Raw genomic sequence first — 52,932 nt, 5'->3', positions numbered from 1 at the left:
CCAACTTTATCTAATAATAAAAACAAGTACAAACATTTATTGAGCACATACTATGAGCCAGACCCCAGTCTGAGGGTTTTACATGTGATATTTCTCATTTAATCACAATAACCCCCTGATAATATTTATCAAATGCTTCCATGTGCCAAGCATTGTACAAAATGCTTCAAGTAGATATCTCACTTGGCCCTTTCAACAATCTTGAAACACATAACTGGCATTCCTTCCATTTTATGAATAAGAAATGAAGACACAGAGAGGCCTGGTGACTTGTCCGAAATCAAATGGCTGGAACAAGAGGTAGGACACAAACCCAGGTTTGCTCGAGTCTAGCCTAAGTCAAAGCTCACTTTGCTATGCTCTCTTCCTCAGAGGAAAGGCTCTGAAATGGCAAGCTTCAACTCAATAAAATCCAGAAAAAGGAACTCTTCCTTGTCCTTCAAAGCCCTGGCTCAGTATCTTAAAACCTGTTTCCTGGGACACCTGCATCAGAATATTCTTGGGAGCTTGTAAGGATGTAGATTCCTGGAACCCCCATCGGCAAGATTCTCATTCAGTAGGTCTAAGATGGGACCTCGGATTATTTTTATGCACACAGAAGACTTTGAAACACAGGGCTGGCTCCAATAGCACCTCCTCCAAGAGCCCTGCTCCCACCCCTATCCCAGAGCACCTCTCTTCAGTCTACAGGATTGCACACTGGCACGAGCCACAGCTCATCTGGGGTTTTAGTAACGTTCATGTCTTCCCCACATCAAAAATAAGACCAGATCCTTCATGGGGCTACACCTTTTTACACGCATTTCCAGTGATTTACTTAATCCCTTTCTACACTGTGAGCATTTTGGGGGGCCCTTCTCGTGATTCCTGCCTTATATCTGAACCCGGCATTTTTTTCAATGCATTCTCCCGCCCACAATAACATTCCTCTATTATTTCATCCAATCCTCACAACAATCTAGGAGGCATATTATCCCCATTTACCGATGAGAAAACAAATTCAGAGTTTCACTTGCCCAAGGCGGCCAAGCTAGGAAGTGGCAGGGCTAGAATTTGCATCTAAGTTTTCTAACTCCAAGCCCCGTACTCCTGCCTCTATAGCAATTTTCGTGTGCTCTCCTCAGCGTAGGGAAGTAAGCTTTGCCTCCCTATGCCGTTACATGGTAGTGGAGATTAAGTGAGATAATACCTTAAAGAGCCTGTCTCCGTGAGCACTCAATAAATTATGTGAAGGGTAAACTAAGGCCAGGGAGAGTAAATGATCTCCTCCCAATCAAACACCAAATTGCAGGCTGTAGACACAGCTTTGGACCAGCCCCAGCCTCTTCCTGTTGAGAGAGCCGCTTTGGCGGCCTCGGCACCTCCCTCGGGTCCCTCCGGGACCCACAGTTTAGCCAGGCGCCACCACGTGGGCAGCGGAGGAAGGAAACGCCCTTCAAAGGGAGCGTGGGGGAGTGGTCACGCGGCGGGGCGTGGCGCAGGCGCGTGGTCGCTGGAAGATGACGTAGCCTGGGGCGTCATGGTCTGTGTTGGTTGAAGGGAGCATGTGGGTCTGCAGCACGCTGTGGCGGGTGCGAACCCCCGCCCGGCTGTGGCGGAGGCTGATCCCTGCTTCTGGCTGTCACGGACCTGCCGCCTCCAACTACTCCGCATCCGCCGAGCCTGCCCGGGTCCCGGCGCTTGTCTATGGGCACCACGGGGATCCAGCCAAGGTCGTCGAGTAAGAGACGGCGCCGAAACCGGGGAAGGGGACTGGGGTTTCTAGAGGGCTTTAAGACGAGATGTGGACTGGGAAGAGAGGGACAGGGTCCGAGGAAGGGGGCAGAGACTAACAAGACCGAAACTGAAGCTCAGGGTGCTTTGGGTAGCTCAGAAAGACCGTACTTGCAGGTAGTTGAAGACAGAGAGGCACAATTATCAGGATATTAATGACTGATGTTTATTGATCGATTATTGTGTCAGGCAATCCCATGTTTAAATGGATGCTGTCATTTAATTGTCACAACAATGTTTTAAGGTAGTTACCTGATTTATCCCCGTTTTGCAGATGAGAAAACAGACATAGGAGGTAAAATCACTCGTCCAAGGTCACACAGCCAGTAAGAGACAGTCAGAATTTAAACCTGTGTCTGACTGACTGACCTGCCTGAGCTCTTACTCTTATTTTTTTTAAGGAATTTTTCAGAATACTTTTGCATTCATTTGGATCTTCACTTGTCAGTAAAGAGTAGGTCATAGATCATTGTTTCCAGAGGGCAAGGGACTTGCCCAGAGTGAGATCGCTAATAAGTGATTGGAACAGGGACTGGAATCCATGGCTTCTGATTCCAATCTGATGTGAGTTCCTCTCCATTGCACTGTATATGCATGCATCTTGGCTTAGTTAAAAAGAGCTGCTTTAGTGCCATATAGACCCCAAGTGTCTATATTTGGTCAAATACAGGCGCAACCTCTTAGTAGCTGTTTGGTCTTAGAGAAGTCACTCAATCTCTTGTTACTTTTATGACTTTGTCCTCCTCCTAAAATTCTGTTTGATCTTAATTCAATGCTTTTTGCCTGTGGTTGATAAAAACAGTATGTTAGTTGCCAACCATTATAAATTTGCACATAAATAGCCATTCAGTAGGGCCTCAGGGCCACTAAAGTGGAGCTAAGGCAAAAAAAAAAGCACAGGTCTGGGAATCAAAATATTTGGGGTCAAATCCTTGCCCTAACTGTCCTAGGGCTAGGGCTTTGCATTTGGCAAGTTACTGAGGTTCTCTGAGCCTTCATCGTCTTTAAAAATGGAGACAGTACAGACAAAGTTCATAGTGGCAATCAGCTAAGATCGGTGTACTGCTCTCCACCAAAAAACACCTGCAGACTCTCCTACAGTACCTTCTTTTTAACTCTGTTATTCCCAGCAACTAGTTTGATTATTTTCCAAAGGATAAGCAAATGTGGTATTACTTTAATGGTTAAAATTCAGTCTACGGCTGGGCACAGTGGCTCACGCCTATAATCCCAGCACTTTGGGAGGCCGAGGCGAGTGGATAACCTGAGGTCACGAGTTCTTCTAGACCAGCCTGGCCAATGTTGTGAAACCATGTCTCTACTAAAAATACAAAAATAATTAGCCAGCCTGGTAGTGGGCGCCTGTAATTCCAGCTACTCAGGAGGCTGAGGCAGGAGAATCACTTGAATCCGGAACACGGAGGTTGCAGTGAGCCAAGATCATGCCACTGCACTCTAGCCTGGGCTACAGAGCAAGACTCTGTCTCAAAAAAAAACGAAATTCAGGCTAGATGTTTTGACAGGTGTTGAGGATAAGCCTCAGATAAATTCAAGGTCATGAAATCAGCCCAGCCACATCCAGCATTACAGAAATTGAAAAGAATGTCGAGAAGACACATCAGTCAGTAAACTCCAAATTGTGTTGATTGTAGGTAATAAAGCATTGTGTCAGGGAAGAATCTCACTGAGGACTGTATTGTAAGGAACTGGTACAGCTCTGATGAACACTCCTCCATTACCAGGAAGGTAGCCCACGTGAGAACCATGTAGTGCCTCTCCCATGGTCTTGTAGTTTGCGTTTGCTGCAGCACCTGCCACAAAACAGGTGCTCCTAAAATGTTAGTTCAATGTAAATCTAAATGTCAGGAAAAAGTGCACCTTTTACTAAGTTCTACTGTGATGATGAGGGAGGGCTGGGAAAGTTCCGCAGCTGAACGCAGTTGCCTCCTAATTGATTCCCTCCTCTTGGAGAGCCAGAGAAAGCTGGAACAGCCTGGTCTGTTTGCAGGTGCCACTTAGGAAAAAAAAAAAAAAAAGACAGCTTCTATTATTTCCTTCTGTGGAACTTGAGTAATTTCCCTCTAGCGCAAAACAAGATACTTCCAGTCGGACGTGGTGGCTCACACCTGTAATCCCAGCACTATGGGAGGCCTATGTGGGCAAATCATGGCGAAACCCTGTCTCTATTAAAAATACAAAAATTAACTGGGCATGGTGGTACACACCTATAGTCCCAGCTACTCAGGAGGCTGAGACAGGAGAATTGCTTGAACCGGAAGGCAGAGGTTGCAATGAGCCGAGATCATGCCATTGAATTCCAGCCTGGATGACAGAACAAGACTTCCTCTCAAAAAAAAAAAGATACTTTCACAAAGCATTATATTCAACTCTGGCTTCACAGCATACTATGTGTAGTACTTTTATTTATTTATTTTTTTTAATTTGCCAAGATGGACTATCAGACAGCTTTTATTTATTTATTTATTTAGAGATGAGATCATGCCATGTTGCCCAGGCTGGTCTTGAGCTCCTGTGCTCAAGGGATCCTCCTGCCTCAGCCTTCTGAGTAGCTGGGATTGCAGGTGTGTACCGCCACATCTAGCTTGGCCTATATAGTCCTTTTAGAAACTACTGTACATATTCCTAGGCCCCACTCCTGAGGTACTTAGTAGGTCTGGGATGGCCTGTAGCATCTGTTTTTTTTTTAAAGCTCTCCAGGTGACTGTGCTGCCCAAGCCAGGCTTGAGAACTACTGCCCTGTGGATACAGATTGTCAGACAAGCAGTAATTCTCCACGTGCTCCAGAAGGGCGACTTTCCTTTCTGACCCAGATTCGGGCGGCTTTACTTGTTCTCATATGGACTGAAGCCAGAGACTGGGATTCTCTTTGTAGTCATGTCTTACGAGGTTTAGGGTAACCACACTGTCACGGAAAGAATCAGGTGTCCTTTATACATCCTGGTAACTGGGTGCCTGGGTCAGGTTACACGAGGTAGGGGTCATGGGACTACCTAGAGTCTGAGCAGAGCATTCTCAGAACTGGAGTGGTTTGTGATGAGTGCACTGTGGGCCAAACCTCTACAAGCAGGAGGGAGGGGGCGAGGAACAGCCTGCTGAGGTCTGAAGGCTGCGAACTCCTCAAAAGGAGGCCTCCAGGTTTCTCCTGTTCTCACATCCATCCCTGTGTTCACTCCTGTTGGCCCCTAAATATTGCAGCTGTTCTCTCCTAAGCCATTTTTCCCTGTCCTTTAGTTTCTTTCCCTTTCTTCCAAAATGGGATCCCCTAAATAATATTTGGGCCTTTTTTTTTTTTTTTCAGGCGGAGTTTTGCTCTTGTTACCCAGGCTGGAGTGCAATGGCACAATCTCGGCTCACCGCAACCTCCGCCTCCTGGGTTCAAGCAATTCTCCTGCCTCAGCCTCCTGAGTAGCTGGGATTACAGGCACACGCCACCATGCCCAGCTAATTTTTTGTATTTTTAGTAGAGACGGGATTTCACCATGTTGACCAGGATGGTCTCGATCTCTTGACCTCGTGATCCACCCGCCTCGGCCTCCCAAAGTGCTGGGATTACAGGCTTGAGCCACCGCGCCCGGCCTATTTGGGCCTTTTATATTTTCAAGATTGAACTGCAAATCTAAGTGAAGTAAGACTGTGCGGAAGAATGCAAACATTCAAGAAATTTCAGAGTTCTCCATTGCCCAAGCCAGGCTTGAGTTCTAGATTCCCTATCAGATGAGTTCCCAGAAACCCAGGGCACGATGGCCCCCTGTCATCCCAGCACTTTGGGATGCCAAGACAGGCGGATCACTGGAGGTCAGGAATTGGAGAGCAGCCTGGCCAACATGGCAAAACCCGTGTCTACTAAAAACACAAAAAATTAGCCAGACGTGGTGGCAGGTGCCTGTAATCCCAGCTACTCAGAAAACTGAGTCAGGAGAATCACTTGAACCTGGAAGGCAGAGGTTGCAGTGAGCCAAGATTGCACCACTGCACTCCAGCCTAGGCAACAAAGTGAGACTCTGTCTCAAACAAAAGGTAGTTCCCAGAAACTCTTAGTTCTTCTCTTGCCTTCTTTTTTTTCTGAAAGTTTTCTTAGAACTTTGCCATTCTCTGGATCTCCTGGTGAGAACAGCTTTCATTTATTCTATACCTGCTGTATAGCAAGCATTGGGCTAAATGCTCCTAATATATGTAGATGTAGGCCTGAGGAAACAATGGTGGTCACCTCGAATGATTTTTTTTTAAATAAGCTTTTAAAAATATTTTAAATAAAAAATAGTGATGGGGTTTTACCATGTTGACCAAAATGATCTAAAACCCCTGAGCTCAAGTAATCCTCTTGCCTCAACCTCCCAAAGTCTCAAATGAGTTTTGAGAATGAGATGGACTATAAAATTGGAAAAAAGATAGGTTAGAAGAGGTGAAATTACAGGTCATTCAGGCAATCCCAAGTTTCTATGCTATAGAAAGGGCAGCCCCAACCCTGTGAAAAATTAGAAATACTCTTCTCTCTCTCCTCCCCTTTTCAGGATCCTGGAAAACCCGTAGATGTAGACCCAGTCTGTCTTTCTTTCTTTTTTTTTTGAGGCAGAGTCTGGCTCTATCCCCCAGGCTGGAGTGCAGTGGCGTCATCTTGGCTCACTGCAACCTCTGCCTCCCAGGTTCAAGCAATTCTCCTGCCTCAGCCTCCTGAGTAGCTGGGATTACAGGCATGTGCCACCATGCCCAGCTAATTTTTGTATTTTTAGTAGAGACAGGGTTTTACTATGTTGGCCAGGCTGGTCTTGAACTCCTGACCTCAGGTGATCCGCCTACCTTGGCCTCTCAAAGTACTGGGATTACATGCGTGAGCCCCTGCACCTGGCCTACCCATTCTGTCTTAAGCCAGATGGACTTTGGAGGGGCAGGTGGTGGGGCCCCAGGCTGTGATTCTCACTATAGGGCACTGTTTACTCTCAGGAATTTCTTCTTTTTACAGTTGATATAAAGCAAAACTCTGCAGGTGACTTGATTTTTAAACCCGAATTTTAGTACTTTGGGGGAAAAAATGGCATTTTGGGTTTGGTGCTCTGTTTAGAGCTCTTTATTGTGGTCATGAATGGAGTGGGAACAGAAGGCATTGATACTGTAAGTTGGCCAGCGTGTATTCTCTGAGGGTTTACTGAGTGCAAGGCACTGAGGGTACAGAGATGAATCTGATGTGGTCGTTGCCCTCAGAGCCTCACAGCCTAGTCCAGGAGAAGGGCCACCGTAGCCTAGAGGGGCAAATGCTGTGGGGTTATGTTCAGAGTGCTGTGTACACCAGAAGAGGGGTACCTAACCCCCTTGGGGTAGTCAGAGACTGCTCTCTGAAGACACGGTGTAAAGTGAGTGCCCCAGAGATCCAGTGAGCAGTATATGAGGGGAGAAAGTGGAGAAATGTCCCAAGGAGAGGAATCTGCATGTGCAGAGACCCAGAGAGAAGAGAAAACATGGTGTGTCTGGTCAGTCCATGTGTGTTGACTGCCTACTCTGCACTCATATGTAATCCTATGAGAAAGGTGTCTGCTGAAACCAACTCAGAGGGGACCACACTGACACCACAGGGCTCAAGCCTAAGCAGATTCCACATCCTGTAACTCGTACAATACCTTCCATCTGACCTTCAGACTAGGCTGTGCAGTTTAGGGCCAAGCCCTGCTACCCTGGTTTTCTCATTGTCGCCTCTGAAGGTAAAAGCTGCAGGCACATCCCCCAGAAATTGCACAAAAAACTGGGGTTTTCCCTCTGTCCAGAGAGTCTGGAAGGAAAGCTACCCCTCAGTGCCACTTCAAGTTGTGTCTTGCCCTCTCCTAGGGGCTCCTGTGGGATGAACCGGCCTTTCTCACCCTGGGTGAGGTGGGAGGGGTCCTCATTTTAGAGAAGGAAAGCAAAGGTGACACAAGCTGAACCTGTGGCTCGGGATGTTTCTTGCCTGTGTTCCACTCCCACCTCTGCCACTGATTACGGCAGTGAGGAAATCACATTGGTCTCCAGCTATCTTCAGCTACTCTTTGATAAAATGAAGGTCAGCAGTGGTAGTACGGACATGGATGCTGTCCTCCTCCCCTGTGCCACATGCAGACCTTCAAGCCCCTTCCATAGACCTCAAAACCTACACTCCTCTCTATCCCATTCGCCCAGACAACACTTCCTGCCAAGACAAGATGGAGCCTCAGCGTCCTGCTCAGCCTAACACTGCAGCCATGGTAATTATCACTAGACGTGAGTCCTGTTTGTTCCAACGGTTGTCTGGCTCTGACAATTCTATGAAAGTGACGCAGGAATCGCCGGCCTGCTCGCCAGTGGTTGCTCCAGCAGCCTCCGGGGAGCAATGGTTTGGCTTGAAATCTGGGATCCTTGACTTCACCATGGACCCCCTTGGCCCTTGGTTGGTTACACAATCAATAGCCCTCCCAGCCTCCAGCCAGACAAGAGCTGCACGGTTGTGTTTTGACCTGTCAAAGAGATCCAAGCAGCCGTAGGCAGGGACTGTGCCCCCAGGAGCTGGCCGTCAGCAAGCTGAGGGACAGACTGTGCTTGTAGTGGAGTTACCCTGGCGTCAGCAGATGGTGAATATCATGGGACCTGCAAACTTTCTGGTTCTCTTAGTTGAGGGAAAGTTGGGAATTGAGAAGGTTGGGAGAAGGTTTCTTTGCCAACTGGATAGAAACTTCCAGAAGTTACCCTAAGCCTCTGATTCCTTCAGCTCAAAATGAGTGTGCTAAAGAGCCGAAAGATGAGTCCTAAATGGTGGGGGTCCTGGAAGCTGGAGGAGACGCAGGAAGGGTGTGGTTGTGTCCAGCACACCAAGCCACCTGGAACCAAAGAGCTTTGCTCAGGGAAAGGAACTCTCCCTGGGAGCCCAGGACTCCCTTAGTTCCCTGGGAGCCAGGCCCTTACAAGCTGTAAGCTGAGGAACTTCATTCCCTCACAATTTCCCACTTGTGGCCTGCTTATTAATTATTAGTCAAATCCTAGGACAGTATGGCATTTCACTGAATCACAGAAGGCAGCTTGTAGGTGACCAGGGGGACTGCAGACAGACTGGGGAGAACCACATGAGGTGTCAGTTACCTTCACTCAGTGCTCTGTGATGACACAAACATTCTTGCTTCTGTACTAAGCAGCTGAGAAAGTCTCTGGCCAGTGACAGTCTCTCCCTACCTGTTCTTCCTGCTCAAAATGATATTGACCATTTGATGTACTTGGGTAGAAGGTGAAAGATAGGTACAAATGATTGCTAATTAAATGTGGGGCACAGGAAAGATATCTTAGCAGAGCTAGCTAATGCCCACCTTACACAGCAAGTATAACTGTGCCAGTCCCCAGGGTACTGGCCTTTTTTCCCCCCCTCTCAAAAGCCTCTTTCTTCTGCCTGCTTTTGTCTCCCTTGTACTTCCTATGGCATCACAGGTGTACAGCCTTGGCCTCAAAGGAGCCATTGTGATCTTATCCAGGCTGGGATCTGTCCATTGAGGACAGCAGAATCCCCCCCGAGTTGCATGGCGCCATTACACTCACAGAGGGAGGACGTGAACGGTATGGGGAAAGCAATTTGAGATCTAGCCAGGCTGGGTTGGGTGCCTCATTTGTACTCTGAAACATGGCCACTGTTTCCTTTGGTGAGGTCTTTTTCTTTTAAAGAACAGAGAAGAAATTGCTGTCATTACACTAGAGGTTTAACTCTTGGAATTCAGACTTGGTCCCTGCTTTCCCTCCTGTCTCAGCAGAATGGTATCCTTGACGACGTGGTTAGCACTGTCTGCGGGAACAGCAGTGTCTGTGGTATTGATGGCATTCCCTGGGGCAGGCCGAGGCTGGCCTCCCTGGTGAGAGGCAGCTGAACCTCCACCCCCACCCCCAGGCTTGCAGCAAGTGTAGGGCCTGCCCCTGCCCCCATCCACCTGGGTTCGCAGCTTCAGCGTAACTTCCTATCTCCTAGACCCTCATCCCTGCTTGGCCCTCTTTACTCTCCTTCCCTCCCACTTCTGTGAATCTCAAATGCAGAGCTGACATTTGTCTTCTTCCCAGAAGACAAAGAAGAGAACGGGGGCCCAGAGCATCATTTCTCAAACTGCTGTTTGAGGCAGGCTGTGCCATGAAAATACTGTAGTGCTCCCAGCCCGTGTTAAATCTGGGAAGCTCTGGATGGCGCAGGCTACATGGGTTTCACTCAGGACGTCGCAGAGCCTTTTGAGTAACATGTAGTCAGAATCTTTAAAGAGGGGCGTAGTAGGCAGCATTTCCTAAACGTATTGGATCCCAGGAAACACCTAACAGTAGTATCTCCGAGAAAATGTCAGCACACACAGTGTAGTGAATGCTGGCATGGTGTTGAACAGCTTGCATTTTGGAGTCTAGCTTAAGATCAAGACCTGCCTCTTACACTTGAGCCAGTTCTTTCTCTGAGCCTCAGTTTCCTCTCCTTCAAATTGGGGTGATAACCACCCTCCACATAGGCATTTTGAGGACTGAACAGCATCGTGTATATAAGATGTTAAGCATACTTAGAGCTCAGTAAGTCATCGACATAAATTGTCATTTCATTGTTCAGTGAAATCACCCAGAATAAGTTTTTCCGCTCTCCTAGACTCCGCCCACCCAGCCAACTCACAGTTCTGTGTGTCTAGCCTGAGCACTCTCTGCTCTGTATGCATACTGCAGGTCACCTGCGTCCCCTCTCCAAACCTACTCTTCCTTCCTCCCTAGCTCAGCATTCAGCTGTCTAAGCCAAAGGCCTTGGAGCCATCAAAGACTTCCCTTCCCTCCTGCCACATGGAATTGGTCACCAAGTGACATCAGTGTTGCTTATTTAAGAGACTGTATGTTATCCAGTCCTTCTCTCCATTCTCATGGTTCTTACACAGACCACAACTGTTGCCTGGCCTACTCTTGGGTCAGATTCTTTGTCATTCCCTCCGGCAGGAAAACCTTTTGTCTTTTCTCAGTCCACCCTGTCAATGCCTGTTTATCCTTCAAACCAAACCAAGGTATCATTTCTTCCAAAGACCCTTTTCTAATCTATTTCCTTCCTCCCACCAGGCTAGACACTGGCAGCCAACTTTAGCACCAGGAGCCTCCCTCTGTTATAGCTCTTCTCCCAGGTTTCCACAGATGGGTTCCCAGTCCATCAAGGCCCTGGGAAGGGGATTTATTTTTCTTCCTGAGCCAGGGTCTCCTGTTGCCCAGGCTAGAGCACATTGGTCATTCACAGGTGTGCTGATGGTATACAATAGCCTTGAACTCCTCAGCACAAGCAATCCTTTTTCCTCAGCCTCCCAAGTAGCTGCGATTGCAGGTGCATGCTACCATGCCCACCTTTATTCATCATGAAACCCCTTGGCACAGTATCTCACACTTCGACTGTCAATAAATATTTGTGAATTGCGTTTACTTGAATTTTCCAAGAAGGAAAATTCTTCCTTTCAGTGACTCAGTGACTCTTCTCAGAGATAGAACCAGGGAACTGTTTCAGAGGTTTCCTTGGATAGCTCTACAACTGATAACCGCTGTCATTTTCTCAGCATCTACTGTATAGGTACTACCATAAATGCTTCACATACATTAACTCATTGAGTCCTGTGAACTGGGTTCTTATGTTATCCCATTTTACAGAGGAATATTCTGAGGTTTATCTAGCTGATAAATAACTAAGGTATGATTCAAACCCAGGGCTGCCTGCTTCACTCCAGATTCATGTTCTACCCATCATTTACGAACTGAGATCTACCTGTATTCTCATCTTGACCACGGTCATCTAGATTTTTAAGAAGTGCAGTCCCGGTGCACATTTGATGTGTATGCCTAGACTGAATTCTCTTAAGGATAATCTCCATTTTTATTTGAGCCCATCTTTCATGGGTATTTTCCTAAACAGCCTAGAACCAGGAAGAGCAAGTACAAATAGCTAAGTCCCTTTGGCTTGGGCCCTGCCCCTGATTTCCTAGATGACTGGCACTTTTTTTTCCCCGCCGAGGCTGGAGTACAGTGGCATGATCTCAGCTTACTGCAACCTCTGCCTTTCAGGTTCAAACAATTCTCCTGCCTCAGCCTCCCAAGTAGCTGGGACTGCAGGTGCACACCACCACACCCAGCTGATTTTTGTATTTTTTTTAACAGAGACTGGGTTTCACCATGTTGGCCAAGCTGGTTTTTAACTCCTGACCTCAGGTGATCCACATGCTTCAGCCTCCCAAAGTGCTGGGATTACAGGTGTGAGCCACCATGCCCAGCCATAACTGGCACTTATGCCATATTTTCTCACTAGAGAAAAAAGTTTGATCCCAGACATGTGCTCAACAGTGAGTTAAGACTAATAGTTCTCCGCCCTCTAGGAGCTCACCGTCTTAACAAGGAGACAGCACATACACACACACATTCTGACTACAAAACTAAGTCATTCGTAAAAACAGCTCCGAACTCAGTGTCTGAAAAACCTGAATCCAAATCTAAATTTGTATCTGCAGTTCCAAAATCCTGAAAGCTTTGGAAGCTGACGGTGTTTTGTTTTGTTTTGTTTTGTTTTGTTTTGTTTTGTTTTGTTTTTTGAGACGGAGTCTTTCTCTGTCACCAGGCTGGAGTACAGTGGCACGATCTCGGCTCACTGCAACCTCTACCTCCCAGATTCAAGCTATTCTTCTGCCTCAGCCTCCCGAGTAGCTGGAATTACAGGCAGGCACCACCACACCCAGCTAAGTTTTGTATTTTTAGTAGAGATGGGGTTTCACTGTGTTGGCCAGGATGGTCTCAATCTTGACCATGTGATCCACCCAACTCGGTCTCCCAAAGTGCTGGGATTACAGGCATGAGCCACTGCACCCAGCCAGTTTTTTTCTGTAACTCATGTGAAGGAAACCTGATCTAACGTGAGGTTTTCGTGTGGTCTTTATTCATCTCACTTAGCATGAGTATTCCTACATTTTGCTGCAGACACATTCGTGTGTCTGATCCCAGGGTGCTGCAACAGCCCCCACTAGGAGTGTAGATAATACGTGACTCCCAAGAGTTTTGAAAAGGGATTGTGAATCTCTGTCTTGTCCTGATCAATTGACAAAAATGTATGAAAAGGCTTCACAAACTAAAAATTAGTAAACCGTGAGATAGTCATAAATAACATGATATATAATTCTGTACAACGGGAGCACCGAGCAAGTGATTTTTTTTTTTTTTCTGGGCTGGATGAGGGTCGAAAGATATCTTAAGGGAAGTAGAATTTGAACTGGGCCTTGAAGGATGAGTTGAATTCCTCTCTTCATAGCGAAGCTGTGGAAAAGACATTCTGGGCTGTAAGAAAACTGTATGGAAAATGTGCAGAAAAAAATGTCTTTAAACAGCTTGAGCACATGAACTTTGTTGGCTTACAGAAAAACTCTGATTATCTGTGAAAATGCAGGAGAGAAGCACTGTGGTTAATATAAAGGACAGCTAGTTTAAAATTCACTTGCTCTGGACAGGATTTTTCTTTTTTTTTTTTTATCTTTTTAGACGGAGTCTTGCTCTTGTCACCCAGGCTGGAGTGCAATGGCACAATCTCGGTTCACTGCAACCTCCGCCTTCCAGAATCTCCTGCCTCAGCCTCCCAAGTAGCTAGGATTACAGGTGCACACCCAGCTAGTTTTTGTATTTCTCGTAGACATGAGGTTTCCCCATGTTGGCCAGGCTGGTCTCAAACTCCTGATGTCGCGATCCCCAGGATTTTTCTTTTGAATGCAGACTTAATACACAGGTCGAGAGTGAAACATCACTGTCTGAGCTGATGCCTCCTTGCTTAGTCTGGTAGGAAGGCTGTGGTGCCCACCTGTTAGCACTCCCTCCAGCTCCCCATAAGGCAACCGCAACTGGTCCCGGCCTGTGTTCATTTCACTGCCCTCTGCTTGGTGTGGAGTCAGCCCCTTTCCAAGGGCTTCTGTAGGTCATACTGCCAGGTTCAAATCATGTCAGCCACTTGCTACTTTTAGTGGTTGTGAGCAAGTTATTTACCTCTTACAGCTTTTGTTCATCAGCTGTAAAAGCAGAACAATAGTATGAGAGCTATTGTAATCGGAAAGCTGGCAGGTAAAGCACTTAGCAATGTGGCTGACTAGTAAGCACTGAATAAGCGGTAGTTATTACTATTATAAGGACTCTCCCTCCTCCAGCTATGTGTAAATACATACATTCCTTAATACTTATTTTTAAAAGCTGTTTCTATATTCTTTCTGCCCCTGGTCATCAACTCCTTCCTAGTTAACCATTTTCTGTAGAGTTTATCTATTGGTTTTTTGCAGCTGTTTCTCAGACATGGTAAGACATGTCCTCCTTTATTTTGGTCATGGTCCAGTATAGGGATTCCCAGTTTGGGTCCCCAGATCCTCAGGGGTTCTTATAGGTGATTGAGGGAATTTCCAAACTAATTTTAGGATGCTGATGTAGAGCAAAGTTAACGAGAGCACCAACTTTGAAATGATAAGCCCTGCCAGTTAGCAGTTATCTTACCCCGTGTAAATTTCATAATCCCTAGGAGCCTCTGTTTTCTACTTGATAGCGTGGGAATATTAATATTTTCCTCATAGAAGTGTTGCATCTTAGATCACGTATTTAAAGGTCTTAGCGCAGGACCTGGTGTATAATAAATACCTGTCTCCATTATTAGTACAAAACATTTCCTTTTTTTTTTTTTTTTAGTGGACTCTCACTCTGTCACCCAGGCTAGAGTGCAGTGGCACAATCTCAGCTCACTTGCAACCTCCACCTCCCGAGTTCAAGCAATTCTTCTGCCTCAGCCTCCTGAGTAGCTGGGACTACAGGCATATACCACACCTACCTAAGTTTTGTATTTTTAGTAGAGATGGGGTTTCACTATGTTGGCCAGGCTAGTCTCGACCTCCTAACCTCATGATCCACCTGCCTCAGCCTCCCAAAATGCTGAGATTACAGGCGTAAGCCACCACTCCTGGCTATTACAAAACATTTATTGAAAATCACACTTACACTGCAAGACGAAGCATCCAGTATAATTAAAAGATTGGATTTCTGCAGGAAGTAGGTGGCATTACATCAGCTTAGTTGGATGATACTGTTGCCTGATGCTAAGAACCTCTTGTTGGCAGTTATATGTGTCTTGGGGAAGTAAAAATGAATTATTAATAAATGCATTTGGCCAGAGGGACATGCAGTCTTAGGGCTGTAGAGAAAGAGAGCAAGCAGTCTCTGGTGATAATAAGTCACAGGCCCCATGGGTCTAGTACACTGACCAGCACTACCTGGTTGGCAGATCTTTTTTTAAAAGTTTTTTGGAAATAACAAAAGTAACAGAAGGACATTGTCACTTGGCCTCTCACAAAAGCCTTCTTGCAGGTTTTACTTATTAAGCAAAGTTTCAGTGGGATAAATATGCTTGGTGTCCAGGGCCTACCATGAGCAGAGGGACTTACCTACCACATACTTAACAGGAAAGAGGCTCCCAGAGGGGATCAAGTCCAAACCACCACCACAACTTGGCTTACAAATGGAGAACCAGAGGCCTAGAGCAGAAAAGAAACTTGCCCATGGTGACCCAGGCATCTTGCGGTGAAGCTTTACACCCAGGACCCTCAACCCTCCACCCAGCATTGTTTCTGCAAGACGAGAATCCTCCTCCAGAAGGGGCATCACTCAGAGTGAATCACAGCCACCCACCCACGGAGTTCTTTGTGAACTACATAGGCCATCTCTCCATTACCCCCACACTCTGCAACTAACAGAAATATCACCTCTCCCTTATATATGTTAGGACCAAGAATAAAATCAACAGGTGGCAGACATGTCAGCTAGCCTGGGATTTCCCAGATACTCCTGTTGGTAAGAAGTACTTGGGGTGTCCTCATCTGGAGATTCTGACTCAGTAGATCAGAGATGGACCTGATAATTTATATTCATAAACACACCAGGTAATTCTTATAACCAAGCAAGTTTGGGGAAACACAGGGCGTGTGTAGGCCAGCAGAAGTTTCCTGTCCCAGAGTGGGCCATGGGGTTGAAAGACCACTGTGGATTTCCACTTTGAATTAATGAGAGTCAACCTGTATCCAGTGTTGATTTTTTTTTTTTTTTTGAGATGAAGTCTTGTTTTGTCCCCCACACTGGAGTGCAGTGATGCAAACTCACCTCACTACAACCTCTGCCTCCCACATTCAAGTGATTATCCTGCCTCAGCCTCCCAAGTAGCTGGGATTACCAGTGCCCACCACCGTGTCTGGCTAATTTTTGTATTTTAGTAGAGACGGGGTTTCGCCATGTTGGCCAGGTTGGTCTCGAACACCTGACCTCAGATCCGACTGTCTCAGCCTGTCAAAGTGCTGGGATTACAGGCATGAGCCACCATACCCAGCCTCCTGTGTTGATTTCTTATGGCACCTCTCTTTTATAACAGAACCGTTATTCCTGGGCACACATGGCAGCTCAGAAATCTTGTCTGACCTACTTTGGGGAGACGATTGGAGCGAAATGCCCACTCTAGCCTGGGTGACATGAACATCTCCCTTTGGCTTTGTGCTTAGACTGAAGAACCTGGAGCTAGCTGCTGTGGGAGGATCAGACGTCCTCGTGAAGATGCTGGCGGCCCCTATCAATCCATCTGACATAAATATGATCCAAGGTAACCTTGGTTTCTGTGGCTTATGTTAATTGGCTTTTTAGCTCAGCTGCCACCTCGTTTTCATTCCTCCTCAGGTGTGGGTGTGAAATGCCTGTGATTAGCCGCAGCTGTCCTCCAGATGAGCCGTCTGCAGGCTGTGTCAGCCCTGTCTGGCCTCCCTTTTCTGGAATGTGAGGCTTTTTTGAGAAGATTGCAGTGGGGAGTAAAGCAAGCATTGTTAAGTGCCTGCAACATGCTGGTCTCATTTTGTGTGTTATCTGATCTTCATAATAACCATGAAAACTAAAGAATATTGTCCCCCTGTACAGACGAGCAAGCTAAGGCTCAGAGGTTGGTTATGCAGACAGTCCAAAGCAGATCCCAGATCAGGCATAGGATGGCCTGGACTCAAGTCCATGCTCTTTCACTGCCCAAACATCACTGGTTGACCTTTTCATGCTCTTCTCCCTCAGGAAACTACGGCCTCCTTCCCGAACTGCCTGCTGTTGGAGGGAACGAAGGTGTTGCCCAGGTGGTAGCGGTGGGCAGCAGTGTGACGAGGCTGAAGCCAGGAGACTGGGTGATTCCTGCAAATGCTGGTTTGGGTGAGTTTTTCCAGGTGTCAGCTGCCTTTTTGCTCTCCCAAATGCTATTTCACCAACTGTAGACATCCACTTGGCTCAGCGTACCTGGGTAATGCAGGGTTTATTATTATGTCCGTATACCTGCCTCCAGTAGGGCTGGCAGCTAAAGGAGAAAAGAATTCTGTTTGTTTGCTCTGGAGATGATGCACATGTGTTATCTCCTCTGGCCCACGTTGATTATAGCTAATTCTCAGAATCCCTAAATCCCTGCTGCATGGTGCAACAGAGAATGCAGTTAGATATCTGGTCCCTGCCGCCTAGGAGACTCATATCTAACCAAAGAAATATTTAAACCTGGACCCAATAATAAAGGGAGTGCTGAAGTTCACAGGAAACAGAAGGCACATCTGGCTCCTCTCTGTGTGCATGTGTGTGTGTGTGAGGGAAGCAGTCTTGCGGAAGGATCAGAAAAGTCCTCATGGAGAAGGCTTCATTGGACTGGACCTTTGAAGGATGAATTTTGTTTTGTTTTGTGGGGTATTTTTGTTTTTCTTTTGTTTTGTTTGAGACTGAGTTTCATTGTCACCCCGGCTAGAGTGCAGTGGTGTGATCTCGGCTCACTGCATCCTCCACCTCCTGGGTTCCAGTGATTCTCATGCCTCAGCCTTCTGAGTAGCTGGAATTACAGACATGAGCCACGACGCCCAGCTGATTTTTATATATTTAACAGAGACAGGGTTTCCCCATGTTGGCCAGGCTGATCTCGACCTCCTGACCTCAGCTGATCCGCCCATCTCAGCCTCCCAAAGTGCTGGGATTACAGGCGTGAGCCACTGCACCCAGCCTTGTTTTTTTTTTTTTTTTTTTCGAGACAAAGTCTCCCTCTGTCGCCCAGGCCATATCTCAGCTCAGTGCAACCTCTGCTTCCTGGGTTCAAGCAATTCTCCTGCCTCTACCTCCCAAGTAGCTGGGATTACAGACGTACACCACCACACCTGACTAATTTTTGTATTTTTAGTAGAGAAGGGGTATCATCTGGTTGGCCAGGCTGGTCTCAAACTCCTGACCTCAGGTGACCCACCCACCTCAGCCTCCCAAAGTGCTGGGATTACAGGCGTGAGCCACTGCCCAGCCTGAATTTTGTTTATACATAGAGATGAGCCAAAAGTCATTTCATGTGGAGGGTGTAAAATGAGCAAAGACACAAAAGTGAGATTGGGAAATGGTGGAAAATCCATTGTAGCCTCAGCAGAGGGTTTGCATATGCAAGAGGATTGCACAAGTGAGAAAGAAGGCCAAAAAGGTAGGTTCCATCACTTGAGCCGAGGAGTTCCAGGTTACACTGAGCTATGATCGTACCATTGTACTCCAGCCTGGGCAACAGAGTGAGACCCTGTCTCTTTTTTTTTTTTTAAAGGTAGCTTGGGTCCACATGGGCTAGGGCTCTGCCCAACCCAAGCTAATGAGTAGGATTTTCTTTGATATATTATAAGGAGTCATAGGTGACTTTTGTTTTTTAGCATTTAACAGTGTTTGAGGCACATCTGTTATACACATAGATCCTCACAGCAGCTACAAGAAGGAAGCAGGGCAGGTATTATCCACCCATCAGACATAAACTGAAGCTTGAGAAGTAAAGCCCTGGCCAAACTCAAACAGCAAGATGAGAGTGCCCACTCGATTCTTTCTCCTGGGTTCCCACTACACGCCAGTGTTAGGATCTTCTGGGTTGTAACTTACATAGTCCCAGCTCAAACTTGCTTTAAAAAAAGAAGTTGGCTGGGCATGGTGTCTCATGCCTATAATCCCAGCACTTTGAGAGGCCGAGGCGGGTGGATCACCTGAGGTCAGGAGTTTGAGACCAGCCTGGCCAACATGTTGAAACCCCGTCTCTACTAAAAATACAAAAATTATCCAGGTGTGGCGGCATGCACCTATAGTCCCAGCTACTCAGGAGGCTGAGGTAGGAAAATTGCTTGAAGTCAGGAGGTGGAAGTTGCAGTGAACCGAGATCATGCCACTGCCCTCCAGCCTGGGCAACTGAGCGAGACTCCATTTCAAAAAAAAAAAAAGAAGAAGAAGTTAAGGTTGGGCACAGTGGCTCATGCCTGTAATCCCAGCACTTAGGGAGGCCAAGGCAGGCAGATCACCTGCGGTCAGGACTTTGAGACCAGGCTGGCCAATGGTGAAACCCTCCCTGTCTGTGCTAAAAATGCAAAAATTCACCAGGCATGGTGGCACACACCTGTAGTCCCAGCTACTCGGGAGGCTGAGGCAGGAGAATCACTTGAACCCAGGAGGAGGTTGCAGTGATCATGCCACTGTACTCCAACCTGGGCAACAGAGTGAGACTCCATCTCAAAAAAAAGAGATGAAGTTAATTGATTTGTGGAACTGTTAAGTGTAACAGATTGAAAGCTTCGGGTTCAGCTGGATCCAAAAAGTGTCTCTCACTTGTCCTCAGATAAGATCTCCCCATGTATCGATGTAATCAAAGCAACAAGTACTTACTGGCCACTCTCTTTGTGCCAGGCACTGCTCTAAGCACTTCATGTATGTTAACTCAGTGGTTCCCACAACATGAGGTGGATACTCCATCATTCCCATTTTGCAGGTTATACAGCAGGAAATGCAAAGGAAAACTGTAAACTTTTGTTAAAACAAAAACATGCAGTTTGTCCAAGGTCACCCAGCCAGAAATGATGGAGTTAGAATTCAGATCCACTCTCATAGATGGCCACCAGCAGCCCGAGGTTCATAGCACCCTAAAAACAAGCAAATGAGCACATCCTCCACAGTCATTTCCCCCACAGCCATATCCATCCCCCAGAAGGGCCCTGAATGGGCCTTGCGCATCTCTGAAGCAGTCCCTTGGGTGGCCTGGGGCCTTGTGGTTGTGAGCCCCAGAGATTAGGAAAGTGCCCTTGTAGAAAGAAAAAGATACTAGGCAGGGAAAAACAGTAACAGGAGTCACTACAAGCTCTTTGGTTTCTGAGCTCAGGGAGGCTGCCGAGAATGGCTCCACCATCTCCTGCACCCACCTAGTGGTGAAAGAGCTCAGCGGTTCGAGCAAATGGAGAGCTGCAAGGATTCACTGGATCCTGATGCCAGTGCTTTGGGGTAGCCCTTGTGCTGAGTGAAAGTCCTGTCAAGATGGCCAGATAGTTCCTGCCCTCAGAGTGCTCTTGGCTGGCAGTGGGAGGCCCAAGAATGGAAAAACCACACTTAATACAGTAGTACAAGTGCTATAATCACAGGATTGACACAAAGACAAGAGTCTTCTATCTTGGAAAGCCTTAAGAAAAGCTACCCAGAGAAGTGATGCTTGAACTCGGTCTGGAAGACCTGCTGGAGTGCAGCCAGTGGGGCTTCCCAGGCAGGGAGCAGAGCATGTGTGAACGGAAGTGATGAGAGAAGGCACAGCACTGGCAGAGAACTACAGGTAGCTCAGGATGGCTGGCTTCTGGGTGGGAGTGGGAGAGAAGGGAGCTGGAGCTGGAAAGGTAGGCTGGGGCTGGGTCATGGTGGGCCTGCATCCACAGTGCGAGGGGTACCAACTGAGATTTAAGAGGAATGATTTGCTAGGATATGCGCAATACAGAGAATGGTCTGGAAACCATTGGTCTGGAAAGGCAGAGGGTGGAGGCAGAAAGCCAGTGAGGAGGTGGGCAAACAACTCAGGCTTCAGATAATGAAGGATCTCAACAAGACAGTGCCATAGGGCTGGAGAAGAGAGTGTGGAGTCAAGAGCTAGTGTAGCAGGACTTGGCAATACTTTCAGTTTGTAGCAGAGAAGAATAAAGGGCATCTGCCAGGTATGTGGGTAATTATAGGTGTGCCAGTGTATGGGTAATTATACATGGGGCGAGGGGTGGGTGCCCAGAACAGGAACAGGGACTCCTCCCTGGAGAAAAGGTGATTCTTTTTTTTTTTTCTTTTGAGACAGAGTCTCACTCTCTTGCCCAGGTTGGCACAATCTTGGCTCACTGCAACCTCTGCCTCACCCTCCTGAGTAGCTGGGATTACAGGCACCCACCACCACACCGAGTAATTTTTGTGTTTTTAGTAGAGACAGGGTTTCATCATGTTGGCCAGGCTGGTCTCGTACTCCTGACCTCAGGTGATCTGCTCACCTCAGCCTTCCAAAGTGCTGAGATTACAGGCGTGAGCCACCACACCCAGCCAAAAGATGAGTCTTTCAACAAGGTGCCAGCCAGAGAGGATGAGGATTTAATAATTGTGAGGACTGCAGTTAACTCAGTATATTCAGTAAACATTTTGTGAGCACCTGCAGCATGCTGGACTCGAGGGCACAGCGGTAAACAGACATGGTCTTTCTTCTTGTGAAGACTGCCATTTAGTAAGAGTGGCAACTGTTAAACACAGAAGTTCTCAGCTGGCCACAGCTTGGTCATTTTTCATGGTTCTGAGCTGCCCAGATGTTGCTGAGCCCATAGCCAGCCTTTTCCCACAGTGCAGCCAATCCCAGGGGAGACTAGACCAGATGGTGTGGATAGATCTTTGCCAACTGACTTTCTCCTTGGGAAATATGCAAAAGGAAGCACAGAGCAGTAGAAAGAGCACTGGCTTTGGAATCAGGGACAGGTTCCCTTTCCAGCACTCTATGGCCTGATGTAAGTCACAGCTACCTTGAGCCTCAGTTTTTTCACCTCAAAAATGGGACTAATAGTCACTGGCTAGCGTGTCTCAGCAGACCCTTATGCAACTCAACTGAGAGTATATATGTGGTGATCTTTGCAAATGCTAAATTTCCATATGCATTAGATCAGGAGTTGGCAAACTTTTATCTTAAAGGGCCAAATAGTAAATATTTTAGGCTTTGTAGGCTATACCATCTTTGTGACTACCCAACTCTACTATTGTAAACAGCCATAGACAATATGTGAACAAGTGAGTGATCACGGCTGTGTTGCAATAAAACTTTACTTACAGGACCGGGTACAATGGCTCATGCCTGTAATCCCAGCATGGGAGGCCGAGGCAGGCAGATTGCTTGAGTCCAAGAGTTCAAGAACAGCCTGGGCAACTTGGTGAAAGTATATATCCAGGCGTGGTGACATACACCTGTAGTCCCAGCCACTGGAGAGGTTGACATGGAAGGATAGCTTGAGGCCAGGAAGCAGAGGTTACAATAAGCTGAGATGGAGCCAGCACACCCACACTCCAACCTGGGCAACAGAGCAAGATTCTTGTGTCAAAACAAAAAGACACTATTTACAAAAACAAGCGGTAAGCCAGATTTGGCCCCCAGGCCACAGTTTGCTGACCCCCAAGTTAGATAATGGAGATGGTTAAGGGTCAGTTGCATGTGAGTGAGGACTTGGGAATCCTCAGAGCTAAGGTCTGGGAATTAGTATCATTAAAGAAAAACGACGTGTGTTAACACACCCACTGTGCACAGGGCATCGTGATAGTCTCTGTACAAATGTCATTCAGTTTAATCTTCACACTATGATATAAGTGTTACTCTCTGCATCTCACAGATTAGGAAAATGGAAATTCAAAAAAAGTGAAGTGATTATTCAGAGTCACACAATAGTGAGTGGCAGAGCCAGGGTTTTTAAGCAGGTCTCTCCAACTTCAAGCCTAAGAGTTCTACTTGAAACCTGAAAGTCCTAGTCTCTGACCATGGGTGCTGCCCCCCTCCCACCCAGAGTCCTTGAGAAAAGGGTTAGGGACTCCTAAGCCCCAGAAATCCATAGCAAGGGCCGGATTTCCATTGTCGTGCCATATGGGGAATTAGAAAAGACCCTGGATATCATACATGGAAAGCCCTGCACTAAGCATTTGGTGTGGGGTAGAGTGCAGTAATGTTAGCTGAGATGAATGGGAATGATGATTTGAACACCAGTCTGGGGGGAGCCCACAGGATGCGGGGCACTTCTGGATTCCAGAGGGATCCTTCACCTTTTCAGTCTTATTTTCTCAGCCGTAGACCTACTCTAGGATTGACAGAGCCTTTAATAAAAAGTGTTCCTGCCTCCCATCTCCAGTTCCTGGTCCCTAAAGCTTACATTGACATCCCCGTTTCCTTTAGCACAATTAGTGATTACCCACGCTGCCCCCTGCTTCCCACAACTGACCCATATAGGACCAGGACACCATTAGAATCCCAGCAACTGGATAGTGAGCAGGCACGCCTGAGAGCTTTGGAAGCATAGGCCAAAGGCTCCGACCTGCCACAGTGACCAGACACTGAGCCAGCAAGGCTCCAGGTAATTTCCCTAAGGTGATATAGTGAGGACACAGTGGAACCAAGGCTGGAGTCACTCTGCCTGACTCCAAGGCCTACCCTCTTCACCTCTTCTTCATACAAGGTCCTGCCTGCGTGAGTGCAGACCCTCCACCCAGTCCTCACCACATCCTGTTGATTCTATCTTTAAAACAGAACTTGAATCCATCTTCTCTTATCCCCACTGCCAAAATCCCTGTCTAGGCAGCCATCATCTCATACCTCAACCCCCGCAAAGACCTCCCACTTTCATGCTTCCACTCCCCACCCCACAGTCTTCACCCAGCAATAAAGTGATCTTAAAGCAGACATCAGATCATCTCAGCCTCCTCTTAAAGCTTGTTAGAGGCTTCTCACTCACTCATTCACTAAAACAAGATCAGCCCTCCGTACCGCAGCGCTGAGGTCATGTTTTTGTACTGCAGGTTGTGACCCATTCGAGAAATCAATCTAGTGAGTTGCAAATAGCACTTTTTTTTTTTTTTTTTTTTTTTTTTTTGAGACAGAATCTCACTCTTGTTGCCCAGGCTGGAGTGCAGTGGTGTGGTCTCAGCTCACTGCAACCTCCCCCTCCTGGGTTCAAGTGATTCTCCTGTCTCAGACTCCCAAGTAGCTGGGATTACAAGCGTTCACCAACACGCCCGGCTAATTTATTTATTTATTTTTATTATTTTTATTTTTAAGACAGAGTCTTGCTCTGTCACCCAGGCAGGAGCACAATGGCATGGTCTTGGCTTACTGCAACCTCCGCCTCCCAGGTCCAAGTGATTCTCCTGACTTAGCCTCCCGAGAAGCTGGGACTACAGGCGCATGCCACCACGCCCAGCTAATTTTTGTGTTTTTAGTAGAGACAGGGTTTCACAATGTTGGCCAGGCTAGTCTGGCCAACTCCTGACCTCGTGATCCGCCTGCCTCGGTCTCCCAAAGTGCTAGGATTACAGGCACGAGCCACCACACCCAGCCACCTGGCTAATTTTTGTATTTTTAGTAGAGATGGGGGTTTCTCTTTGTTGGTCAGGCTGGTCTGGAACTCCTGACCTCAGGTGATCTGCCCACCTCGGCCTCCCAAAGTGCTGGAATTATGTGCATGAGCCACTGCTCCTGGCCAGCACTTTTTAAAATTAATGTTGAGCACAAAAGAATAAAAAGTAGTAAGAGTACCTCACACATAGTAAGGGTAAGTATTCTGTGAAACAGGGGCTTGTGTTACATACATATTCGTGTATGTATATGTACGAATTCACAGCGGAACCCATGGTGACTGTGGGTCAGGATTCTGAAAGTCTTAACATCGCCTGCCCAGCCTCTGCCGCATCAGCCAGGCCAGCCGTATCTCAGACTGCTCTTCCCGTCACTCTGCCCTGCCATGCAGCATCGTCCCATCCCAGTCCAGTGTCTGTCCTACCGCATCCCCCACCTACAGTGTTCTTTGTGTGCTCTGAGTGGGTAGCACCTCTATCCTTTCACTCTTAGCCTGTCACCTCCCTGGAGAAGTATCCTTGACTTGCACCTAAAGTAATTTTCTTGCTGTTACTGTCTCTTTATAATTTATCATTATCATTTTTTTTCTTTTGAAACAGTCTCACTGTCACCCAGGCTGCAGTGCAGTGGCGTGATCTTGGCTCATTGCAACCTCCACCTCCTGGGTTCAAGCGATTCTCATGCCTCAGCCTCCTGAGTAGCTGGGATCACAGACATGAGCCTACTTTGTTTTCCACCTGTTCAACTCCACTAGAATGAAAGTAAGGGACATGTCTGTGTTCAAGTGCCTGGGTGCAAGACAAATATCTGTAGATGGAAGAAAGGCAGCACAGATACCCAGGTTCTAGCTCCAGCTCTGCCCAGATAAGCCAGGGGGCTCTGGGCAAGTCACTTCCTCATTTCCTCCCTTATTGCATGAGGAGTTCAAAGTCAGTGCTGGATAAGGGCCTTCTCAGTACTGACGTTCTAGAATTCTTTTGTCTGGAACTAGAATGTGGGCTGGGGGTTGATGCTCGTTTCTTTCCAGCTTACAAAATTTTTTTTATTTCCTCATCTCATTTGATTTCTACAGTAGCTCCTGGAGGAGGCCAGTCAGGCTGTTCTTGCCTGTACCACCTACACATCAGAGTAACTGAAACTCAGTGACAGGAATTTTCTCAAACCAGCAGAATAGCAAACCTACCTGTGCCCTTGACTTCTACTTTCTTTTTCTCTTTATCTTTTTTTTGAGACAGAGTCTCACTTCGCCGCCAGGTGCCAGGCTGGAGTGCAGTGGCACAATCTCAGCTCACTCAACCTCTGCCTCCCAGGTTCAAGAAATTCTTCTGCCTCAGCCTCCCGAAGCGCTGGAACTACAGGCACGCGCCACCACACCCAGTTAATTTTTGTATTTTTAGTAGAGATGGGGTTTCACCATGTTGGCGACGATGGTCTCCATCCCTTGACCTGGCGATCCACTCGCCTCGGCCTCCCAAAGTGCTGGGATTACAGGCATGAGCCACCTCGCCTGGCCTTTTTTTCTTCATCTTTTTTTTTTTTTTTTTTTTTTTTTGAGACAGAGTCTTGCTCTGTCACCCAGGCTGCAGTGCAATGGCGCAATCTTGGCTCACTGCAATCTCCACCTCCCAGGTTCAAGTGATTCTCCTGCCTCAGCCTCCAGAGTAGCTGGGATTACAGGCGCATGCCACCACACCCAGCTAATTTTTGTATTTTTAGGAGAGACGGGGTTTCACTATGTTAGCCAGGATGGCCTTGCTCTCCTGACCTTGTGATTCACCTGCCTCAGCCTTCCAAAGTGCTAGGATTACAGGCATGAGCCACCGCACCCAGCCGACTTCTGCTTTCTTGCTTTGTTCCCTAAAACCACCTGAGTCTACCTGCCCTGGTTAAGAAGAATGAAGACTGTGTTGGGAAAAGGGGGTTTTCTCAGCTTCTCCTGCCCTGTTGGTAATGTCACTAGTATCTTACCCTTAGATTGCAGTAGTTTGAGGTCATTAACTCCCTGCACTGTGACATTAGCTAAATCTAATGGTAACTCAGAGAAGCAACCTCTCTGAATCACCCATACAATGGCATTTGGAATTTTTTGTTTTTTGAGTTTTTTGAGGCAGGGTCTTGTTGTGTCACGCAGGCTGGAGTGCAGTCACACAATCACAGCTCACTGTGTCTTCAAATTACTGGGCTCAAGCAATCCTCCTACCTCAGCCTCATGAGAAGCCAGGACTACAGGGGAATCCATTATGCCCAGCTAATTTTTTCCTTTTAATTTTTTTGTAGAGACAAGGTCTCACTATGTTGCCCAGGCTGGTCCTGAGCTCCTGGCCTCAAGTGGTCCTCCTACCTTGGCCTCCCAAAGTGCTGCTATGATAGGCGTGAGCCACCACACCCCATTTTTACTACATGTTTAAGATAAGATTGACTATTTTGGGTCCAGCACAGTGGCTTATGCACGTAATCCCAGCACTTTGGGAGGCCAAGGCGGGAGGATCACCTGAGGCCAGGAGTTCAAGGGCAGCCTAACCAACAAGGCAAAACCCTGTCTCCAGTAAAAATACATAAATTAGACAGGTACAGAGGTGCACACCTGTAATCCCAGCTACTCACAGGGCTGCACTATGAGAATCATTTGAACCCAGGAGGCAGAAGTTGGAGTGAGCCAAGGTCGCACCATTGCACTCCAGCCTGGGCTATGGAGCAAGACTTTGTCTCCAGAAAACAAAAAAGAATAACAGTCTATTTTGCGGAATTATCATGAGGTCTCAGACATTCAGAGGAATGTCCAGATTTTCTTCTTTTTCTAAGCATTACTTGAAGTCCACTATCCTGGATGCCCATTCACCAGAGAGGGTGAGCTGCAGTTGAATGTGCACGGGGCTCCTTCCTTATGATCCTGGCCTCATCCCCTGATTCAGGAACCTGGCGGACCGAGGCCGTGTTCAGTGAGGAAGCACTGATCCAAGTTCCAAGTGACATCCCTCTTGAGAGCGCTGCCACCCTAGGTGTCAATCCCTGCACAGCCTACAGGATGTTGATGGACTTCGAGCAGCTGCAGCCAGGTAGGAACCCACAGGTTAGGAGAGCAGGCCAACTGGGGTCTCCCAACTGGGGTGCCACCCAAATCCTGACCCCAAGGCCAGGAGAACTTGCAAGGTGAAGGGTGTGAGGGGGCAGTGGACCTCTATCCTGGGTGAATGTTGTTGCTTTCACTTAGAAAGATGTTAGCTTGGTTCCTAGAAAACATGCTGAAACCTCATGAGGAATACACTCTCGAAAACTGCAACAGGGTCACATTCTCTAGAGCTTGGGATTGAATTTTCTCATTCAGCAAAAATGTGTTGAGCTGTGCTAAGCTCTGGGGATACAAAGACAGACAAGATAGATACAGTCCCTGTGTTTTCAGTAAAACGCTGAACTTAGTGTTAATAATTCCATTCAGCATTTACATGGCACTTTCCAGTTCACATAAGTGCCTTTGCAGGCATTATTCCCATTGAGTGCATTAAATCTTCAAAGCAGTGCAGTGAGGTTGGTATCCTCATTGGTTAACAGCTGAAGCTCTGGGCAGACAACCTGGGTCTGACCCCAGGCTGCATCTGTCACTGACTGTGAATTTTCCTCTCAAATCATCAGATTTTTCTTCTGTAAAAGGGAGATAAAGAGCATGGAGGGTGAAAGACTGCAGTGTAACACTGAACACAGTGCTGGACAAACAGTGCAGAGGCTTTCCGCTGCTTTTACTCTTCTTTCTTTTCATAAATGGGGAAGCTGAAGTCCAGAGAGGTAAACTATTTGCATGAGATCAGCTAGCCAAGTGTTTTATTTGAGTTTCCCTGAAAGCAGAGCCAAAGACTTGGACTGGGTACAGACAGTTTGTTTGAGAAGCAGAAATGAGGGGGAGTGGGGAGAGCCAGACAGAGAGCCAGCAAAGCTTATGAAGCCCGGTTACTACTGCAGGCAACTACTGCTCAGTCTAGTTTTTGAGACGGAGTCTCGCTCTGTCGCCAGGCTGGAGTGCAGTGGTTTGATCTCCACTCACTGCAACCTCTGCCTCCCAGGTTCAAGGGATTCTGCCTCAGCCTCCCAAATAGCTGGGACTACAGACACCTGCCACCATGCCTGGCTAATTTTTGTGTTTTTAGTAGAGACAGGCTTTTGCTATATTGGCCAGGCTGGCCTCGAACTCCTGACCTTGTGATCCGCCCACCTCAGCCTCCCAAAGTCCTGGGATTACAGGTATGAGCCACAGTGCCCAGCCTGCTTAGTCTTGCTGAGGGCCCTCTGAAGACTCCCATAGACCCCACCACAGAATTAACCCTCAAGGCTGGGCAAGGCTAGGTGGCGGTGAGCATAGATCATGCCACTGCACTCCAGCCTGGACGACAGAGCGAGACTCCCTCTCAAAAAACAAGCAAAAAAAAGAGCGCTTGAATGATGGGAGGCTGGGCCAGTTTTCCACTAATTCTCATGCCCCATGTTTAAGGGTTGCCCTAAAGGCATTAACCTCCTGGGCTGCCTCTGCACAACATGCACATCCATGAGCCACAGTGACTATAGAAATCACCCAAGCCACCTCTCATGCCAGTAAGGAAACTGAGGCAAAGAGCTGTTGGAGTATGATGAAACTTGGTGCCCAGCCACTGGCCAAGGCCAGGCTGAAAGCCTATGCCAGCTCCCACAATGAGAAATACAGGTTTCTCAGAACTGCGTCAGAGGGGCCCTGGGAGCCTTTGGTGGAAAAAGCCAGTGGCTGTGACCAAGGATGGCTGCTGGAGTCCTAGTGCAGCAGACGCTTTGTTTGCCTGCATCCCATGCCCCAAAGCCACCTCCCATTTGGGCTGCAGCTGTGATAGCCAGATCTAGGCATTTCAGCACTGCCTGCCCTGAGTCCCCACTGCCCATCGCTCCACTTCACTAATTCAAGGCTGATGTGGCAGAACTAGATCAATGTTGAATAAACTTAGCATCTTGACACATGATAAGAAATACGTTTTACATTGTGATCAGTTTATACAAATGGGAATATATATATATATAATGGAAACCAAAGTTTCATGAAATACCCTTACTATGTGTGACATACTCTGTTATTTTTTATTCTCTTCTCAATTTCAACTTTTAAAAAAATGCTACAGCCAGACGCAGTAGCTCACGCCTATAATCCCAGTACTTTGAGAGGCAGAGGCAGGCAGATCACCTAAGCTGAGGAGTTCAAGACCAGCCTAACCAACATGGTGAAACTGCATCTCCACTAAAAATACAAAAATTAGCCAGGCGCAGTGGTGGGTGCCTGTAATCCCAGCTACTCAGGAGGTGAGGCACGAGAGTCGCTTGAACTCAGGAGGTGGAGGTTGCAATGAGCCAAGATCGTGCCATTGCACTCCAGCCTGGGCAACAAGAGCAAAACTATGTCTCAAAAAAAAAACTGCTGCTTGCAACCAACTAGATTGATTCCTAATCCACTAGTGGGTGACAACCTGTATATTGACCCCTGGTGAAGGAGAATGGGCATTCTTCTTCCAGGAAGTCCTCTTTCTCTAGTTCCAGCCCGTTGTGTGGCACATCTCTGCTGTCTTTCAAAAACCAGACAGCATTTCAAAGTCAACAAAGCACTTTCCCAGCCCTGATACATCTGACTCTAATCAGGGGCACCCTCATTGGTGCCCCCAGGACTGCTATTAAGGGAAGGAAACTGAAGTTCACAGAGGTCTTGACTTGCCCCATCCGTTTAGTTGCAGTCATTGGTGAAACTGAGACTCATGCCCAGGTCCGTCTCATTCCAGAGCCCACATTTTTCCCAGCATGCCACACTGCCTTCCCCCATGGCCAGATCCAAAACGAGACCTGGGCTTTGCCACAAAACTGTAGGACCCTGTTTCAGGGGCTGCTAGTTTCTCCAGAGCAGCTCTAATTGCATTTCAAGGCAGTGCGCCTTGATTAAACACTGCGGAGGGAAATAGGGCATGACCCTTCCCTCTCAAGAAGCTCCAAGCTGCTGATAGAAATGGACCTATATACAACGAAGTGTAAAGATGGGACAGACCATGGTATGTGCATTAATAGAGAGCACGGTGGGAGCACATAGAGGGAACAATCCAGGAAGGCTTCATGAAGGCTGCACTTGACCTGTGCTTCAAAAGATCTGCAGGATTTCAGTAGGAAGGAAGAGAGAAGGACGGAAGCATTGCAAACCAAGAAAATAACCTAAGCAGACTTGAGGACATAAAAGTTGGGAGGACTGGGCTCAGTGGCTCACGCCTGTAATCCCAGCACTTTGGGAGGCCAAGGCGGATGGATTACTAGGTCAAGAGATCAAGACCATCCTGGTCAACATGGTGAAACCCCATCTCTACTAAAAATACAAAAAAAATTAGCTGGGCATGGTGGTACAGCCTGTAGTCCAGCTACTCAGGAGGCTGAGGTAGGAGAATTACTTAAACCCAGGAGGCAGAGGTTGCGGTGAGCCAAGATCGTGCCATTGCACTCCAGCCTGGGTAACAAGAGCGAAACTCTGTCTCAAAAAAAAAAAAAAAAAAGTTGGGAGGATGATGAAGGCCATAAAATCTTACACAGCAGGGCAGGGTCCAAGTTATGTCCAGTGTAGATGCTGAGTTGCCAAGTCCTGGGAGGCATCGTGAGTGTTGTGGAAGTTTAGGAGGCTGCCGGGTGTGGTGGCTCATGCCTGTAATCCCAGCACTTTGGGAGGCCGAGGCAGGTGGATCACGAGGTCAGGAGTTCGAGACCAGCCTAATCAACATGGTGAAACCCCGTCTCTACTACAAATACAAAAATTAGCTGGGCGTGGTGGCACACGCCTGTAATCCCAGCTACTCAGGAGGCTGAGGCAGAAGAATCGCTTGAACCTAGGAGGCAGAGGTTGCAGTGAGCCGAGATTGTGCCATTGCACTCCAGCCTGGGCAACAGAGTGAGACTCTGTCTCAAAAAAAAAAAAAAAAAAAAGGTAAGGTTGGGGGCATTAGGGAAACCGTGAGAAACAGTGAAATGTCTGAGAAGACTGAGCAGCCCAGTCCTGGGTCCCTTGAGCCTAAGGATGCCCATCTCTTGCCTACAGTAAGATCCCCTACTGGGAGCCCTTGACCTATTGCAGAACCATACAGGGCTTGACTTGGGTCTCTTCCTGGCTCCACAGGGGATTCTGTCATCCAGAATGCATCCAACAGTGGAGTGGGCCAAGCGGTCATCCAGATCGCGGCAGCTCTGGGCCTGAGAACGATCAATGTGGTCCGAGACAGGTGCGTGGGGAGGAGGCTTCATCCCAGACCCAAGGCCCAGACTTGGGCCTTTCCACCTTCCATCCCTGCAGTGCCCACCTCTCCAGCAGAGGGCGCCCTTGCATAAGCATAAACTGTACTTAAGATTCACTAACAGAGTTGGTGGCTGAAACAGATGAGTCAGCCCCAAGAAATGAAGTCCAGCTGGCTTTTGGCGATAGGATGAGTGAATCTGAAATGTAAAGAGAGAGCAGGAAGGAGGTGGAGACTGCCCTTACTGAACAGCTAGGACTTTTTGAGACTCTTGGCTTCTGATCACCTCATGTTTCCAAAACCCCAGTTCATATTTGGGAATGTTTTGAGCTATATTATTCTTTCTGCACACTGTCTACCCCAAGACACCCGTTACCCTAGCTTTTGAGTGGTACTTGGAAGTGCACTAAATACAGACATGAAGGAGACGGGGCAGGTTTATCCTCTGTCTTTCACAGATGAGGAAGCAGTTTCAGAGAGCAGCTTGCTCTGACAGACACAGCAAGTCAGTGCCAGACTCGGTGTCCTCACATACTCTTTCCATCGCATTGTCCAGTTTCTCTAGGCCTCACTGTCCATGAATGTGGCTGTGGCTGTCAGGAAGCCCAGTCCTAGTATAACTGACATCAGCTTTAGTTCCTCAGTTGTACTGACAAAAATTCCTTGGACGGGCCCAGTGGCTCACGCCTGTAATCCCAGCACTTTGGGAGGCTGAGGCGGGTGGATCACCTGAGATCGGGAGTTCGAGACTAGCCTTACCAGCATGGAGAAACCCTGTCTCTACTAAAAATACAAAAAGTTAGCCAGGCGTGCTAGCACACACCTGTAGTCCCAGCCACTTAGGAGGCTGAGGCAGGAAAACTGCTTGAGCCTGGGAGGCAGAAATTGCAGTGAGCCAAGATCACACCACTGCACTCTAGTCTGGGCAACAGAGTGACACTGCATCTCAAAAAAAAAAAAAAAATTATTCTGTTTGCCTTAACCAAAGAGGTCCAGTGCCACTCCCGGGCCGAGTGTTTGCACAACCCTCTGAAGAGCCTCTGGGAAAGAGGGAGGAAGTGGAGTCTGTCTTTTCAGTAGAAGAAATCAGGAGGTTAAGTGACTTCTTCCTGGGCACAGATGGCTTCTAGCACTGTTGAGCTGTCAGGGACTGTGGAAACCACCCAGTCTCACTCTGTTTCCAGTGAGGAGGCAGCCAAGAGCTGTTGAAGCCAGATGAAATTAGGTGACTGGTCCCTGCTCAAGCCCATCTTAAACCTATTCTCAGCTTCCTGCAGAAAGAAACATGGGTTCTCCCAGCTGTGGCAGAGGGGTCCTGGGAGACTTTGGTGGAAAAGGCTGGCAGAAGTGACCAGGGACCTTGGGGACTGTGTTTGCTTTCCAGACCTGATATCCAGAAGCTGACTGACAGACTGAAGAGTCTGGGAGCCAAGCATGTCATCACAGAAGAGGAGCTAAGAAGGCCCGAAATAAAAAACCTGTTTAAGGTACCTAGGAATAGGAATATTGCCCCTCCAGTTCACGCACATCTCCCTAAAGAAAGTTGACATGCATTAGAGAAGCTGGGGACTGGCCCCATTGTTCCTCTCTGGAAACATCCGTTAGCCTCTTCTTGGTCAGTTAAAGCCCATTACCCCTACCTAGCCAGCGGCAGGCAGCATGCATTCAGTGCCCAGATGCTGGGAGGGAGGCACAAGAAACAGAGTTTAGGAAACCCAGTATGACTTGCAGCTTTAAACATCTGTGGTGGGCCACATCAGCCCACATGTGTGACTCTCAGAACTGGCAGGAGAGGACCTGAGGAAACAGAAACACAGAAAGAGAAGAGAGAAAAGAAGTAACTACCTGCCTTACATTTTCTCTGATAATTTCCACAAAAGCTCTTTAAAGGAGCTGTTGTTTGTTTTATTGGTGAGGAAACTAGGACTCAGAAAAGATGAAGTGCTTGGCCAAAATCATACCGTTTTTAAGGGGTAGAGTCAGAGCTGGCCTCAGTCTCTCTGAACTCAAAAGCCTCTTAACTTTCCAGAACCTCCTCCCCACAACACACCTAGTAAGTGACCAAACCCTCAGCCCTTTTCACTGAACCATCTGGAGGAACCAAAGACACATACTCGAGACCACACGCTTCTTGCAAACATTTCTGAAGCAGTAGATCAGCATATATAATATCAAGGACTGAAAAGGAGGGCATGCAGGGAGCTGAAGCCTAGCAGACTGCATGTGGATGTCTTTGCCTTTCTTTCCCAGAGAAGATGAGTTCTGCCAGGTTCTGAAATGGACAACAAGATTAAGTTGCTACAGAAAAGGCCCTTCTTGGCCGGATGAGGTGGCTCACACACCTGTCATCCCAGCACTTTGGGAGGCCAAGGCAGAAGGATTGCTTGAGTCTGAGAGTTTGAAACTAGCCTGAGCGACATAGAACTCTATCTCTACCAAAAAAAATTTTTTTTTAATTAGCCAGTCATCATGATAGGCATCTGCAGTCCTAGCTACTCGGGAGGCTGAGGTGGGAGGATTGCTTGAGCCCAGGAGGTTGAAGTAGCAGTGAGCCATGATTGCACCACTGCACTCCAGCCTGGGTAACAGAGTGAGACCCTGGCTTAGGAAGAAAAAGAAAAAAGACCCTTCCTAAGCAGAGAAAAAGGTGGGTTCAAAGACATAAACACACACACCATAGACGCGTGCATGCACGTACAAAGACATAAACATCTCATTTTATTTCCTCCCTCCTTCTAACACGGCACTTGGGCAAGGGAGGTGCTGTTTGTAACTAGGTTCAGGCACCACATGTGGAGAGGCCGCTCCCTCACTGCACATTTGTTGTTTTCCACCAGGACATGCCCCAGCCACGCCTTGCTCTCAACTGTGTTGGTGGGAAAAGCTCCACAGAGCTGCTGCGGCAGTTAGCGTAAGTCCCTCAGCCCTGCAGGTCCAGCTCGCCAGAGCTCTCCAGGTCTTTAGCTGGGAGGAACGTCAAGTGACCGAGTCCCAGTGGCCGGTTCGAGCCAAGGCCAGGTCAGCACCATGCGGAGTGGAAACTAGGACCAAAGTCATCCAGCTATTTGGGCACTGCTTTCTCAGCCTCCATCCTCTGTGAATGACCAAAAGGCCTCTCCAGCTTTATTTTTCCAAGGGACCCAGAAGTAGACTGCTAAGCTGCCTGCCATCAGGGATATATAACCTAGGGGTGTCTGAAAAAGTCATTTAATCCTAGCTTATTTAACCTTTCAAAATTTGTATTAACCTTTAAAATAGATTCTAATTTTAAAGGTAACATTATATTTATTACAAAACATTTTGAAAACTTGTAAAAGTGCAAAGGAAACATAAGCATAAAAGTTACCTGTTGGGGCCAGGTGTGGTGGCACACGCCTATAATTCCAGCACTCTGGAGGCCAAGGTGGGTGGATCACCTGAGGTCAGGAGTTCAAGACCAGCCTGGCCAACATGGTGAAACCCCGTCACTAATAAAAATACAAAAATTAGCTGGGCATGGTGGCACACACCTGTAATCCCAACTACTTGGGAGGCTGAGACAGGAGAATTGCTCCAACTCAGGAGGCAAAGGTTGCAGTGAGCTGAGATCACACCACTCCACTCCAACCTGGGCAACAGAGTGAGACTCTGTCTCAAAAAAAAAACAAAAAGTTACCTGTTGGCTGGGCACTGTAGCTCATGCCTATAATCCCAGTACTTTGTGGGGCCAAGGAGGAAGCATTACTTGAGGCCAGGAGTTTGAGACCAGCCTGGATAACATAGACCACATCACTACAAACAAATTTTAATGTTTAAGTTACCTGGCCAGGCATGGTGGCTCTTGCCTGTCATCCCAACAAGGCAGGCAAATCATTTGAGGCCCAGAGTTTGAAAGCAGCCTGGCCAACATGGCGAAACCCTGTCTCTACTAAAAATATTAAAAAATGTAGCCAGGCATGGTGGTGCACACCTGCAATCGCAGCTACTTGGAAGGCTGAGGCACAAGAATTGTTTGAATCCAGGAGGTGGAGGTTGCAGTGAGCCAAGATCACACCACTCTACTATAGCCTGGATGACAGAGGGAGACTCCTTCTCAAAAAAAAGTAGGCCAGGTGTGGTGGCTCATACCTGTAATCCCAGCACTTTGGGAGGCTGAGACAGGTGGATCACGAGGTCAGAAGTTCGAGACCAGCCTGACCAATATGGTGAAACCCCATCTCTACTGAAAATACAAAAATTAGCCAGGTGTGGTGGCACATGGCTGTAATCCCAACTACTCGGGAGGCTGAGGCAGGAGAATCGCTTGAACCTGGGAGATGGAGGTTGCCATGAGCCCAGATGGCACCATTGCACTCCAGTCTGGGCAACAAGCAAAACTCCATCTCAAAAAAAAAAAAAAGTTACCTCCCACCACCAAGGGGGATAAACCTGTTGACAATATTAACAATGCATGTACTTCCATTCCTCTTTCCTTTAATATAAACTTCTTGAGCTGGAGTGTGTGTAAGAAGACACTTTCTAACTGAACCAGGAACCGCCGCTTAATGGCATGGATTCAGCTAGCACATACTTGCTGAGCACTTACTAGCTACCAGGCAGAGAGAGGGCTGCGACACTGATGTCCCCTCTGAGAACTCACAGGCTAGATGAGCAGGTGAGTCATGTGGTGAGCATTCACCGTGCACCAGACTGTGTACAGTGCTTGACTCACCCCTCCCGCAGCCACCTAGACAAGGGGTACAGTTCTAACCTCTGTTTTATACTCTTAAAAGATGAGGCTCAGGCCGGGCGCAGTGGCTTACACCTGTAATCCTTTCACTTTGGGAGTCTGAGGCGAGTAGATCACCTGAGGTCAAGAGTTCTAGAACAGCCTGGCCAACATGGCGAAACCTCCTCTCTACCAAAAATCCAGAAATTAGGCAGGCTTGATGGTGGGCACCTGTAATCCCAGCTACTTGGGAGGCTGAAGCAGGAGAATCGCTTGAACCCAGAAGGCAGAGGTTGCAGTGAGCCGAGATTGCATCATTGCACTCTAGCCTGGGCAGCAAGAGCGAAACTCTGTCTCCAAAAAAAAAAAAACAAAATGCTGGGTTCAGTGGCTCACACCTGTAATCCCACCCAGCACTTTGGAAGGCCAAGGCGGGTGGATCACAAGGTCAGGAGTTTGAGACCGGCCTGGTTAATATGGTGAAACCCCATCTCTACTAAAAATACAAAAATTAGCCAGGCTTGGTGGTACGTGCCTATACTCTCAGCTACTCCGGAGGCTGAGGCAGGAGAATCACTTGAACCCAGGAGGCAGAGGTTACAGTGAGCCAAGATCATGCCATTGCACTCCAGTCTGGGCAACAGAGCGAGACTGTCTCCAAAAAGAAACAAAGGCCCAAAGAGGTCGAGCACCTGGCCCCAAGTCTAGTCAACAGGAGAGCCAGGCTTGACCCAGCATTTGAGCACACCGCTTCAGCCCTATACCACACAGCCCCTGTGGCAGACCCCAGTCCCAACATCATTGCAGGCGAAGCGTTCCGCAGTGGTAACAGGTGTAGGCACTGGAGTCAGAATGGCGGGGTTCAGGCCCCAGCTCTGTGACTTACTAGCTGTGGACCTATGAAAAGTTTTTTTACTTTCTTTTTCTTCTTCTTTTTCTTCTTTCTCCCTAGACTGCTCAGCAGGAGGACCTATGAAAAGCTAAGCAATAGGTGAAAAACAATCCAGGCCTCCATCTCTTCATCTGTAAAATGGAGGTTATGTGAACTCTCTGCCTTTGGAGGGTGGTCTAATACAGGACTAGTCTGTCCCCAACCTCCTGGCCACAGACTAGTACCAGTTCATGGCCTGTTAGGAACCAGGTCACACAGCAGGAGGTGAGCGGTGGGTGAGCGAGCATGACCGCCTGAGCTCTGCCTCCTGACAAATCAGTGGCAGTATTTGATTCCCATAGGTGTGTGAACCCTATTGTGCACTGCGCATGTCAGCGATCTAGGTCCTGCCGTCCTTACAAGAAGCTACTGCCTGAGGATCTAAGGTGGCAGTTTTATCCCAAAGCCATCCCCCCGCCTCTGGTCCATGGAAAAATTGTCTCCCACAAAACTGGTCCTGGTGCCAACAAGGTTAGGGACCACTGGTCTAAAGGACACCGAGGGGATATACAAATTGCTGTGCAAATGAGGGATGGTTTTCAGTTTTCTCATCTCTAAAGCAAGGTTGTTATGAGGAATCCCTGAGGCAGTGCATGCAAAATGCTTCAAACTGTGCTGGCACATAGTAGAAGCCCGGTGAATGTCAGCTAGTCCAATTAGAACAAGTGCAGCAGGGATACGGAGGAGAGAGGGCTTGGCTCCCAGGAGCCACTTTCTACAGCAGGTGGCAGTCGAGGGGCCACCTTAAGACCAAGCTACCCAGCAGCCTCAGGGACAGAAGTACCTGCCCCAGAACAGCAGCTTCTGCCATTTGGTAGTTTTCAAAGTCTGCCTTGTTTCTCCCAAAATGTGCCTGAGGTTATTCTTTGAACAACAGACTCCTAGAAGAGCCAGAGAGTGGGAAGGGGAACATAGGTTAAGTCAAGCATGGGAACTCCAGGCTTATTCACTTAAAAATTATGCCGGGCGCGGTGATTCACGCCTGTAATCCCAGCACTTTGGGAGGCCAAGGCGGGCAGATCATGAGGTCAAGAGATCGAGACCATCCTGGCCAACATGGTGAAACCCCGTCTCTACTAAAAATACAAAAAATAGCCGGGCATGGTGGCACGTGCCTGTGGTCCCAGCTACTCGGGAGGCTGAGGCAGAAGAATCGCTTGAACCCAGGAGGCAGACATCGTAGTGAGCCGAGATTGCGCCACTGCACTCCAGGCGCCAGCAAGACTCCATCTCAAAAAAAAAAAATGATATTAGCCTCACTCCTGTATGTCAGCTGAAGTAGGGGTGTGGGTGTCAGAAAGCAAGTACTGAGAGGGCGCCTCCTGCAGTAGGGGACACTTGGCAGTTGAGGGACAGGACACTGCTCTGTCCACATCCCTCCTTGTCTATAGAGCTGTTTCCTCACGTTGATTCTTAGAATAAGCATTGACAGATGAAGAGACAAAGTCTAGACCGTTTTCACTGCATCGCCCAGGGTCAGACATCTGTGAGAACAGAGCCAGGGCTGAACTCAGGCCTCGAGCTCGTCTCGGGAGAGCATGTTTCTTTGCAGCACTTAATCAAAGCCTGACTGGGCGGGTTAGATCCGTGGATTCCCAACCCTGGCTAAACATCCAAGTCATCCAGAGGGTATGTGTATATGTGTGTGTTTAATATACATTCTTGTCTTCTGATTCACTGGGTCTGGGGTTGGACCTAGGAATCTATTTTGTTGTTTTGTTTTGTATTGAGATGATCTTACTCTGTTGCCTAGGCTGGAGTGCGGTGGTGCAGTCTCAGCTCATTGCAGCCTTAACCTCCCAGGCTCAAGTGATCCTCCCACCTCAGCCTCCTGAGTGGGACCACAGGCATGTACCACCATGCCCAGCTAATTCTTTTTAATTATTTGTAGACACAGGGTCTCACTATCTTGCCCAGGCTGGTCTCAAACTCCTGGGCTCAGGCAATCCTCCCGCCTTGCCCTCCCAAAGCACTGGTATTACAGGCGTGAGCTGCCAGGCCCAGCATTTATTTATTTATTTTCTGAGATAGGGTCTCACTCTGTTGCCCAGGCTGGGGTGCAGTAGTGCGATCAGGGCCTCAATTTCATGGGCTTAGGTGATTCTCCCACCTTATCCTCCCAAGAAGGTATTTTTTTGGTAGAAACAGGGTCTCCTTAAGTTGTATTTTCTTTGTAGAAACAGGGTCTCCTTATGTTGCTCAAGCTGATCTTGAACTCCTGGGCTCAAGTGATCTGCCTGCCTCAACCTCCCAAAGTGCTGAGATTATAGGCAGGAGCCACCCACCCAGCCCAGAGTCTGTGTTTTTCAGCCCTTCCCAGAGATTCTGAGAGCAAGGCTGGAGTAGAAGCACCATGGTGGGTTCAGGAAGGCTCTGTCTCTGCTTTGCACCCACTCTTTGTTCTCTTTGGACTCTTTAGGCGTGGAGGAACCATGGTAACCTATGGGGGAATGGCCAAGCAGCCCGTCATAGCCTCTGTGGTAAGCTGGTCGGGGAGGCATGCCTACAGCCAGGCCACATGCCCTGGCATGACAGCTGTCTAAACTTAGGCAATGCCTCGTCCCTGGAGGGGAGTCGGTACGCTTGAGCAGTGCCTGGAATTCTTGCCCTCAGAGCCCAGCCTGTCCTTTCTGTGTCCACAGAGCCTGCTCATTTTTAAGGATCTCAAACTTCGGGGCTTTTGGTTGTCCCAGTGGAAGAAGGATCACAGTCCAGGTAAGTGCATGGCCCAGTGCAAAGAGTCACAGGTGAGGGCAGTGCCTAAGAAGGGCGGCAGAAATGACTAGCTATTGTGAACCCTGGAGGGGTGACTGGGTCCCCAGTCCCACAGAAGGATCAAGGAGAATAGCCTTAGCCCAGCAACAGTCAGCAAATAGTTACTGGACTAAACTGGGTTAGTCTTGAAGGCACAGAACAGCTCCGGAAGAGCTGACGGGGGAAAGACAGTCAAGCAAAGAGAATAGACTGGAGCCAGCCTGCCTGGGTTCAAATCCTGCTTCCACACTACTGGACAGAGGTTCTGCCTACCCAGCGGTGGGACCTTAGCAAGTTACTTAATCTCTGCCTCAGTTTAAATGTCATAAGTTTAAACTCTTGTTAGGCGTGTTTGACAGAGGAGGAAATTGAGGTTCAGAGTGGTTAAGTAACATGGACAAAGTCACCTCCCCGCAGGGAGGGATGCAGTCAGGATGTGAACAGATCATCTCCCTGTTCTTTGTCTCCCGGAGGATTGGCTCCCCGGAGTAGGAACGCCAAACTTAGAGTACTATGGAGTTACCCAGGTGAAGGGGAGGAAGGTGGCGATGTGAATGCAGTGTTTAAGGCAGAAAAAATCAAAATTGCATGTGCAGCTGGGCACTAAAGTAGATCCAAGCAAGCTGGAGCGCTAGATCTGAGCTGGGGCTAGGAAATGTGTGTGGGTTATGACCAGGTTACCACCAAAGGACTTAGAAACCTGATAAAGGCATTCAGACTCACTGGGGCTTTTTTTGCTGTTTTGGGGGGTTGGGTTTTTTTTGAGACAAGGTATCACCCTGTTGCCCTGGCTGGAGTACAGTGGTGTAGTCACAGCTCAAAGCAGCCTCAACTTTCTCAACTCAGGTGATCCTCCCACCTCAGCCTCCCAAGTAGCTGGGGGAGCACCACCACGTCTAGCTAGTTTTTGTATTTTTAGTAGAGATGGGGTTTCGTCATATTGCCCGGGCTGGTCTCAAACTCCTGGGCTCAAGTGATACACCCACCTCAGCCTCCCAGAGTGCTGGGATTATAGGCATGAGCCACTGTACCCAGCCAACACTCACTCTCTTTTTTTTTTTTTTTTTTTTTTTTTTTGAGACGGAGTTTCACTGTTGTTACCCAGGCTGGAGTGCAATGGCACGATCTCGGCTCACCGCAACCTCCACCTCCTGGGTTCAAGCAATTCTCCTGCCTCAGCCTCCCGAGTAGCTGGGACTACAGGCACATACCACCATGCCCAGCTAATTTTTGTATTTTTAGTAGAGACAGGGTTTCACCTTGTTGACCAGGATGGTCTCAATATCTTGACATTGTGATCCACCCGCCTCGGCCTCCCAAAGTGCTAGGATTATAGGCATGAGCCACCGCGCCCGACCCACTCTCTTTTTTTATTTTTTTTTTTTTTGAGACGGAGTCGCTCTTGTTGCCCAGGCTGGAGTGCAATGGTATGATCTTGGCTCACCACAATCTCCGCCTCCTGGGTTCAAGCGATTATCCTGCCTCACCCTCCCAAGGAGCTGAGATTACAGGCATTATGCCACCATGCCCATCTAATTTTGTAGTTTTAATAGAGATGGAGTTTCTCCATGTCAGTCAGGTTGATCTGGAACTCCCAACTTCAGGTGATCCGCCTGCCTTGGCCTCCCAAAGTGCTGGGATTACAGGTGTGAACCACCACGTCCAGCCAGGACTTGCTCCTTTTTTTTTTCCCCCTTTTACAGAGTTTCACTCTTATCGCCCAGGCTGGAGTACAATGGCATGATCTCGGCTCACCGCAACCTCTGCTTCCCAGGTTCAAGCCACAGCCTCCAAAGTAGCTGGAATTACAGGCATGAGCCATCACGCCTGGCTAATTTTTTGTATTTTTAGTAGAGACGGGGTTTCTCCATGCTGGTAAGGCTGGTCTCGAACTCCTGACCTCAGGTGATCCACCCGCCTCAGCCTCCCAAAGTGCTGGGATTACAGGCGTGAGCCACCACGCCTGGCCAGGACTCACTCTTAAAGGTACTTCCTTAAATGGAAAAATGCTTCTCAGCCAAGGCCTTCACTTCTCAACTTCTATACCATATAGGGTCCTTCAGAGGAGGCAGGCCCAGGGAGGCGACGTTGGTGGCCTTGGGTTAAGGGAGTCCTGGGCTCTCAGGGAGAGCTCCTTCCCCTGAGCAGAGCTCATCTGTTCCACATCACTTTGGTGTGCCATGCACACTCACTCCCTCCCTGCACCTCCTCTGGCTTCCTTGCCTCAGTTCATTGTGCTTCTCCCATCATTCAGTGCTCCTGGCTCCACCATGGCCAGGTTCTGTGGGTCTGTGCTGTCATAGCCACCACTCTGAAGGGTGGTCTCTGCCTGCCTGCCCATCAACCCCTAGAGCCGCTCCTATGGTCCTCTCTCCCCACCTGGACCTCATTGTCCTAAAGACAGGCAGGGACCAGGCTGCACACAGCCAAAGCCACCCTATCCTTGGCACAGCCAGGACTCTCAAGGCTTTATTGGAGCTTGGTGCCAGCTCCTGCCCATCTCACCAAGCCCCAGCTGCTGTTCCTCTGTCTGATTTCCTCCAACCTCCCGCAGACCAGTTCAAGGAGCTGATCCTCACACTGTGCGATCTCATCCGCCAAGGCCAGCTCACAGCCCCTGCCTGCTCCCAGGTCCCGCTGCAGGACTACCAGCATGCCTTGGAAGCCTCCATGAAGCCCTTTGTGTCTTCAAAGCAGATTCTCACCATGTGATCATCCCAAAAGAGCTGGAGTGACATGGGAGGGAAGGAGGATCCGAGGGGCTGGGTGCAGGCCCTCAATCGGAGGTCTCATCATCCCCAGACTACTGCCCTCCTCACTGCCTCTTTCTGTTAGGAGGATAGTGAAGCCAGCCACTGTTTTTCCCAGGGCCAGCCTTAAGGTATCTAATAAAGTCTGAACTCTCCCCTCCAAAAAGTAGAAGTCATCTCTGTTGAGAAGGACCATCGCTGCACTGGTCAGCTCACAGCACCAGCAGGCCCCCTTCCTGCTTTTCTGTCATGTGTGCCACTAGTAATCATTTTCTGACCACCCTGAAAGCAAAGCCTGGGCGGGCACTGGCAGTGCAAAGGCCAGTAGGCCACCATCCCTGCCCTCAATCTGCACAAGCCCACAGAGGAGCATCCTGTAGAATGAATGGTTTGATTTGCTTCTCAGGTAGCATGCAGCCCAGTCCAGGGCATGGGGAGGGCTGCATGGAAGAGTGAATGCCAGGCTGAGGTCATCAGACCCTGAGGAACAAGGACATGGGGTCTCCACTCTTGTGGAACTGCCCTTCTCACTGAGGACATAGACAGTATACCAGTGGGGGTAAAATCAGCCAGATGCAGTTTTACCCCCAGGAGCCATTTGACAATGTCTGGGGATATTTCTGCTTGTCACAGCTGGGGGAGGAGGTTGCTACTGACATCTAGCAGGCAGAGTGAGTGATGCTGTTAAACACACCATAGGACACAGAACAGCCTCCTGCAACAAAGAATCACCCAAGGCCCGGCGCGGCGGCAACACCTGTAATCCCAGTACTTTGGGAAGCCAAGGCAAATGGATCACATGAGCTCAGGAGTTCAAGGTCAGCCTAGGCAACATGGTGAAACACCATCTCTACAAAATATTACAAACATTAGCCAGGCATGGTGGTATTCACCTGTAGTCCCAGCTATTTTGGAGGCTGAAGTAGGAGGATCACCTGAGCCTGGGAGGTCTAGACTGCAGTGAGCCATGATCATGCCACAGCACTCCAGCCTATGCAACAGAGCAAGACCCTGTCTCCAAAAAAAAAAAAAAAAATTTAGCCCCAAGTGTTCAATGTTCATGGGGTCATTGATAAACCCTGCATTAAACAGTCTCACAGTAATTTTCATAGTGACTAATGCTGTAAAGAAGATATGTGGGGTGCTATAAGAGCAGAATCAAGGTCTTGCCCTAGGCCCCGGGGTCGGGTGCTTCCTTGAGGTAAAGTTTGAAGGTGGGCTCTGACAAATGAGTGAGCTTTATTCAGACAGAGGGGAGAGCCTGACATGGGACTTTTTGGTATTTGCTTCATGATCCACTTGTCCAAAGCAAAGAACAGGCTTCAGCGTGTCTCCCTTATCACCTAGCCCTCTGGACCCTGCACTCAGGAGCCTCATTCAGGATGTACTTTTTCTTTTTTGAGATGGAGTGTCGCTGTCGCCCAGGCTAGAGTGCAGTGGCGCGATCTTGGCTCACTGCAACCTCCACCTCCTGGGTTCACGCAATTCTGCCTCAGCCTCCGGAGTAACTGGGACTATAGGCTCCTGCCACCACGCCTGACTAATTTTTATTTTTTTAGTAGAGGCAGGGTTTCACCATATTGACTAGGCTGGTCTTGAACTCCTGACCTCGTGATCCACCCGCCTCAGCCTCCCAAAGTGCTGGGATAATGGATGTGAGCCACCGTGCCCGGCCCAGGATGTATTATTGAGTGCCTAGTGTGTGCCCAAAGCTAAGGATACCAATGAAAGAAGTGCTGCTGGCCCTCAAGTTGCTTAGCCTAGTGCAGTATTAACCACTACAGTGTAATGATGAGGTCACTGACATAGAGGTGTTCAGAGGGCCTTGGAAGGACACATAGGGGCCCCAGCTCTACCTGAGAGCATCAAGGAAGGATTCCTAGAGGAAGTGTTTTCCACAGCCAGTCTTGAAAATCGAGCAGGAGACTGAGTACCAAGCAAAGCCAACAGCACATGTGACAGTTTGGAGGCCTGAGGGAGCCTGACACTCGGGGAACTACAGACAGATGAGTGTAGCTGCTGCCTTAGAAGTGGGGGAAATGTGAGAACTGTTGTGGGCCCCATGGGTGAGGTTCAGATCACAAAGGAACATGATGTCAGGACTTACCCTGAAACCCCAGGGAGGCACCAGGGGATTTCAGGCAGTGGAGCAATATGGAAAAACTGGCTCAGAAGGTTTAATTGCATGCCAGTTTATACACGAACTCCCAGTACAATCATCTTTTCTTTTCTTTGGGAGCCTCTTGTGTATCCTCTGGAGAAAAGGACTCAGGTTCAGCCTGGGGCTGCATTGCCCTCTGGGTAAAATTTGCCACCTTGTGGGCTCAAGATCAGCCCCAACTTCTTCCTATTCCCCTGTCCTTTAGGTTAGTGGGACCAGTGATTGTACAGATGGTCATTATAGGCAAGTGAAAAAAGCCTAAAAGGGAGGGGAGGCTGCCAGACACCACAGGAGTGAAAATTAAGATTAGGTTCTTGCCGGGCACATTGTAATCCCAGCACTTTGGGAGGCCAACCTGGGTGGATCACGAGGTCAGGAGTTCAAGACCAGCCTGATCAACATGGTGAAACCCCATCTCTACTAAAAATATAAAAATTAGCCGGGTGCAGTGGTGCGCACCTGTAATCCCAGCTACTCAGGAGGCTGAGGCAAGAGAATCGCTTGAACCTGGGAGGTGGAGGTTGCAGTGAGCTGAGATCATGCCACTGCACTCCAGCCTGGGTGACAGAGCAAGACTGCATCTCAAAAAAAAAAGATTAGGTTCTTTAGGGTGGGTGTGGTGGCTCACACCTGTAATACCAGCACTTTGGGAGGCTGAGGTGGGCAGATCACTTGAGGTCAGGAATTTGAGACCAGTCTGGCCAACATGGTAAAACCCTTGTCTCTACTAAAAATAAAAAAAAATTAGCCGGGTGTGGAGACACATGCCTGCAGTCCCACCTACTGGGTAGGCTGAGACAGGAGAATCGCTTGAACCTGGGAGGAGAAGGTTGCAGTGAGCCAAGATGGTGCCACTGCACTCCAGCTGGGCAACAGAGTGAGATTCTGTCTCAAAAATATTAGGTTCTTAAAGGGGAATTCGTAAGGGTGGGGCTTAGAGGTAGGGGTAAGCCTGAGTCCTGGTGAAGGAGCAGGACCCTGGCACCTACTATAAGAGCAGGCACACAGGAAGGTTCGTGACACCACACTTCAGGATCTGGAGGAACATGCAGAATGTCCTGAGAACAGGGAGGTGAATGCTTCCTTGTATGTTTAGGGGTCTGGAGGTGATGCTTGGGCTGGTCTTTAAAGGATGATTATAACTTACTCAGGGAAGGGTGGCAAGCATTACAGACTAAGAGACCACATTAGGTAGTTTTAGAGACAGGGCATTTGTCAGAACTGTCTCATTTTCCCCATTCTCTTCCTGAGAATTAAAACCTACAACTTAGATGGGTACATGGTAGGCTGGAATAAACACTGTTTCCCTGTGTCCCTTGCAGCTAACAAGATCTGCCCCAAGTGATGTAAGCAGAGGTGTTAGGTGTCAGTTTCTTAGGAAACTTTTTTTTTTTTTTTTTTTTTTTGGAGATGGAGTCTTGCTCTTTCGCCCAGGCTGAATGGAGTGCACTGACATGATCTCAGCTCACTGCAATTTCCACCTCCTAGGTTCAAGTGATTCTCCTGCCTCAGCCTCCCTAGTAGCTGGGATTACAGGTGCCGGCCACCACGCCCAGCTAGTTTTTGTATTTTTAGTAGAGACAGGGTTTCGCCATGTTGGCCAGGCTGGTCTCAAACTCCTGACCTCAAGTGATCTGCTGGCCTTAGCCTTCCAAAGTGCTGGGATTACAGGTGTGAACCACCGCGCCCAGCCTAGGAAACTCTTGAAAAGTATAGCTGGCCTGCATCCTGTACCTTTTTCTTTCCCGTCTACCTTCCTGATAGCTGGGATGCAAACATGATTCCTGGAGTCTGCCCAGCTATCTGTGACTGTGTTGATGGAACAGCAACAAGATCAAAGGAGCCTGGCCCCCTGACACCCAGAATCCCCAGCCGCCTACCTCAGGACTTGCTTTACATGAGAAATAAGCTTCTGTCTGATTCAGGCCCCTAGTATTTGGGGTTTCACTGAACCTAATCCTAGGTAAACCACATTCAGTGATTTTGGGGGCGGGGGGCGCTGGTGGGGACAGAGTTTTGCTCTTGTTGCTCAGGTTGGAGAGCAATGTCGTGATCTTGGCTCACTATAACCTCCACCTCCTGGGTTCAAGCGATTCTCCTGCCTCAGCCTCCTGAGTAGCTGTGATTACAGGTGCCCGCTACCATGCCCAGCTAATTTTTATTTTGTATTTTTAGTAGAGATGGGGTTTCACTATGTTGGCTAGGCTGGTCTCTAACTCCTGACCTCAGGTGATTCACCTGCCTCAGCCTCCCAAAGTGCTGGGAATACAGGCATGAATCACTGTACCCAGCCCATTCAATAATTTAACTTAGATCGAAATCAGCTCCCTGGGTGCAGGTGGCTCAAGGCTGTAATCCCAGCACTTTGGGAGGCCGAGGTGGGTGGATCACTCCTGGTCAACATGGTGAAACCCCGTTTCTACTAAAAATACAAAAAATTAGCTGGGCATGGTGGCGCATGCCTGTAGTCCCAGCTACTCAGGAGGCTGACACAGGAGAATTGCCTGAACCCAGGAGGCAGAGGTTGCGGTGAGCCAAGATCACACCATTGCACTCCAGCCTGGGTAACGAGCAAAACTCCATCTCAAAAAAAAAAAAAGAAATCAGCTCATTCTGTCAGAGGCTGAAAAGGGGACTTGTGGCAATTTATGATTCCCAGCTAAGGAATTTGGGCTTTATCCTGTTGCCAGTAAGGAGCAAAAGATTTCTAAGCCAGAAGATCAGAACTGTGCTTTGAAAAAATCCCTCCAACAGTATCTTGGAGGACAGTTTGGAGGAAGGAAGCACTAAATAAAGAGATTCTGAATTTCAGACAGGTAAGTCCACCCCGCCCCCTCCCACTAAATTTCAAAGACCAACTAGGGTTTGCCCACATTTAAGAGGCCTGCATTTGAAAGGAAACAGAAAAAAACAGAATATCAAAAGAGAACCTGAGGTAAGATGGATCCTTTCTTCTCTACAAGTGTAGGAGATTGTTTTTAATTTTCAGTCAGTCCAGGCATAGTGGCTCACACCAGCACTTTGGGAGGCCAAGGCGGGCAGATCACTTGAGCCAAGGAGTTCAAGACCAGCCTGGGCAGCATGGGGAGACCCCATCTATACAAAAATTGGCCAGGCATGGTGGCTCACACCTGTAATCCCAGCACTTTGGGAGGCTGAGGCGGGCGGATCACCTGAGGTCATGAGTTCAAGAGCGGCCTGGTTAACAGTGAAACGCTGTCTCTACTAAAAATATAAAAATTAGCCAGGCATGGTGGTGGGCGCCTGTAATCCCAGCTACTAAGGAGGGTGGGGCACAAGAATTGCTTGAACCTGGGAGTCGGAAGTTGCAGTGAGCTGAGATCGCACCACTGCACTGCAGCCTGGGCAACAGAGCAAGACTCCAACTCAAAAAAAAAAAAAATTTAAAAATTACCCAGGTGTAGTCCCAGCTACTTGGAGGCTGGGGTGGGAGGATCACTTGAGCCCAGGAGGTTGAGGTTGCAGTGAGCTGAGATCAAGATGAAGCTACTGCACTCTAGCTGGGCATCAAAGAAAGACTCTGTCTCAAAAAAAAATTCAGAATGAATCCTCTCTGTGGAGCTGGGACAGCTCTTCTGGCCCGCTAAGTTAATATCTTTCTTTTAAATGGCTAAAGAGGAATCCTTGGCTCCAGGAGATGAAAAGAAGACAAATAGGGCTGGGCACTGTGGCTAACGCCTATAGTCCCAGCACTTTGGGAAGCCAAGGCGGGATCATGACATCAGGAGTTCAAGACCAGCCTGACCAACATAGTGAAACCCTGTCTCTACTAGAAATACAAAAATTAGCTGGGCATGGTGGTGTGCACCTATAATCTTAGCTACTTAGGAGGCTGAGGCAGAATTGGAGGTTGCGGTGAGCTGAGATCGTGCTACTGCACTCCAGCCTGGGCGACAGAACAAGACTCCATCTCCAAAAAAAAGAAGACAAATAGGCATTACCTCCTAAACAAAAGCTTGAGCTCACTTGAAGTTCACTTGAAGCCCTGCAGCTTCATGACTCTGCCACCTCTCCCTTTCCTCTTCTGGGACCATCCACCCAGAAGACTATCTATAGCTGCTGCCTAACATTGGTAAATGGAGGCCAGATGCAGTGGTTTACTCCTGTAATCCCAACACTTTGGGAGGCCAAGACCAGCAGATCACTTGAAGTCAGGAGTTTGAGACCAGCCTGGCCAAAATAGTAAAACCCATCTCTACTAAAAATATAAAATTTAGCCAAGCATTATGGCAGGCCCCTGCCTGCCATAGTAGTAATCCCAGCTACTAGGGAGGCTAAGACTCTGTTGTAAATAAAAAAGGTAAACAAATCCTTCCCATGATCCTTGAGGCCCCTCAATATCTGGCCTCTCCAAGAGTTCCAGACCGGCCTGGCCAACATGGTGAAACCTTATCTCTACTAAAAATACAAAAAAAAAAAAAAAAAAAATTAGGTGTGGTGGCTCAGACCCATAGTCCCAGCTACTCTGGAGACTGACGCACAAGAATCACTTGAACTCAGGAATTGAAGGTTGCAGTGAGCCGAGATCACACCACTGCACTCTAGTCTGGGCAACAGAGTAAGACTCAGTGTCGAGAGAGAGAGAGAGAGATGGAAGGAAGGAAGGAGGGAAAAAAGGAGAGAGGGAGGAAAGGGGAGAGGAGGGAGGGAGAGAGGAAGGAAGGAAGCAAGCAAGCAAAAAGCTCTTGCATTAACCTATGTGTGCCAGGCATTGCTGTCCTTGTGCATGGAAACTCAGAACACCCTCCAACCCCATGCTTATTGTCAGGCACCATGCTCTGAATAGAGCACTAGACCAAACCAGAGCAGCTGGAAATGGTGGAGAAGAGAAGGCTCAGTCCTGGTACAGCATCTGCTCTCGTCGGAAGGCAGGAACATTCCTGGGAAGACAGCAGGGCTAGCTGAAAGGTAAGTGGAAAGGAGACACTGGCACCTTCTGAAAGAGAAGAAAGAGCTTCTTACAACTTTCCCGTGTCATTGATATCTTAATGTCACCACTTTATAGAAGCAGCAGCCTCTGAGAGTTGTTCCAGATCACACTGCAGGCAGCAGAGCTGACACTAGAAGCCAGGTCCCCTGACCATGTCTGGTCACTACACCAGACAGTACCAATTCTTTTGGCCCCACAGGTGGCCTTGGAAGTCCCCTTTTTCTCAAGACTCTTTGATTTTGTTATTGACATGTCAACTGTAAGAGAGTTCAAATTTCCCTGAGTCTGTGTCTCATGGGGAGGCATGAGAAAAAGGCAGAAGCAGGAGGGTATTGAAGTAGTCCAGGTAAGAGATTATTTATGTATTCATTCAATAAATATTTTAAACACTCTATCTGAAAGCACTGTCGTTAGGTGCTAGGGATAGAGCAGGAAAGAAAAAACATGGCCCCATACCTTCGAGCTTACATTCCAGTGGTGGAGAAAAACCATGCACAAGTAAATAAATAAAGTAATTACAGACTGTGTACTAAGTGTTGTTAAATACCACAGACAGCACTTGAGATAAGGTGGACGAGGAAGGCCTGAAGCCTGAATGAGAAGGAGCCAGTATTCCAGGCAGAGGCAGTAGCACAGATAAAAGCCCTCACTGTGAACAGTCGGATGAGGCCTGAACTCCTTTAGGAGGTGGGAATGGAAAGAAGGGATGAATTTGTGAATATTTAGAAGGAAGGAATAATCAGAAGGACAGACTGAATGTGGTAGCTGAAGGTTGAACTTCGGCACCTTGGTGATGGTGGTGCCACTGCATTGGGAAAGGAGGAGCAGGTTTTAGGGACAGGCATTTCCCCTCTGGAGAGCTCTCTTTCCCATCTATACAATAGGTTAATATAACAATCCAGGGGGAAAAAAAGCAAACCAAGCTTAGTGCTAGGATTTTTGTTTTGGTGGTGGTGGTGGTGGGGTGTGTATGTGTGTGTGTGTGTGTGTGTGTGTGTGTGTGTGTGTGATCGGGTCTCTGTCACCCAGGCCTGAGGGCAGCTCACTGTGCCTCAGTCTCCCCAGGCTCAGGAGATCCCCCCCACCTCAGCCTCCCAAGTAGCTGGGAATACAGGCATGCACTGCCATGCCTGGCTAATTTTTTTTTTTTTTTTTTTGAGACGGAGTTTCACTCTTGTTAACCCGGCTGGAGTGCAATGTCACAATCTCTGCTCACTGCAACCTCTGCCTCCTGGGTTCAGGCAATTCTCCTGCCTCAGCCTCCTGAGTAGCTGGGCTTACAGGCATGCGCCACCATGCCCAGCTCATTTTTTGTATTTTTAGTAGAGACAGTTTCACCATGTTGACCAGGATGGTCTCGATCTCTTGACCCTGTGATCCACCCACCTCGGCCTTCCAAAGTGCTGGGATTACAGGTTTGAGCCACCGCGCCCGGCACTAATTTTCTTTTTTAAGAGATAGGGTTTTGCCATGTTGCCCTGGCCCAGATTACTAGTTATTTATTTATTTATTTATTTATTTATTTATTTATTTATTTTTGAGACAGAGTTTTGCTCTTGTTGCCCAGGCTGGAATGCAATGGCACGATCTCGGCATGCACCACCATGCCTGGCTCATTTTTTTTTTTTCTGTCACCAGGTGCCAGGCCGGAATGCGGTGGCACAATCTTAGCTTGCTGCAATCTCCGCCTCCTGGGTTCAAGCAGTTCTCCTGCCTCAGTCTCCCGAGTAGCTGGGACTACAGGCCCACGCCACCACGCCCAGTTAATTTTTGTATTTTTTAGTATAGACGGGGTTTCACCATGTTGGCCAGGATGGTCTCGATCTCCTGTAACAGGTGTGAGCCATCATGCCTGGCCAATTGTTAGTTCCTCACACCTCACTGAATTCCAAATGAATTAAAGATTATTGCCAGGTGTCTCAAAAAATAAAATTAAATTAAATTTTAGAAATAAAATAATAAGGGCTGGGCGCGGTGGCTCACGCCTGTAATCCCAGCACTTTGGGAGGCCGAGGTGGGTGGATCACGAGGTCAAGAGATCGAGACCAACCTGGTCAACAGGGTGAAACCCCGTCTCTACTAAAAATATAAAAATGAGCTGGGCATGGTGGCACACGCCTGTAGTCCCAGCTACTTGGGAGGCTGAGGCAGGAGAATTGCTTGAACCCAGAAGGCGGAGGTTGCAGTGAGCCGAGATCGTGCCATTGTACTCCAGTCTGGGTAACAAGAGCGAAACTCCATCTCAAAAAAAAAATAAAATAAAATAATAAATAGGAGGCTAGGTGCAGTGGCTCACACCTGTAATCTCAACACTGGAGTTGGCAAAGGGAGGATTGCTTGAGCCCAGTTGTTTGTTTTCTGAGATGGAGTTTCACTCTTGTTGCCCAGGCTGGAGTGCAATGGCGCAATCTTGGCTCACTGCAGCCTCGGCTCACTGCAGCCTCCACCTCCCAGGTTCAAGCCATTCTCCTTCCTCAGCCTCTGGAGTAGCTGGGATTACAGGCACCAGCATACCTAGTTAATTTTTTGTATTTTTAGTAGAGATGGGGTTTCACCATGTTGGCCAGGCTTGTCTCAAACTACTGGCCTCAGGTGATCACCTGCCTTGCCCTCCCAAAGTGCTGGAATTACAGGTGTGAGCCACGGTGCCCGGCCTGAGCCCAGTAGTTTAAGACCAGACAGGGAAACATAACGAGACTCTATCTCTAAAAAAGTAGAATAGGCTGGGCACGGTGGCTCACACCTGTAATCCTAATACTTTGGGAGACCAAGGCAGGTGGATCACCTGAGATCAGGTGTTCGAGACCAGCCTGGCCAACATGGGGAAACCCAGTCTCTACTAAAAATACAAAAAAATAAGCCAGGTGTGGTGGCACATGCCTGTAATCCCAGCTACTTGGGAGGCTGAGGCAGGAGAATTGCTTGAACCCTGGAGGCAGAGTTTGCCATGAGCCAAGATCATGCCATTGCACTCCAGCCCAGGTGACAGAGCAAGACTCCATCTCAAAACAAACAAAAAAACACTCTTGGCAAAGTCAAAAGTCAAACAACAAACGGAAAAAATATTTGCAACTCATTTGACAAAGAGCTGATTTTCCAAATATACAGTGAGCACCTATGAATAAGAAAAATGGGGAAAGGGTACACACAGACACAGAAAGGAAAATATGTCTCAAACATATGAAGAGAGACTCATATTTCTGCAAAATAAGGTAGTTGCAAATTAAA

The 52,932-nt window shown here is 48.2% G+C and overlaps 1 protein-coding gene across 3 annotated transcripts; it reads left to right on the top strand.

Moving 5' to 3' along the window:
- Window positions 1-1,516: 1,516 nt before the first annotated feature.
- MECR (mitochondrial trans-2-enoyl-CoA reductase) lies at window positions 1,517-49,677 on the top strand. 3 transcript variants are annotated; one of them, XM_078330979.1, is made up of 10 exons: window positions 1,517-1,720; window positions 16,314-16,411; window positions 16,864-16,995; window positions 27,121-27,264; window positions 31,356-31,458; window positions 32,855-32,957; window positions 34,308-34,381; window positions 39,508-39,568; window positions 39,731-39,803; window positions 49,543-49,677. In XM_078330979.1, the coding sequence occupies exons 1-10, from the start codon at window positions 1,545-1,547 to the stop codon at window positions 49,554-49,556; spliced, it is 978 nt and encodes a 325-aa protein (XP_078187105.1). In that variant the 5' UTR covers window positions 1,517-1,544; the 3' UTR covers window positions 49,557-49,677. The 3 variants fall into 3 exon arrangements, with proteins under 3 accessions (XP_078187105.1, XP_002750573.3, XP_078187106.1); XM_002750527.5 differs by lacking the exon at window positions 49,543-49,677 and adding an exon at window positions 42,397-42,758; XM_078330980.1 differs by lacking the exons at window positions 27,121-27,264; window positions 49,543-49,677 and adding an exon at window positions 42,397-42,758.
- The last annotated feature ends 3,255 nt before the right edge of the window (window positions 49,678-52,932 follow it).

Source organism: Callithrix jacchus, chromosome 7, assembly GCF_049354715.1.
Source record: "Callithrix jacchus isolate 240 chromosome 7, calJac240_pri, whole genome shotgun sequence".
Taxonomy (NCBI): Eukaryota; Metazoa; Chordata; class Mammalia; order Primates; family Cebidae; genus Callithrix; species Callithrix jacchus.
The sequence above is the reverse complement of the archived record's forward strand: the minus strand, read 5'-3'. Positions and strand labels throughout refer to the sequence as shown.

What these genes read in the sequence shown, in the direction of transcription:
- MECR (XM_002750527.5), top strand. Translation starts at nt 1,545, where the DNA reads ATGTGGGTCTGCAGCACGCTGTGGCGGGTGCGAACCCCCGCCCGGCTG. An exon ending in TGACATAAATATGATCCAAG is followed by an intron (nt 16,412 to 16,863) that starts GTAACCTTGGTT and finishes CTTCTCCCTCAG; the next exon opens with GAAACTACGGCCTCCTTCCC. An exon ending in TCCTGCAAATGCTGGTTTGG is followed by an intron (nt 16,996 to 27,120) that starts GTGAGTTTTTCC and finishes CCCCTGATTCAG; the next exon opens with GAACCTGGCGGACCGAGGCC.